We start from the raw sequence: 57,151 nt of genomic DNA on the forward strand, positions 1-57,151 counted from the left end.
AGGTGCGCCATGCCTCCAAGGCATATTTGTGCTGGGGCAGGCCTTCCCTGCAGTCACGTTTTCATGACTCACTGCAGAAGCTCTGTAACTGGGGGGAAAAAAACTGATTATTCTGTCTTTTTTTGTTTACATGTATTGTTTAAAATCATTTTAAAAATTCTTCTTCAAAAGTATTATCTGTTCAACAAACGAGTTGTACTTTAGAGCTCTGCCTGGTCAGTGTCGCCATCACACACTTTGCAGGCCCAAGCTTTGTTCTTGCTCATCAAGAGGCTTGGGATTAGATGTGCCAGGGTCTACACCTCTGGCAGACACTCGCCAAAAATGTATCTGTCAGAACATTCACCACTGCAATGATGCTGTGCCACTCGAAGTTCTGTTTTGCTGTTGTGATTCAACAACTATGACCCCCACATAAAACGTTACTCCCTGTTTTGTACTTTTATTTTTGCCCATTGAAGTCCATCCTTCTCCCCTTCCTCAGCCTGGTCCCTCCCTCAGATTGTTTCATAATTCCTATTTTTGAAAAACCATTTAAACAGCAAGTATAGTATAATATATATATATATATATATATATATATATATATATATATATATATATATATATATATATATATATATATAATAGCTTTACAGTATACTGTAGGGGTAAAACTGCAGCTGAAGCTGGGTGGGAGTGTGGATAACAATTGGAAAATGTCCATATTCTGGGGGCAATAGCTCATCATATAGAAATGTGAACTAGTTCACATTTCTATATGATGAGCTATTGCCCCCAGAATACTAGTTCACATTTCTATATGATGAGCTATTGCCCCAGAATACTAGTTCACATTTCTATATGATGAGCTATTGCCCCAGAATACTAGTTCACATGATCTATTGCCAAAGACCAGACTTAGTCTTTTTTGGAACTGTAAACTGTCTTCGTCTTCGTCTTCCTCCGCTTATCCGGGTCCGGGTCGCGGGGGCAGCATCCCAATTAGGGAGCTCCAGGCCGTCCTCTCCCCGGCCTTGTCCACCAGCTCCTCCGGCAGGACCCCAAGGCGTTCCCGGACCAGATTGGAGATGTAACCTCTCCAACGTGTCCTGGGTCGACCCAGGACACGACTATAGGGGAACTGTAAACTGGGTTCAGCAAATTGAATTAACATGAACTATGAGCTGAAATAGTTAATTTTAGTTAATAGTTAGTTTTAACAACTGAACTTTGAACCTGTTCATAATTAAAACTAACTTTTCCAATACTGGATTGGAGGGTTTGACTATTTCTACAGGTGCCGCCGTGTCAGCAGGCCTTCAGTGATAACCGTTCAGTACGCAAACTTTTATAAATGAGGCCCCCTATTTAAAGCAGCACCTGAAGATATCTGAACACACCTGAGAAAGGCTCTAATGAGAAGATGAGCAGCCGATCGGGTTTGAAAACAGAATTGTATCACGCTGCAGAAACCGGAAGTACCATAGAAATGGAGGGGGAAGATCTTCTTCTTTTTTTTTCTTTATCAAATGTTGGGTAGAACACGTTCAGTACTCAGACGAACAGTTTAGTTCAAAATGTTTCGGAACCTGACCTGAACGGCAGGCTCCCTGGTGCAATCAGAGTTGAGAGTGACAGGTGACCTCACCTGAGCAGAGTGAAACCTCCTACTTCCTATCGCATGCAAGAGGAGGCGGATAAAAACCGGAGCATCACCTGTTCCTCCTCAGTCCGCCGTGTTCCTCCTGTTCTACTTTGTTCTAGAGCGTAGTCCACATACTTGTACGGTTTAGTCAGTCGACGGCTGCCTTTCCGACTCACCCCTTCTCAGGTCCGGTTCAGCTCGGAGCTCCAGGAGCAGCCGCCGCGTGTCCGCTGTGAGGGCAGCGTGCGGGACGCTGGTGTCGGTGTTGAACGACTCGTGGTAGGACAGAGATGCCGGTTCGGATCCCAGACGACTCGGACTTTTTGTCTTTCAAGGATCAGTGTCTGAGTTTGGAGGGATGGACAAGCCGCTACAACAAAAGCGGAGTGACTGTTTGGTGTCGAGAGGAGGACGCTAACACAGTCCAGAAACTCAAGGTGAGAGCCGCTCTCCTGTAGCTCACCTGACAGGTTTTCACAGTACAGGCTTCTTTGGCAAGTGGAATATTCCTCAGCGAAGTTTAGTAAAACTTAAGAATGGTTTAAGAATTGTTCAGATGGAGACATAAGAGACCAGATCAATATCCCTGTCAAAAGACTTAAAGCTCCAAAACATCCATACAGTTTCAGATATCAGTGCAGGCGTTACTGCAGACAGTTGTTCCTTTAAACAGCTGTTCCTTCAGACAGCTGTTCTCCCTAACAGCTGTTCCTTCAGACAGCTGTTCTCCCTAACAGCTGTTCCTTCAGACAGCTGTTCTCCCTAACAGCTGTTCCTTCAGACAGCTGTTCGTTCAGACAGCTGTCCTATCAGGTGTTCCTTCTAACAGGTGTTCCTTCAGACCAGACCGTTGATAACGTCCTGAAGCATTGCGTTAGTCTCAGTCATGCTTTTTTACAAGCAGTTTAAATAAATACAATATGGTCGGCGTCAGCCTGATGTTTGCAGCCGCAAACGAAACGTTGCAGGTAAACAAACCTTTTGTGTGTTTTAAAAAGAACTGAAAGATGGAATTTGAAACTCAACACAACAAGAACACACCAAATATGTTAAATTCAGTTATTAAAGAAATTTATCTGAGGATTTGTTGTATATTAGTTCTCTATTGTAATAAAAGAACACTAAAAACGACCCCAAATAAGCTTTAAGGTGCATATGACTATTTCTCATTATGGGTTAAGGCCTTTCTAAAAAAAAAAAATAAATAAATAAAAAAAAAAGACAGGCTAAAAGCCCTGTTCCACTTTCTACAAACCAGTTTTGAAATCAAAATGTCAAACGTGGCTGAAAAGTAACAATTTGTTTATTTGCCGTGGTGGCTTTCTTAAATTTGAGGGGGGAAAACATGTAGTTTTGTCTTAGTACTCCATCAGCTACTATCACACCAGTAAATCAAAATGATTTTTAGCCCAACCAGCTAAGTGCATTTGTGATCGGGCTGCAAACAAACAAATAAATAAAAAATTATATATTTAAGAATGGCATTAAGAAATGTACCACATTTGAATTAGCAGTTCAAAAAATGTCAAAGTAACTTGCAATAGGCTTATAATTGGCTAATAACATCAGAGCACGGTAACACATCATTGTTCCTCTTGTAATGTTCCTCTTGTCAGGTGACAGAACAGTTTTTGTATCATTAAAAAAAAGCTATTTAGTCTATTTTAATTGCATTATTCTGTATTTTGTATTTTTACAAAATGAGTCCACAAATTGAAATGCACACACTTCAATGTTTGGTTTTACCTTGATGATGTTTCATATTTAGTTCTCTTCTCAGGTTTTTGTAACCTTAGCCTTCTGAGAACCATATGAATATTATCAGACAGTATTTTTTACTGGCTCTTTGCATGAATAATGCAGTCCTAAATTCTATTTAGGAATTTAGTTTCTGAAATTAGGCATTTCATAAATGTCCCATTTGTGATATCACAAATGGAGAAATTTGCAAAGAACCACTTCTCACCTGTTGAAGATGGAGGAGCGGTGGCTCTACTCAGAGCCCATCTTGTGACGTCACGCTTACAATGTGAACATTAAAACCCCTGTAAAGCTAGTCCACATCAAGACAATTTGTTGCTTTTTATTGCTTTTATTTTGTTGATTACATCATAAAATGGTAATGGCTTCCTGTGCGGTTGCTGCAAGAACAGATGAGGGTGTAAACCTTGTCTTTGGATGGAGGCAGAAGATGGGATGGATAGCAGCTACCAATCAAATGCAGTGAACACTTCTTTCATGTTCATAATTTTCACGAGACTGTGATGAAGCTAAAATGACAAATGTGATGGTTTATTATTTCTTTAGTAATGAAGATCTTATAGGGAGCCTAACGCCGGGGACACACCGGCCGCCGAAGCGCCGCGAAAAGGGGACCGCCTTCATTCGGCGCCCTTGTTATCCTATTCTATAGACCACATGGGCCGCCGAAGCGCCGCGCGCCGTGCAGTAATCATTTCGACGTCTGCTCTATTCGCGAGCCGTGGGTGAACCGCGTCAATTCTGGCAGGAAGTCAAACCTAGACATAAGAGGCAGGCCGGTAAATTTAACAAAATAAAGCATTTCAAAATACAATTCTGCGATAGTCAAATGTGTTTGTAAACAGACACTGCATAAAAGCCACACACGTGTGTGTGTGTGTGTGTGTGTGTGTGTGTGTGTGTGTGTGTGTGTGTGTGTGTGTGTGTGTGTGTGTGTGTGTGTGTGTGTGTGTGTGTGTGTGTGTGTGTGTGTGTGTGTGTGTGTGTGTGTGTGTGTGTGTGTGTGTGTGTGTGTGTGTGTGTGTGTGTGTGTGTGTGACCACGTGAAGGGGATGTGGTTTGGGTGTCTTTCAACCGGAGCAAACAGGATGGAGAGGCAGAAAGTCGTAGGCCAGCTATTAACAACTGGTTCACACCATAGTTTCACACACACACACGTACAAACACACACACGGCAAGGGGGAGGGTGGTGTAGAGGAAAAGAGCAGAGAAAAGATGGAGAGGAAATGGAGGACACCAAGTGGTTAAAAGAAAAACTACGAGGCACGCCTCGAGCGGAGAAACAAGCGTCTGGTCTGAACTGAGGAGCAGCGGGCGAATTTCGTGAGCGCTTCACCTCCCGGAGCTTTGCGGCGCTTCGGAGGCCGGTGTGTCCCCGGCGTAAGTCTCCTCCCTTTCTGGTCGGCTCATGGGTCCCTGAAACATCGACAAAAAGTATGCAAGTCAACGGGGCTAAAAGTGCGATTTTCTAATGCGCTTTGCCGTTGACCCTGGATCACATTTATGTTGTACTGCAATTAAAATGAAAACTAATGATGGGTATTTTGACCACGCCAGTCACGTACTTTGAGATTCATCAGCTTGTAAAAGTTCGTACTGAGCATGACTACAAACCAGACATCGGCACGTCGCATATATGACATCACCACATAATCTCCTCTCCCCTAGCTTAGCTGCTACTTACCACATGGCCAGATTTATGGTGGTTCTTTCACTTTGAAGGAAGGATTTAAAGTTCGCTGAACTTGCAGCCATTTTCCCTTTGTTTTTCTCCGTGTCTGGTTCGATGACGTCACTTTTGTGAAGCGCATTTGTAATCCTGGACTTATTTTCACACAATCTAAAATAAGGTTACCCCCGTTCGAAAATAAGCATTCATCTTTAAAATTCATGGGCATCATGTGTGAAATCCACGGCACATAACGAGTGGAATTAGAAAATAGCGTTTTTAGCCTCATTGACTTGCATACATTTTTTCGTTCTTCTGGGGACCCATCGTCCGGAAGTAGATGGGTGTGACTTAGGCCCCCTATCGAGGAAAGTGCTACTGTCCATTGTAGTGAATTGCTAGACATTAATAATATTGATCCAATGTAGAAGGACGTGTGTGAAAAATGTTATTTATTTAGCATGATGAGATTTTTCATTATCTTGACCAGCTGTGAGAGCAGAAACTTGTCTCTGTAACCCAGCCAGCAACTGATAACAGGTGGGGATCTGCACTTTTAATTCAACGCGAGTGTAAATTATAATGGTTTAAAATGAGGGTGAGAAATCTGGCAATGTCAAAAATGAGATGAAATTGGTGAACACAGCAGCAGGGAGGAGGTATGAGTTGGTTTCTAAGCTAGCTAACTAACTTTTGTAAATACTGCACTCTATGAGCCCCACCTAGGTCTGCCACTTGTAGAGCGCCAGTGGCTCAGGGGTTAGGAGTTTGCCCTGTAATTGGTGGGTTGCGATTTAAAACCTAGGGTTTGTCCGTTCTGGTCATTATCTTTGGGCAAGATGCGTCCCCTTCCTTGTCTGCTGGTAGTGGTCAGATAGACTTTTGTTTGGGCATACGGATGTCTGTGACTCAAATCTCCTCCACTAAGGGTGATGGAAGAATAAGTTATGAAGAAAGCATTTAGTAGAGTAGAATGTACCTCCATAAATGAGTGGAGGCACTGTATGGCTCCAATCATATCTTCTGGTCTGGGCCCTGATCATGATTTTGGTCTTGGTCCTAACCATGGTTCTAACCCCGGGTTTGTTTGCGGTTGGATTTTGTAGAAGCGGAACTGCGGATCTGCTTCTTGTTTTTAACTCAAACATGAAACCTTTGTCTCCAAAGAAACATGATCAGTGTCCTCAGGGACAAAAGAACACACCCAACCTGCCACGCACCTGTTAGTGCTCCCAAAGCACAGTGGTTAATGTAGGCGGAGAAACTAATGAAGGAACAAAATGGTTTAGTGTAAATTAGGACATTTGTAGCAGACTCTGCTCGAGTTTCGACTGACAGGAATTAAAGGTGTAACTGCAGCTCAGCTGGTTGGAATCCACTGATGAAACATGCTGCAGAGCAAACATTTCCTGGGCTTCATCCCAGGGAGGAACACCGCTCCTAATGTCAATATTTAATGTCACCCGGAACCAGAGGGTGGACTGCAGTGCATGCTGGGAACATACAGGAGGAATTTGGTCTGTTTTTTTTTTGTTTTGTTTTGCTCCACCCATTACTCCAGCTGGAGTTCTAAACCACAGCTGGACCACCTGTGACTGGGTTTGACAGAAATGGAACACGAACATGTGACAAGGTTTGCATGTTCGGAGTCAGCTGAGTAGTTTGTGTGAAGGCATCACAGCAAGCTGACATCATGGAAGCCTGTTGGCTCTCTGGTAACTGAGTTTGAAAGACAAGACAGTCTAGGAAACACGGCTGCTCCTTTAGACTGAACAACACTGAAGATCCTGCAAGCGTTGACCCTATTCCATCTGGACTAAGTCCAGGAAGAGCCTGCAGCTAGCCAAAGGTCACTAGAAAACAGCTGACATGCTGTCAGACAGACAGATATGCAGAAACTTGTAGAATTTCAGTAAATAAACACAAACAAAACCTTTGGACGACAAGTAAAGGGTTCTTTTATTTTATGTAAAGACTAAAGTAATGGACTGAATCCTTATGTTGGCCACTTAAAACTTTCTCACTTGGAACAGAAACAAGTTTTCACCAAAATTCTTCCTCAGCTGAAATGTTTCAAATGTCTCAAACTCTTGTCTTTGAAAACTTTGAAAACGTTTTATTTGTTGTTCCTAAACAAAAGGAACACGAATCTCTGATTGCTTTACTGATACAGACTCCTGACAATGCTGGAGTTTTGTTCTGCGCTTAAACTTTGCGGTTTCAGATTTTTGGGTTGGCCGACCCAGGTAACAGGCATGGGGGACTGCAGTGGCAAAGATGACTCAGAAACCACCATGTTTCCATACTTCCTGGTTTTAGTGAACTCAGTGAGATTTTACGTTTTGTACCAAATTCTGTTTTGTTTAATTACATAATTCCTTGCATGTTTTCTGCATCACAAAAATCACTGAGCCCCATTTATCATCTTGGAACAAAAAGAAAGAAGCCAGTCACAAAATGCAGATGTCTCAATGCTGGAAAGAGCCATGTAGGATGTGTGGTGTCTGAAACCTATATTTGAGTACTCCGTGAACCAAAGAATACATAAATAGAATGTTTAAGTACTAAATCCTTTTGACAGATATAGAGTTTAAGGTACTATTTCCTTCATTTTGTTTGCAGGGGAATGAGGCCAAACACGTTTTTTGCATTACATGAATAGACTGGCATCTCTGAAGGACTTGGAAAAAACAGGAAATTCCTCCTCACTCAGTCTTGCTACAGAAACATCTTTAGTTCAGGACTTTTACCTGTAACCAAGTCTCTCTGGACAGCTTTGTGCAGGGATGAAATGGCTGAGTGATAGACTTTATGAATGATTAACAAGCAGCAGAGTTGTGCTGATTGAGTTACACGGAGCGTTTTCCAGTGCAGACTCTCACAATATCTGATGACACAGCTGCTCAGCCGAGCTTGATGCTCCTGGAAGATTACAGCAGTGGAAAAAATGACGTCCTACAGTAAGCAGTCATCTCACGTGGCATCCCCAAACTTGCCACCAGAAAGCGTTAAAATTTTGTCAGGTGAATTTTAATTTTTAGTTTTGTCTAGGTTCAACTAGACCAGTGGTTCCCAAACTTATTTAGCCGCGCACCCCCTTCTATGTCCTGACCATGTCAACGCACCCCCCAGCCCCCACATCAGGGCATGGCTATATATATATATATGTTTAACCCTATTTTAAACAGACAGGGTTAAAAAAATATGATCAACCTTTTTCCCCATCACTTTCATTTTTTAAATAGTAATTAATAAACATTCAATACCATTACAATTTCCTTTGATTTAATTTTAAATAAATATTGAGAGTGCCCAGGTAGCACATAAACAATGCAATTTAACGTTTTTTTAAAAGTGGGAATGTTTAACCTGTGCGGCCAGAGCGCTCTCCTTCCTTCTGCTCTGCATAAACCTGAACTGGTCACCTACTTGTGCGTAATCAAATGTCTATAGGGGAAAGATGGAAACGATATAGCCATGAGGTTCACTTTTGCGTCAGACCGACTTATTGCTGTTTTATGGTGTGGCTGAATCTGCGATCCGCTGCCACGCGGACTGGAATAACAAATGCTGCAGTAACATGCTGTAAGGTTCAGAGTCACTGGCTGGAGCAGACCCGACTTTAATACGTCATCCCAAAATAGAAGCTAATATCTTAATTTGACCTTCAATGAAAAATGTTATGAAACCTCAGAAGCTTTTATCACGGAGGAGACAGCGCTCATTTCTGCCTTCAGTCTGACGGCGCGCCGGAGTTTGCGCAGCGTGCGCTTATTGTGTGTGTGTGTGTGTGTGTGTGTGTGTGTGTGTGTGTGTGTGTGTGTGTGTGTGTGTGTGTGTGTGTGTGTGTGTGTGTGTGTGTGTGTGTGTTTTCCACTTCAAACACTGGTCTAATCAACCAGACCAGTGTGTCCAGTAACATATTAATGTTACAATTAAACAGTTTCACTTCATGTAGGCTAGGAACATTTCACCTGCCGTGGCCCGACCGCTTCTGCTCCATAAACTTTGTGCGTGATCAAATGTCTCTACAGGTGCTTTCTGAGCTGAAGAGGCTGTTCTGCCTCAGACTGGATGCGTCATGCGTCTCCATATTAGAGACAGGAACAAGCGCTATTCAGCCAAAGTTTCATAATCAGCGAACATTTTTCCAAGTGACACATCCCTCAGAGAGACCGGGTTTCCAGACCGTTTCAGTGGGAGGAAATCTTAATGCATGCGCCGTGGTTCTGCGCTGCGCTCCTCTCTAGATCTTCAGCTCACTGTCCACCGTGTGCGCTCCGATCCACGTTGAGCACAGTGTCCAGTATAAAGCTCTGATTTTCTGATGGGAATCATTTCTTGATTGATTTAGTTACCTCCGCGATGTGCGTAACGATTAAAATGTCAGTTCATCTGTGTGTGTATCAGTGTGCGTCGGGGTAATTCTTTCAAAACAACCAACATCCTTGAGTGTATCCGTCAAAATAAACAGTCAAATGTAAATATCTGTAACCTGCCATTTAAATGTTTTACCTTCTTGTGAAGATTGTTGCAAAGAGAAACAATTAAACTTGATTAACCCCAGAGCCACGCGCACTGCGCTGTACTTCCTGACTGTAAATGAGGGGGAAACGATTTAATCGGATCCTTTTCTTTTCAACATGGTTTAATGTAAAGTTTAATTCAGTACAAACTTTAGTTACACCAATCTAACGAGACAAGAGCCTGGATTTGTATTTCTGAACAGTTTAACGGAGACATGCATGACGCGTCTAAAATTCGCACCTGCTCCGCTATTATGGAAATTAAACTAACAAGATGAATAACATCAAATAATTTTAGGCACAGACAACATCCCCCACACTTTTGAAATTCTTGCAATGCGCCTGGTGCTAATATAATAATAAAATAATGCTAAAATGCTCAGATGGGAATCATTTCTTGATTTATTTTGTTACATCCACAATGTTCTGTGTGTGAGGTTTACAATGTCAGAACACCTGCATGAGACAGGTGTTAATTACAATCTGCCAGAATGACTCGCCACCTTCAGATTCCTCCAACACCGTTAAAAATGATCAAATACGGAACATATCGGCGTGTACAGGCCAGAGTGCTGAAGCTCAGCGCACTGTTATTATGAAGCTAGGGCACATGCGGAGGACACACACACACACGTGCGCGCGCAAAATATACTTGCTTTCAATTACATTTATTGTGCCCACTTACTTTTTCTTAGGCCCACCCACAAATGAGTTTCTTGCTACGCTAATGGTGACATATGACAGACTTCTCTGAGCTCCGCAGCCATTACACTTTTCACCTCGTGCACCCCCAGGGGTGCGCGCACCACACTTTGGGAATCCCTGAACTAGACAAACTGAGAGTAGTTCCTTCATGTTTGTGACTCAGTTCCAGAGTTTTTATTTATTTTTTTGCTCCACAGTCCATCCATCCTTTTTCGTCTGCGTATTTGGGGTTGGGTCACGGGTCAGTAGCCTAAGCCTAAGCAGAGAAGCCCAGACTTCCCTCTCCCCAGCCACTTGGGCCAGCTCCTCCGGGGGGAAATCTCAAGGCATTCCCTGGCCTACCAAGAAACATAGTCCCTCTAGCATTTCCTGGGTCTTCCTTTAGGTTTCCTCCCAGTTGGACGTGCCTGGAAAACCTCACCAGGACCAGGAGGCATCCTAACCAGATGAGTGAGCCATCTCAACTGTCTCCTCTCAGTGTGGAAGAGTAGCGGTTCTACTCCGAGGTCATTCTTTTGGTCACTACCCAAAGCTTGTGACCATTGGTGAGGGTTGGAACATGGATCAAATGGTAAATTGAGACCTTCACCTTCTGGCTCAGCTCTCTTCACCATGACAGACCGATAAAATGCCCGCATCACTGCAGACACAGCACTAATCTGTCTGTCGATCTCATACTCCATCTTTCTTTCACTCGTGAACATAGACAAGGCCCTGAGATACTTGAACTCCTCCACTTGGGGTAGGACCTCATCCCTGACCTGGAGAAGGCATTCTACCCTTTTCTGACTCAAGACCAAGGTCTTGGATTTATAGAAGCCGATTCTCATCCCAGCTGCTTTATTACTTGGGCAAAAGCTGGAGATCACGTTCTGATGAAGTCCACACGACCACATCATCTGCAAAAAGCACAGACCTGAACCTCAGGCCACCAAAACAAATTCCGTCAACACCTTGGCCAAGTCTAGAAATCCTGTCCTTAAAAGTTTTGAACAGAATTGGTGATAAAGGGCAGTCTCAGCGGAGTCCAACTCTCACCGGGAATGAGCCTGACTTACTGCCGGCAATGCGGACCAAACTCTGAAACTGGTCTTACAGGGACCTGACAGCCCGTATCAAAGGGTCTGCTACCCCATACTCCCGGAGTACCCCCCTCAGGGCCCCCGGAGGTATGCAGTCGAACGCCTTTTCCAGATCCACAAAACACATGTAGATTGATTAAGCGAACTTCCACACACCCTCCAGGACCCTCCTAAGGGTATAGAGCTGGTCCAGTGTACCACAGCCAGGACGATAACCACAATGAATCCGAGGTTCAACTATCTGACAGACCCTCCTCTCCAGAACCCCTGAATAGACTTTACCATGGAGGCTCAGGTGTGTGATCCCCTTGTAGTTGGAACACACCCTGTGGTCCCTGCCCCTGTTGTCCATGTGATACTGCAGAGCTGTATCAGCCAAACCAGCCCTACGACATTTAGAGCCTTAAGGAACTCTGAGCAGATCTCATCTACCCCTGCCACCAAAGAGCTTTTTGACCACTGAACTCCACAGATTGGAGAGCCCAACCCAAAGTCCCCAGACTCCGCTTCCTTACTGGAAGATGTGCTGGTGGGTATTGAGGAGATCTTCGAAGTACTCCACCCACCGATCCACAACGTCGCAAGTCCAGGTCAGCAGCACCATCCCTACTATAAACAGTGTTGTTAGTGCACTGCTTTCCCCTCCTGCGCGGAATCTCCTCTAAGCCGCATGGAAGTCTTGCTCCATGGTCTCACTGAATTTCTCCCACTGCTTGGCAGTTTTTAGCTTTCTGGGTTTATTCATAACTTTTAAATCCCAGCAGTTCAGTGCCTTTAAAAATCTGGAAAAACCTCATGAACAACAGGCCAAAACTTCCAGAATCTACCCAGAACCTCCGCCCAGTCACTGTCCTCTCTGCCGTGAAGACCGGTTCATGACGCAAACAAAACCACAAGCATTGTAGAGGCAACTGACTGACAGCTCTATCAGTTGACAGGGCGGGCTGACATCACAGACAACAAGTCCATCATCTAAATATTTCTCAACAAGAACAGAATCAGACTTTAAACCAAACACGTAAAACAACTAAGACAATTATTTGAACTAGGGTTGTCACGGTAACCGGTGCAGCGGTAAACCCCGGTAAAAAAGTTGACAATAACCGTCTTGTTATATTATCTCGGTGGATCATCGTGTTATGTTGTTGTTTACAACTAGGGCTGTAGCGAAGCCTCGACGAAGTCGACGGCTCGATTCTAAAAATTTGTCGACGTCAGATCCGGAAGTCGACGCACCGCGCCCACTTGTTGCATCCCCAGGAGTTTGTAAATAGAGGAAGAATCTGCCTGTTTTTCCTCTAGTTCGCCCTCTTCTCCGCCTTCACTAACATCTCCGCCAAATACCGAAGACCCGGAACAACGTCCGTCCACTACTATATTATTTTCCTGTTTTGTCCCTTCGTCTCCCGGCAACGGACAACAACTTCCGGGGTCAGATGCGCTGCTTCGTGTCTATCGCAGATGTAGAAAATCACCGGGAGCGCTTCTCCCTTCATTAAGGAGCTTCTTTCAGACATGAGGAGAGCTGTTTTGGTGGTAGCAGTCTCTCCTCCGTGCTGGTCTGTTTGCTGCTGGGTGTTTTTGGTTTATTTAAACTTGGTAACTTGAACTTAACCTTGGTAAAGCTACTGTTAGCATCTTCGCTAACAGCTTCTTGCGTTGGGATAAGCTGTTACGTTTTGGTTTAGAGTTCATCTTTTTTGTGGTGTAGATCTCCCTTTTATTACATTTAGAGTGTTGTGGGTTTTCGGTTTAGTGTAAAATATCACCTGAGTTTGGTTTAACCCGTAAGACCACTCGCCTCACGCACATAAGTGACCAAAACAAAGCAGCATGGAGACACTCCATCTTCTACCACCTCTCAGGCAGCAGCCTGCACTCCCAAGTTCTACACGTCACCAGAACATAACCAACCGCAACACAATAAACGCAGTGTTATACAAAATGGAAGGCCTGTAGTGTTTATTCTCTTACAGTAAGAATTTATCAATTTTTTTGAGGAATTTATTTGAGATTTTCTGGTTTTTGTTAATTGTGCAATAGAAAAATAATCATTAGATTAATTTTCTAAATAGTCATTAGAATAGTCGACTATTCGATAAAATAATCGTCAGAATAATCGTTTTAAAAATAATCGTTTACCCCCAGCCCTATTTACAACCAAAACTTTCTTGAAGCTAAAGCTGAAATAATGGCCAAAGGAGGAGACAGCAGCGCGCAGGACATTTATTATCCCTCAAAGAAGACAAAGTGGGAAGTACGGGCATTTTTTGGATATCTGAAGAATGCCGAGGGACAGTTGATAGAAGACGGCTATCCTGTTTGCAGCACGTGCAGAAAAAGTGACTTTGAAAGGCAGCAACGCTTCAAATCTCATGACCCATCTGCGTGACCATCACCCACAACTCTACAGTCAACGCAAGGCAAGCTAACGTTAGCGTTTTAGCTAAAATGCGTGATCCGAGGATTTGGGTTGAGGGAGAATGCAACGAGTTGCTATATAAAGCAGCCGCAGCGCCGCTACCTGCATATAAACCGTGTCGCGGACACCCCCATGTTGAAATGACGCTATGCATTACGGGGCTCCCAGGGGCAGATAAGAGTTGGTCTCTCTCCGAGAATAATTATGAATTTAACAATGATTACTGCCTGATGACATTTTCCCACATCTGCAAAGCTCACTGGAAGGACACAAACCGAGGACAATGTTTTCCTGATGTAGGGTTTATTACTCAAGTAAGGGTAAAAAAAAAGTATCTGATTAGAAGACTACTTGAGCACTGAGTATCATCTGATCTAATATTTTTAAAATGATGACATCAAACAGACAAAAAATAAGACGTTATGGGGAAATATTGGTATTTTAAAGACTAAAGGGGAAAAATGTAAACGAATAACATCATTACACAATAACACATTTTAGGCTAAATTTAGACACAAACTAGGACAATATTTTCCTGATATACAGGGTTTATGTAGTTGTCTGAAAATGTAACGCGTTTAAAAAAAACGCGATAAACCGAAAACCGTGATAATTTTGGTCACAATAACCGTGAGGTTAAATTTTCACACCGTGATAACCCTAATTTGAACATTCCGTCTGTTTCACTAGCTATTCCGGCTCTTGCTTCACTTCCTGTTTAACTGCTCCATGCCATGAATTTGCAATATTTGCACATACAGTGGTATGTGCAGAAGGGGGAGGGACAGTCAGATGGCTGTTTGGTGGATGGTTTATAATTCGATCAGTAACAGTGGAACATTCACAATGATTGGATTAGTTTTTTCAAGGATTGCAAATTTCTGGAGTGATTAGAATAATTTTTTTTAACAAAACCATTTAATTTGAGTGCAATCGGTATGTGATGAACATTTTATGCAATACACTGCTTCAGAAAAAAAACATCTCATACCCCACCTTCAAGATGCTGTTTGTTCTTTCTTTGATTTAAATGTAACCACAGGCTTGTCCCAGTTGAAGCTAATCACAGTAAAATGTAATACACATTTTCTGATGTGTTACATAAAAGCCTGTAACAACAGTCCACAACAGATTTCACATAATTATCAATGCCTTCTTTACACTAAATTGTTTAATTATGCAAGTGTTTCTGTGTAGTCTGCGTCATTCCTTTCCTCTTGGGCATTAGACTAGCTAAGATGAGCTGTTTTCATGGCACATCACATTTTGGGTTAAGCCTTCTTTTATTCTTGACTGTATGCATAGCAGCAGGTCTAAACGCATCTTTGTAAGTTCACTTTTCTTTCCTGTTAACTTGGAAAAGTGGGGTCTGTCCTTACACACCTGTTGTAACACCTGTTGTGAATAACTGATTCTTTCAGTAGATCAGTATCAACTTCTTGCCATTAAAATTTTTTCTGCAGCTTTTATCAGCTCTTCCAATCGTATGGGATGCATAAGGTGCCAATATTTCATGTTTGATAGAACTCTTACTGTAAAAATCTTCTTGCATGAACTCTGCAAGTATCTAATCTGATGCAGTTTAACTTCCCCATAAAGGGATGAATCTGCAATAAACATTTCAGTAACTATGACTGTCTCACTGGCTTTCAGAAATAAAACAAATTTTACACCTTAGTAGTCATCAGTAAATGTCAGTGGTGTACTTTAACTCCGCTATTCTTAACCACGGCTCACTTTTGGGCTGCCAGTGCCGACCAGAGGTCTGCAAAAGTAATCAATTACGACCAGAGAAATTATCAGGTGCACACAACTGGTGCACATGCACACCAAAAATAATGCGTAGCAGGCTGTATTTTTTCTATTAAATTTTATTTTGAAACAAATGTTTTTTTAACATTTATTTTACCAGCAGATAATTTTATTCAACCAAATTTTGTCACTACAAATTTTTATTTTTCATGAGTGCTTCTGGTTTTGCTGTAGTAAAATCAAAATGAGTTATTTTGATTTTTTAATAAGCCTGACTTGATCCTTGTTATAGTTTGATCGGTTCCATGAATTGTTTGCCAGTTTGGAATGTTGTTGTGTGCTGTAGTGATGTGTCGGTCGCGAACGAACCGGCTCTAAGAGCCAGCTCTTTGAAGTGAACAACGGGAGCCGGCTCGTCATTGGGAGCCGTCCCCTCCCCTCCCCCCCTCCCCTCTTGCTTTGGTGAAAGCTACAGGCGATTGGTCAACATGTGTAACTGCGTGTCCAGACTGTCCAAACACAGAGCAGTAGGAACGGGGAAGAGGAAGGATCAGACTCAGACACACAGCAGAGTACATGTGGGTAGAGGGAGACGAGAGGGAATGAGGAGGAGGAAAAAGGAGAGCGAGAGAGGAGAGTGCGACGAAGACGGTGAGGAAATGAGCGCCAGCAGTCGGAAAGTGGAGATTTCTTATAGTGTTCAGTTATTAAATCCATAGAAATGATAAATGTTTGATATATTGCATTTTTTTATATTAGTAAATTATTATACATATAGTTTTGCATTATTTTGGTGATAAATGTACTCTACGCAACAGAAAATCTGAGGAGCCACTTGGGAGCCGAAAGAGCCGGCTCTTTTTGGTGAGCTGAGCCAAAAGAACCGGCTCTCTCAAAAGAGCCGGAATTCCCATCACTAGTGTGCTGGTTTACGAACACGTCATTATTTGATGTCCTTGTGATTATCTCATGATTGAATGATTGATTTATAAGTGTTTTTCTTGTTAAATCTTAAGAAGACTGGATTTAGAAATTAAATATCAATTTATCCAAAGGTAAGCAAATAATTAAACCATTCAAACTGTTACTGTGGAACCTGTTCCCGAGGCACTTTGCACTGCAGATGTTGGGCTACAAGATCAAAAAAGTAACAAACCGTTTTTGCTAATGACTTAACAGAGCCAGCCAGATTAGGTTGTAAATACTTCATATATGGTTTTTATTCTTGCATCAGACTTTTCACTAAGAGCAGGTTCCACATCTGTTGACCTTGAAATTTGTTTTGAATTCTAGTTTTGTGGCATCTTCAAAATTGTATGAACAAGTATTTCCAGCCATGCTTGGATATAACTCATTATGCACTGTGAGGAATGGTATTGCCTATCAACAATGTAAGTAATAACCTTTACAGTAAACCTAGAACTGTTCTTATAGATGAACTGATTTTGTCCTTGTTGGAAATTGATTAGGGTGAAGTTGTTCATCACCCATGACATTCCGACTGCGTCTCTGTTTCCAGCAACACATCTCCACATCACCTTTTCTAAATGTGACACATCTACCTTTTAGCCCATAACATCTAACCCCACTGCTTAGCAAGCACAGGCTCTGGTACAGAGAGTTACAACACGGCAGTTCCAACAAGTGAGACAACTTCGTCTCCAATGGATTCTGCATGAGGAACCACACTAGGTTCATCTATAGTAACCAGAGCTATAACTGCTAATTGAGGTGCTAGAAATGGTTCCAGTTGCATTTAGAACAAAACTAGAACAGTGTCTCTGGGATAATTTTTAGTGATATGATTTTTAAAAAGCTTACACCTAGCTATTACAGGTCTCTTTGCTCTGAGTCACTTGAGTGTTTTTAAAAGAAACTCAGTCTCTCTCCGTCATTCCAAGCCAATCCACCTCTTTCTTAGTCCTGATGTCATTTCAAATGATCCCAGTGATTTTCCAAATTAGAGGTACTCTTAATCGTTGAGGTTGTCCAAGTCACGTGAAGTTGCCCAAAGTCACTTAAAGGTTCTCAAAGTTTTACCTCAGTTGCATTCTATTAGACTATTTCCAAATTGCTGAATTGAATAATCTCATGAAGTTGCTCCAAATGTCTCCAGATCATTTGAAAATGCACAATTCCTTGTTCAGTGTCTCTGGGGTGTTTAATTAGCTCTAACTCTCTATGACCTGCTTCAAATTCTTTTGAGGCTTACCAAGTAACCACAAGTCTTTTCAAATCACTGATTTCTTTACCAAAGCATTTGTTTTGTGTCTCAGTGTGAGAATTATATGTCTACGCACAGCCTCATCAGAAATTCCTATAACACTGTGCCAGCTGGAATTGGCTGGGATAAAGTCTGTCAGTGTTGTGCAGGACCAGACTCATCCAGTCTATGGAGCCAGCACTGCACTGACAAAAACATTGAAAGCAAACACAAATCCCTGAGTTTGTCTTTACACTTGCACAGTGTCTGAGAAAACTATTCACATTAGTCTTTTCCCAAACCGGAGAGAGAGAGAGCTTCTGACAGTGAGCAATTATACTCTATACTACATTTTTGCTCTAGTAGCTATTTTCCCCTGGTAACAATACTGTCGCAAGCACAAGTAGTTTTGTTTTATTATAAGCTAATCTTTTTTCAAATTAGTTTTGTTGACAACCAAGCAATACTCCAAATCTCTAAGATACCAAGAGGAGATGTATGCATTTATGACATTATTGTAGCACAAATTTAGTGTTTTATTTCCTTTGGGACAATTTTCATACCGTTGACGTTGGAAGCTTTAAGAGTAGAGGCATGGTGAGAATCTCTAAATATTGTCACAAATGTTGCATTTGTATCTTAGCAACAACTGAGCTAATGACATGATACATGGTCCGTTTTCACAAGATGCACATTTGTGGACTCACTTCAATGTGAAAGGTCATCACCGTTGGACCTAGGACTATTCCGATCCTAAGAATGCTTTCATACAAGTATGCTCCAAGTTTTTTCTGCCCATTATATCGAGGATGTATTTGGTCCTTTGCATCCTTCTGTGGACTTGGTTGAAGGTATCCCTCAATGCATTGCAAACCATTATGCTTTGAATGACTGAGGAGAACGCTCATCATAACTGTTGTTTTATATGGAAAAATACCAAAAAAGGAGTATGCTGGTGAACGCTATGTCATCCAGGTCATGGTAATCCAAAAGGGTTCAAATTAAGGCTACTAGACTTTAGTTTCTTGAAGACGTTTCACTTCTCATCCGAGGAGCTTTGTCAAGAATTGACTCCTTTTAAATAAAGCAGTATACAATTGTCTGTTATTAGAAATAATTGTATGTAATCTGTAAAATTTTCTGTGTACTTGTTTTTTTCTTCAGATTTCAAGATTTCTCAAAATTCTAATTAGCCACCCCACTGTCAAAATAAAAGCTGCATTGCCTTAAAGTTGCTTTCTGGAGTTTTCCCCTTTCAGAAATGATGTATGATTTTTCAGAAATCTGTAAAAGGGATTATCTTGTCATGTACTTTGATAAAATGTAAGCAATGTCTTTTTTTATTTAATTATTTTTTATTAATTTTTTGCTAAACACGCCCCCTGCCCCACAGTGCTCCGTGCAATAGGAAACTGAGCGCCGACCTGAACTAACCAATAGCGTTAAACTACTGCTTAGATGCTTCAAATTTAAGGAATACCTTGGCTGATGCAGAGTTGATGAGATTTTCATGGACAAGAAAGTCTCTAAAATATAAATATGAGAATGCATGACATGAGAAAAATACTTGCAAAACAACGTGTTTTAGCTCTGTTTGTCGGCTACAGAAGCACATTTATAAACAGAAACGTGAAGTTGCGATCTTAAAGACCAAGTCACCCCCAATCAACTTTTTTTTCTGATAAACTTTATAAATGCATGTCTAATCGTGCTGCAGACACGTGTAGTCAATAGTTTCGCACTTAAGTGCATTTTAGATGAAAGTTTTTATTTTTTGCCTAAAACTGTCAGTGTTGTACTGTTGTCAGGTAAAAAACTCTGCACTGCCTTTGAATTTAAATCTGTGATCGCTATTGGCTAAGAGGTACCCTAGAACGTTAGCTGGTACCATATGATGTCACAATGTCGGTGTGTGTGTGTGTGTATTTGTTAGTGGCTCCCCCCTCTCGTTCTGCTCGGTAACAGCATTTGTTGCATTTTTCAAACAGGAAGTGGGAGTGGAGTAATACTCTGGTAGGGGGTGACTTGCTCCTTCAACAAACAGAGCAAAAGTTTTTTGTGTGATATGCTTGTCAGCCACTAGATGGTGCCATCAGATAAGAGAAATACTCCGGAAAGAAGCTTTAAATAGCTCAGTTTTGATGAAAATTAAACTTTTTTCCTCATCTAACAGTGGGAAATGTTGGTATTTTATCCACTTTGATCAAACAGGGGCCAAATATTGTTCAAACATTATGTATTAATTGTTATTTTGTTATTTAAGGGACAAATAAACTTTGTTTTTATGTCAAGCCATTTTTGTAAACTCTTGCAACAAGCAGAACTTGTTCCATATGATCCTAACCGAGCACTTGGCTCTCAGACTGCAGGTTTACTGGTGGTTCTCAGAATATCTAAAAATAGGATGAGAGTCAGCTCTTTTAGCTATCAGCCTCCTCTCTTGTGGAACTAGCTCCCAGCTTTAGTCCGTGAGGCAGACACCTTGTCTACTTTTAAGACTAGGCTTAAAACGTTTTTATTTGATAGGGCCTATGGTTAAAATCTGATGTTAGCCCAGATCTGGACAAGTGGGGGAGTAGAGGGAGGTGGAGAATACAGTCTGTAAAGACAGCTCTCCCTTGCCCTGCCTCCTACATGCCTCCATCTAAAAGGCTAGGTTATCCAGAGTTATCTCTGTAGTTATGCTGCTATAGGCTTAGACTGCTGGAGGACATACTGACCACTTTCCACACTCTACTACTTTCTTCTACAATCTGCTCTTTAACTGTATTATTTCCTGCTATTTCAGCTGTTAAAGGGACTTTACGGAGTTTTGAATTTTTATGCTTGCGATTGCCCCCTCAGGCCAAAACCGTAACGGCAGCTTCAATAGTAGGCTCGTGCACGAGGCACGTGGTACGTGCTAGGGGTTGTATGAACTAGTCGACTAGTCGACTTCACTGCTCTGTAGTGACTTTTTATGCCTTTCAGTGACTAGTCGCTGTCACATGATAATGAGCGACAAGATGCAGTCCTCAGAAAAGACGGCAGGTGACGAGCCCCTGTGCATTGGGAGACAACGCGCTGTGCCAGAGTGTCGGTACTGACGCCCACCGTAAAACGGACATTTAACCAAATTGTGACGTTTACCCTCTTGCAATTTAACCTTCCCCTCACCCCCATCCTAATCTTAACCAGCGTGCACATGCAAAGCTCTGATCGTTGACGCGCTACAGACATCTGCGTCCTGAGCACGGCCACAGTAACATCAAATTAGTTGTCGCCACCTCAAAAACAAATTTAACATGCGATCGTTCATGTCGGCTCATTTCCATTGATGTTTTCAGTCTTTTATTTGTGCCTGATGCGTTTCGCTGCTGTGGAGTGGGGCGCATCACCTGTTTTGTCCTCCAATAACTTCACCTCACTGATGCGGTCGGCGAGCAGCGCGCACTCCGCTGTTTTTGCGGTCGGTAGATCAATTAGAACTGCAGTTCAAAGGTAACTCATAAGGTGAAAATATATGAACCCAGGCAGCAGTTTTCTTTAGGATTGAGAGGAGATGCAGGAAGATAATAAACAGAGACAGGACAGAAAAATAGTCAAATAAAAACAAGCTAGTTTTTTTACCTGGTGGTTGCAACAAACAGACACCACTGAAGGTAATCAGAAGTGAGGAACCAAAAATGAAATAATTATTTTAATGTTTAGAGCAGCAGGAACTCTTGAGAGGGGGGCCCGGAGGACAGAGGAAAGGAGAACGCGCAGCTAATTAATTAAATAATTTGGTTCTGTACCTTTCTCTTCAGCACAGCTGACAAAGGTTTATGATGGGTCAGTCTTCCTGCATGCTCAGATCATGCCCTTCCCTTGCTTGAAAAATTGTTCCAAAATGAAAGTTGAACCCACATCTTTTTTTATCTGTGAATTAAATGCCGTTTGGCGAGTCTCAAATAAAAATTTGGGCATCTTACTGTAAAAAAATATACCAGAACTATGTTCACATCCAGAATCAAACCCGGTGCTCTTGCATGAGAGTCTGATGTCTTACTCAGTGAGCTAAAGCACCAGTGATGTCCTTTGTAACTGTAATATTTATATCCTTGATGACAGCTGAAACAACGTTCAAAGAACGGTTTGGAGCGAAAATGGCTATTTTGTTGCCAATTTGCTGGAAATATCTAGAAGAAAGTAGTTAAGCGTCCTCAGAAATGTAGCTAGGTTCGTCACTAGGCGTTAGGAACAGCGACAAAGTTGCTGAGTTGGCACTACCTCACTCTCTGCTGCTAAAGCTACTGATAGCAAATGCTACGGGCTATGCCTGAGCGTGAAGGAGCATGAAGCAGCCTGCTCGACCCAAGTAGCTCTCTTTTTCTGTGATTTAACAGAAAAACAGGCAATCACAGTAAAAATGCCAGGGCTCATTCTACAGGACGAGGGCATTGCAGGAGAATGTATGAAGAAGAAATTTATTATTTCTGTACATGTTTTGGCTGTCAAACTTCCATAATGCCACTTTAAGTTTATTTTTTTCTCTTGTGTTTTTCTCCCCATAAAAAGCTACAATGATTTTCTGCTGAACTGTGGTGCCCTCGTGGAGGGGGCCATTGGCTTGAACACTGTTGCTAACCACTTAAACATTCTCCCTCTCCTGATAATAACATTTTACTTTCTTTGTCATTGAATGTTCTACTACTATTTTACCCATTTAATTATAGATTCACTAGGATAAATACAATAATGTTTATCTCTTGCTAAATAGAATATTTACTAAGCAATCACAATGTAACCATAGAAACACTACTTAGTATTAGGGGTTGTAGGAACTAGTCGACCTCCCTGCTCTGTAGTGACTTTTTATGCTTGTCATCGACTAGTCGCTGTCACGTGATAAAGACCGGCAAGATGCAGTCCTCAGAAAAGACAGCAGGTGACGAGCTCCTGCGCGTCGGGAGGCGACGCGCTGCGCCACTGACACCTGCCGTAAAACGGACATTTGACCAAATTGTGACCTTTACCCTATTACAATTCAACCTTCCCCTCACCCCCATCCTAACCTTAACCAGCTTGCGCATGCAAAGCTCTGATTGTTGACGTGCTCCAGACATCTGCGTCCTGAGCACGGCCACAGTAACGTTATCAAATTAGGTGTCGCCACCTCATAAACAAATTTAACACACGATCGTTCATGTCGGCTCACTTCCTTTTATGTTTTCTGTCTTTTATTTGTGCCTGATGCGTTTCGCTGCTGTGGAGCGGGGCGCATCACCTTGTCCTCCGGTGACGCACCTTACCGGTGCGGCTGGCACGCACCCCGCAGTTTTTGAGGTCGGTATATCTTTTAGAGCTGCAGTTCAAAAGTAACTCATAAGGTGAATAAATATGAAGCCATGTCGCAGTTTTCTTTAGGATTGAGATGAGATGCAGGAAGATAATAAACAGAGACAGGACAGAAAAATAGTCAAATAAAAACAAGTTAGTTTTTGTACCTGGTGGTTGCAACAAATGGACACCATTGAAGGTAATCAGAAGTGGGGAACAGAAAATGAAATAATTATTTTAATGTTTAGAGCAGCAGGAACTCTGAGAGGCTGCAGGCGCGCCAGTAAGTTTGCGGCCGCTGCGCAGGAGGAGGGGGGGAGAGGGCTGAAGCAGAAACTACCATTGTTTAAAAAAAATGTGTTTAACTTTGAAAATGTGGGCGCAATTTTAATTGTCAAAAAAAAATAACTTCACTTAACCAACCGACCCTGGTGTCCTTGTCAAGAACATACTTTTCAATTACAAAAGAACTTACAGCAGTAGCTCAGGAGGTAGTTGCGGTTTGTCCAGTAATCAGAAGGTTGCAGGTTCGATTGCTGCTCCCACCAGAGAATTCTGCTGTTGTGTTCTCATGCAAGACACCTAACCCACCTTGCCCGCTGGTGGTGGTCAGAGGGACCGTTGGCGCCAGTGTTCAGAAGGCCTCGCCTCCGTCAGTGCACCCCAGGGCAGCTGTGGCTACATTGTAGCTCATCCCCGTGTGTGTGTGTGCGTGTGTGTGTGTGTGTGACTGATTGTATTGTGAAGTGCCTTGGGAGGTTGTAGAACCCTAGGAAGGCACTATACAAATACAGGCCATTTACCATTCTCAGTCATCAAACCCTCGTCGGGACTCTTCCTTGAATCTGACTTCACGGATAAGTTTGGAGCTGGGTTTGTTAACTTCATGGGGATGTTGTTTGTATTGGTTTTCTGTCAGACACAGGATGATTAAGGTCATCTGTGTTGCCTGAAGCTTTACCTGAAACTCCAGAACACCTAATGAGAGCTGATCTCTGTCACCAATGTACCTCTGAGCAAGACTGTGATCAGATGTCTCCTCAGATTATAAACGAGAAGAATTCAGAACCTAATCCTTCACTTTCCTTAAGAGTGAATCCAACATGACGAGTTGGAAGTTTACTACAATGATCCCCACCTGCAGTTACGTCTTCATGTAAAACCCCTATTTACATTCCAGCAGAGCACGAGGAGAGGTTGTGTTTGACTTGGTTTTAATTGTATTTTGCTGTCTGACTGAAACATATAGCACTTAGATCTTTTTCAGATTTTTTATTGTGTTAGATGTCCTCATTGTTAGGTACAGCAATTGTGAGTGTGAGTAGAAGGTTGCAGGGGGCAGTTATTTCCATATTCGTCCATTTGACGTTTCATTGCAATATGCTCTGCAGTGTATTGAAAGGTGTGGAAAATAAGAGCTTTATTCAATCAATAAAAGTTGAAAACATGGGACTTAAACCCCGCTCAGAGTACAAGAACTGAATTCTTCAGGCTTCAGGGGTACTGAAATGTTTCCTTCCGTGTTTGTGTTTCAGATGAGAATCGTGTGCAAAGATGTGACTGCTGAGATGTTGTATGATGTCCTCCATGACACCAGTTATCGTAAGAAGTGGGACGCCAACATGATTGAAACGTATGACATCGCCAGGCTGACGGTCAACGCTGACGTGGGATATTACTCTTGTCAGTTACATCACCTCTCACAGCTCTTTACTGGGAATGTAAAATACTGTTAGTCAGATAGACTTTCCTGGAAACACAGCTATAATAATAATAATAGTAATAATTATAATAGATTTTTTTTTCATTTATGTTTTGTGCTTTTCGAAGCAGCCAAGGACACCTTACAGCAGTATGCATGGGTCAAACATACCAAAGTAAATGTGGAATATGGAACATTGTAGCCCTCCCACTGTCCTAATGGGTGTGACCCCACGAGGAAAGTTGACCATTGAGCAGGATTGATGGTTTATCCCTTGGGTCCATGTGGCAGGGGTGAGGAGTGAGCACCACCTCACCCCTGCCACGTGGACCTCAAGGGATAAACCATCAATCCTGCTCAATGGTCAACTTTCCTCATGGGGTCACCCATAAAGACAGTGGGAGGGTTAATAAAAAGCTATGGTTAAAAAAATAATACCTCCACGGGTGTTTAGAGGTGTGCATAATTACTGTACAATTTTCCTTTAAAAGCTATATTTAAAGAAAAGAATAATCAAGTTTTGATTTTGTCTGACATGACACTGGGCTTATGATCACATCTACCAGCCACTAGAGGGCACTGTTGCGCTAAAAAGTCCGCTCGGCGAGGCTGGGACTGTGAAAAATGGCAGACTTAACAAGGTTATTCTGGGCCCAGATAAAGTACTAACAGTAACTACGGTTGTAAAAGAAACTTATTTGGAGAAATTATTCCTTACCCTGTACGATGTGTCACTGGACATGGTGCTGGCTGGTCACTTAACATGTCACAAGTGAACCAACACCCGGACGTGTCATTTGGAATCGTAGGACGACCAAGGAAGGTTGCGGCTGTCTTGCCTCTGATTGGCTGAAATGGCTCTTCTACGATTGGCTATTTCATGTAAGAGGAAACTTTAGGTTACTATCGTAACCCCGGTTCTCTGAGTAACATGAGTGAGATGTCTCACTATGGGATACGCCCCTCCGCGGATTCCTCAGAAGCACTTATCTCAATACGCCAATCCTGATTGGCCAGTGACCGTGACGTACGCGTCCCCCTGCTACTATAAGTAGCAAGCGTCCCAACGTACGCACTATTCAAGATAAACACCTCTTCTCGCTTCGCCCAGCAAGAAGGGTTGTCTGGTGAGACATCTCACTCATGTTACTCAGAGAACCGGGGTTACGATAGTAACCTAAAGTTCTCTTTCTTAACATTCGTTTCGATGTCTCACTATGGGATATGGAGACTCCCGTATTGCCAGACAGCTTATCCAGCGATCACCAACCTACAGGGATACATCTTGGCCCGCCAAAGACCCCACACTCAGAATCGTGTGAGTCATTGCAGGGACCAAAACATCAAGCTTATAGAAGCGTGCAAATGCAAATGAAGCCCAACTTGCTGCAGCACAAATCTCCTGGATTGACAGCCCCCGAAAAAGGGCCCAAGAAGCAGACAGGCCCCTAGTAGAATGGGCCCTGAGCCCAACAGGTGCCTGAATGTCCTGACAGGAGTAAGCCATAGAAATAGCCTCCACAATCCAGTGGGAAAGCCGCTGCTTTGTGACAGGTTTCCCCTTACGAGGCCCACCCCATGACACAAAAAGCTGGTCCCCCCTGCGAAGGTTCTCCGTCCGATTCACATACTCCTTGAGCGCGCGAATCGGACACAGCTTGTGCCACCGCTCTTCCTCAGGAGAGGAGAAGGGTGGCGGGTAGAAAGCTGTGAGGATAATAGGAGAAAAGGAGCCCACCACCTTAGGCACAAAGGCAGGGTTGGGCTTCAAGGACACCTTCATGTCACCTGGTGCAAACTGGGTGCAGGATGGGTGCACAGAGAGAGCCTGTAAGTCACTAACTCGCTTTGCAGATACCAAAGCCAGGAGTAGCACCACCTTAAGAGACAGGATCTGAAGGTCCAGGCCGTCCATAGGTTCAAATGGAGGCCCGGAGAGGGCCGACAGCACCAAGGACAGATCCCATGAGGGCACCAGGGGTCGGGACACAGGGAGAAGCCTGCGCGCGCCCCACATGAAGCTACACACCAGGGGGTGTTGACCTGCCAATTTCCTCCCAAAACCCAAGTGTCGGGCGGAAATGGCTGCTAGGTACACTTTAATGGTGGAGAAAGCCTTCTTCCCATCCAACAAGTCTTGCAGGAAAGACAGAATGACGTTCACCGGGCATTGGAAGGGTGAGACCTCCCTGCCCTGACACCAGGCTTCAAACACCCTCCATTTACAGTCATATAGGGACCTAGTGGAGGGGGCCCTAGCATTCTGAATGGTTCGAATGACTGCCTGGGGCAGCTCTGCTGACACTAGCCCACACCCCTCAGGGGCCAGGCCCACAGGGCCAGCCGTTCTGGATGAGGGTGGAAGATCGAGCCTCCCGCTTGGGACACCAGGTCCCTGCGAAGCGGCAGTTTCCAAGGTTGGCCCTCCAGGAGCTGGAAAATGTCCGCCACCCAATGCATGGCTGGCCAGTATGGGGCCACCAGAATGAGAGTGTGGCACTGGGTTCGTACCCTCAGCAAGGTGGGTGGTATCAGGGCCACTGGGGGAAAAGCGTAAAGCAGTCCCCGTGGCCAGTCGTGCGCCAGCGCGTCCACGCCGAGTGGAGCGTCTCGGTCGCGCAGGGAGAAGAACAGAGGACACTGAGCATTCTCCTTGGAGGCAAAAAGATCCACTACGGCTGTGCCGAACCGGATCCAAATCTGTTCCAACACTGCTGGATGCAGGCTCCAATCCCCGTACAGGGGTGTCCCTCTGGACAACAGATCCGCCCCCCGATTCAGAACACCCGGGACATGGGTGGCTCTGATTGAGAGGAGATGCCTGCTGCACCATAGGATCAGTCTGCGTGCCAGCGTGTGTAACCGCACGGAGCGCAGCCCCCCCTGGCGGTTTATATAAGCCACAGTCGTGGTGTTGTCTGTTCTCACTAGGACATGATGGCCGGAGAGAAAAGGCAGGAAGCGCTTCAGGGCCAGAAAGACCGCGAGGAGTTCCAGATAATTTATGTGTGTCCCCCAGAGCTCTCTGCTCCACACACCCCTGACAGAGCGACCCTCCAGGAGCCCCCCCCCAACCTGACAGGCTCGCATCTGTCGTGACCACTTTCCTCACGAGAACCAACCCCAAAGGCACCCCCTGTGCCAAGAGGGAGGGGTGACGCCAACAGCGGAGCACCGCGACGCACGCTGCAGAGACCGTCACCCTGCGCGCTCTGTGGCGCACTGGAGAGAGACCCAGAGAAGCCACCCAGCGTTGAAAATCTCTCATGTGTAGACGGCCGAGTGGTACCACTGAAATAGCCGACGCCATGAGACCCAAAAGCCTGAGGCATAACGCAAACCGCACCGAACTGTGTAGGCGGAAGCGCGCCAGGCAGAGCGAGAGCGCGTTCACGCGCGGTGTCGAGAGACGGGCCGTGAACGCCCCTGAGTCCAGATTCAGACCTAGAAAGGTTATTTTCTGGGAGGGGAGTAAAGCGCTTTTCTGCCAGTTTATCCTGAAACCCAGACCACACAAGTGATGGATCACAACCAGCGTGTTTGACGCTGCCTCCTCTCTGGACCGTGCCAGCAGGAGCCAGTCGTCTAAATACGTGGCCAGCCGAATGCCCCTCCCTCTCAGAGGGGCGATCGCTGCCTCCGTACACCTGACAAACACCCTCGGGCTCAGCGAGAGGCCGAATGGGAGCACGGTGTATTCATAACACACTCCCTGAAAGGCAAACCTAAGAAATTTCCTGTGTGGAGGGTACACGGGAATATAAAAGTATGCGTCCCTCAGGTCGATTGAGGTGAACCAGTCGTTCTGGTGAATCAGACGCAAAAGGGATGAGAGCGTGAGCATTTTGAATCTGTACTTTCTGAGGCATCGGTTCAGGGCCCTCAGATCCAGGATCGGGCGAATCCCGGTCCCTCCCCGTTTCGGGACCAGGAAGTACCTGGAGTAGAAACCGCTCTGAGACCGATCGGGAGGCACAATGCATATCGCTCCCTTCTCCAGCAGGGAGGAGATTTCTCCCTGAAGGATGTGAGCTGACGTCCCCTGGGCGTGGGAGAACACTACGCCGGAGAATCGAGGAGGAACTGAGGCGAATTGGAGCCTGTAACCTCTCGAAATAGTTCTCAGCACCCAACGTGAAGCAGAAACCGCTGTCCATTCCTCCATGTGAGTGGAGAGCGGTGACACAGCCGTGACACACGGAGCACCAGCTCCCTCCAGAGGTTGTGGGGCAGCGGTGCTCGTGGCAACCACTGCGCATGCGCGGGGGCTTTGTGCTTTGACGGCCCAGGCGTGCAGGGACGACGTTTGGCTGGCGGGTAAGTCTGCCAGGGGCCGCCCCCGCCTGGTTCCGCTCATGGGTAACATTTTTATTGATTTTTGCTGCACCCTTGACATTTCGTCTGGATGCGTCAGCGAACGTTTTAATGCTCCTTGAGCGTGACATGTTTGTGAAAAACAATGTGAGTGCTTGTGACGTGTGTTTTGAGCCGGCACAGCCGGCTGCACGTCCTGGCCCCACCCTGGACCGCTCGGGGACTCTGCCGGAGGGGTTCCGTGAGGGGGGGGAGAAGGCACCGTGGCAACATCGAACAGGAGGAGCTGGCGAACGGGGAACTGCCAGCTGCAGCGTCCGGAGGGAAAGAACTCCGTCAGGCTGCCCTCTTCTTCTTCCTCACCTGCTGACCGCTGGGTCGGGTGGGTTGTCCCGACGGCGGAGCGGCTTGGTTGCCGGATCTCTGAGGCCAAACTGGTCGAGGCGCTGAGCCCGAAGGAGCTGGTTGGACAGCTTGAGGCTTTGGGCGCTTTGGGATCCGGAACTGAGGCTGGGCTCGGGCAGCTGCCTGAGGCAGGTTCAGCCGAGCCGGCAGCGCCGGTGAGGGTTTACGGGGAAGGCAGAGATGAAGGGCCTCATCCTCTTTCTTTTTGGCCTCACACCGTTGCTGCATTGATACCAGGGCAGAGCCAAAAATGCCTTCAGGCACGATTGGCATGTCCAAAATGTCCTCCTTCTCTCTATCAGAGAGGTTGGAGAGGTTCAGCCATCGTGCACGTTATTGAAGCACCATCATGCCCAAAGCTTTTCCCGTGGCCTGGACCGCGCAGCGCTGCACACGCAGGCAGATGTCGGTCAGTACGGTGATTTCCTCCCACACCTCCGGGTCCGGCTTCGTATTCATGTCCTCACAGAGCTCGGCTTGGTACGCCGAGAGCATGGAGGAGACATTCAAAGCTCGGACCGAGATGGCGGCAGCCTTGTACGCCCTCTCGTTCAGCGCCGACTGGAAGCGGTCCGCCTTCGCGGGGAGAGCGGGAGGCCTGGAGGAAGTTGCCGAGAGCCGTGGGTGCAGGTGGGCTGCAACCAGCGGTTCCATCGGCGGCATGCGAAGCATGCCAGCCTTCTCCATCCCCTCGAAATCCAGCGAGGAGGCTCCTTGGACAGGAGACCTGGAGCTGAAAGGGTGTTTGTCCCAGGAGGACCTCACTTCTTGGAGAAGCTCCGGGAAGGCGGGAAGGAGGGGCTTTGCCGCTCTTGTGGCCTGAGGCAGCTTCTTTCCCTCGTAGCGGGACCTGACAGCCTCAGTGACCATGGTGGGCCAAGGGATGTTGAGCCTGGTCACAGCGCGTCGGCAGACTGACTGCATGTCCAGGTGGGCGGCCGGAGAAGCCGCTCCATCCCTGGGAGAGGACGGAAAGCTAGGCATGGAGGCCTGAGCGATGGGGAGAAAAACGTCGTCATCCTCGTCCTCCTCTGAAATGAGGAGTTCCGAGGTGCCCCCGTCGTCTCCGTAGTCCAACTCCAACACGTCCTCGACAGGGTGGCTCGGACCGGCCGGTTCGAGCTGTGAGCCCCAGCTGAGTTCGGCACACGGTTCCGGCTCCGGGAGGACATGTTCGCTGGCGTCCCCAGGCGGTGGCCCAGGGGCCGGCAGGCAAGGGTCCTTCCCCGACAGGCTAGCTTGGCGCGCTAGCCGCCGGCGAAGGCTCTTCAGGGTGAAGCAAGCGCAGCTCTCACATGACCCGGGGACTTCCAATGCCAGCTGGGCGTGTTCCAGCCCGAGGCAGCTCGAGCAGACCTTGTGCGGGTCTGTGCTTGAGATTTTGTTCCCACAGGTACAGAGGCGAGCTCCTGCGCCGTCGACTCCTCTGGTGGGAGGAGCGGCTTCCATGTAGGCTAACTGGTGTGTTAGCAGAGAACGAACAGATGCACTGGAGTGTGAAGCTGCTCGTTATGCCCCGAGCCTATGGTGAAGGCCAGGACAGAAGGACAGTAAGTTAACGTTCGGCGACGGAGAGAATATTAGAAGGCTCCGTCTGTGAACAGTTGAGCTAACTTACCTCAGAGATAAGCGACCACCGAAGCGAGAAGAGGTGATTGAATAGTGCGTACGTTGGGACGCTTGCTACTTATAGTAGCAGGGGGACGCGTACGTCACGGTCACTGGCCAATCAGGATTGGCGTATTGAGATAAGTACTTCTGAGGAATCCGCGGAGGGGCGTATCCCATAGTGAGACATCGAAACGAATGTTAAGAAAGAGAACTGCTGTGTTCCCTCGCTCCAGGGATTTTATGTTTACAGCCAGATCTTGATGAGTTTTTTTAAGCAAATGTGAACTCACTGGTATATTAACCATTCTGTCCTCTTTTGCAACAAACCGGTTTAAGTTTTTAAATTTTTTTTATAACAGACCCCCCCCCAAATAACATCAGTTGTGAGCTTGTAATAAATCTTGTTGCATTTTATCCCACTGTTAGACTGACTTTATATTTGTTGGCTCTATTGGGGTTACCTTATTATTTAATGATTAGGAAGAAGAAGAAGAAAATATCATTTCTATAGCGCCTCTCAAGATAAAAATCACGAGACGCTTCTCAAAAACAAAAAAAAAGTAAAAATATAAAAAAGCATTTAGAAAAGGCTCTTATGTCTGCACTATAATAGGTTAAGGCTGCTTGAGCACATTTCTCAGCATCTGATTAAATGTGTAGCAAAATTTAATTCAAAGTTGATTAAAATTTAGACCTATTTTTCACCAGTTTACATTATTCTAGAAGAGAAACAGACCAGCTGCTGGGCAAAATAGGTCAGTTTTATTATATTTCATACCCAGATAAGGCACACATGTATATCCTATTTACTCTGCTGCAGTGGCGGGCGGTGCATTCCACCCCTGCGCCTTCAGTGATTTCCTATTCAATCCAATCTAAATTAACACACCTTAAAATACCATCAATATGACATCACAGCTGGAGAAACCTCTCTCTTTCACTCTCTCTCTCTCCCACACACACACGCACACTGGGACGTAATTTTGGGGGGGGACGGGTGAGACATGTCCCCCCCACTTTTTCAAAAGGCAGTTTTGGTCCCCTGCACTTTTTTCCGTCCAAAAACAATATTACGCTCCATTAAATGGATTTGGTTGAGCACTAGGACCGAAACGGAAACCGGTTTCCTATTAGACCCGCCCAAAAGCTAATCTATTGGCTCTGCTGATACTTGCTAACGTATTATTGGCTGTTGCTGCTGTCACTCCAAATTGTAAACAGTCAGAACGTGCTCACGTTGTTTTGCTAGTTTGGAGCCGCTAGGGAACACCGGTACTGAGTCACATCGTCAACTAGACGCTGTGTAATATCAGAGCTCAGCTCAGCTTCCATTACATAACATTTGAATAAGTGTTCATTTGTGAGTCTTTGGTAGTTAGGCACAGCCAGGAGGCAGCATGTCAAGAAAACGAAAAGTGGATATAAGAGACTTCTTTCAAAGTCAAAACGTAAGTTGGAACATGTGACACCCCTGCATTAAGCTCACTCACCTCCTCCTTCACACACATACTCAAAACTAACTTTTACAAACTCATCTCCTCCACATAACTGACTCCTCAGACACAATTTATTCGTATTATTATAATTATTTTTTTATTATTACTATTATCATCATAATTATTATTACTAGTAGTAGTAGTAGTAGAAGTGTAACTTCAAAACTTTTATCATTTAACTTTATTGTAAACTTATCTATTGCAATGTATATGTTCACATTAAAAAGCTCTGAAAAATGAACAGTATCATCATCATCAACAGATTTTTTTAAGCTTAATGTCAAAGATGTACACTTTTCATTAGATTTATCTTATTTTTTCCATTTATTTTTTGTGTGTTGAAATGCAACAACTGTTTAAACACTTTTAAGGGAAAAAAACATATTTAATATGTTTTTATACACTCAAATGTTAGGGTGATGATCATGTGTAAAACATTAGTTCAGCATGTCCTCTAACACAGCAAATGAACAAACGGCCAGATCTCAGGAGGAACCGTTTATGTATAAATAATTTTTATACTTTTGACTAGGCCTGGGAAAGTAACAAATTTTGCTGGACGATATTTTGTCCAACAAATTGTTGATGATAAACGATATCAATCATTGTCAACATTATCTAGACCAAAATAACCACTAATATAATGTTAATATATCATAATAATGCAAGTACACCCTTTAAAATGCAACAAATAAACCTTCATTTAACATTGAAATGTCCAGAACCAGAACTTCTAAATGAATAAAAATAACAAACAAAAATTAAATAAAAAAGGAATCTCACTCCCTGTTAGAAAATGTTGCACCAAAAACAATAAAAAAAAGACCCAAAACAATAAATACAATGGCCTATCCATTGTCAACAGCCAAAACTGCACTTCAATAATGATAATAGATAAAAATAATAATAGAGTTGTACATTTTTTAACTTTGATATATATATATATATATATATATATATATATATATATATATATATATATATATATATGAGGATGGAAAAATTATTGAGATGGGCACGTGACGTGTCAAGGGGTCTTTACATAACACCCCCCACCCAAAATCCGCACAAGCCTGCTGTGTCCCCCCCACTTCTGAAATCAAAATTTCGTCCCTGCACGCACACACACCAGTGCTGGTCAAGACATGTAATTTCCGGAGCCTTTGAAATCAAACTCGCATTCCCAATTGAGGGTAGGAAGCTAAGACCACAGATACTGTCAAATCTCAAAAATGAAAGACAGGTTTAAGAGATGAGACAATAAAATAAATAAGTAAAGCAAACACATTTGCATTTGTTTAGGAGAAAATGGCACCGCGAAACAATGTGGGCGCAGCTGCGCACACCACGTTGTACACAATATTAATTGCATAAACAGAATAATTTCATTTAGCCATTTTATTTCGTTACCATTTCTTGATTATTAACGAAATAAAATGACAAAACATAAAAAAATACTAATAAAATGTTTCTACTCACCAACATAAATGTCCAGCATGGATCTCCTCCTCTCCTGCTCATTTGAAAATAAAATCCATCCTTCTTTCTCTCCTCAGGAAAACCTCAATGGCTCTGTCATACAGTTTATCTGTGCGCTTCAGGTCCATGAGTAGAGCCTTTTCTATGGACATGGAGGCTAATGCTGAAAGTCGTGTCTGTCCGGTCGTGTTTCTGGCGTACGTTTTTACGCGCTTTAATGCTGAGAATGAGCGCTCAACAGAGGCAGTGGACACCGGGATAGTCACAGCCAAACAGGCCAGTGCGTAAAGTTGTCCCATACTCTCACTCAGGTTTTTGCTGAGAAGAAAATCGTGTAGATCAGCGGGACTTTTTCCTTCAAAATCAGCCATAGCATACATTACAGTCAGTTCTGTTTTAAGTCGGGGAAGATCAAACAGTGGTCCGTGGCTCTGTGTTAAGCTGGAGAAGGCTGCTGTCGGGAATTTTTTTCTGTATGTCTGAAAGTGCTGGGGGTCAAGAAGGGAGAGAAACATCAACATTTCATGGTCCTGAAATCGATTCCTTGTCTGGGAAAGAATGTTGTCCAGAATGCTGTTGTGGAGTTTTTGGTAATGTGCACGGAGATCACCTTGCGCCGTGCGTTGGCCTCTGCGCACACTTGGACCACCGGAGGCGCGCATTGCTTCTTCATATATCTCACTGAAATTGCCCCTCTCTTGCTCAACTTTGTCACAAAACTCGTTCAGCCTGGCCATGCAGAATTGCACATCCAATGATTTGGTCTGCAGTATTCCAAAAAGCACATCAGCATACTCAAAAAGCCCATTGAATGTGTTGAGCAAAAAACAAAACTCAAAATCGTCCAGCCGTGCGTTAAATCCATCTGCAGAAAGCACGGTGTCCTCATCATACTCGTCGTGATGGTCCAATATGTGACCAAACAACTCCTTTAGAGCAACTCGATTCTCAAAGACTGCATTCACCAGTCTTGATGAATATTGCCACCGTGTTGGCGCAACACGAGGAAGACGCCGTTTGCACACATCATCCAGCAACTGTGTGCGCTTCGGGGATCTGGAGAAAAACGCAGCGAGGCCATTCAGATTGGCAAAAAAGACCTTGCACTCTTTAAGCTTTGAGGCCCCTTGAGTCAGCACTAAATTAAGACGATGTGCATAACAGTGAATGAATAAGGTCATAGGTGCCTTTTCCTTAACTTTAGCCTGCACCCCGTTTAGTCCAGATGCCATCACCGCTGCACCATCGTAACACTGTGCAACAACTTTGTCCAAACAGCATTCATATTCCTCAAGAATACGGAAAATAAGCGCGGCAAGGTCATCAGCTCTCCTGCCACTAGTTACATCCACAAATTTGACAAAACGATCCTTGACACCTGTGGCTGTCACATAGCGCAGGACGAGTGCCAGTGCCACGTTACCCACGTCTGTGGTTTCATCAACCATGACGGCGACAAAAGGGGCTCTTCTGATCTCTATTTTGATCTCACCTCCCATCACTTCTGCAATAGCATAAATGAGGTCATTTTGTATTCTGCCTGATGTCCCAGTAAAGACCCTGGTGGTCAGGTGGTAATGCAAGTCGGCGTCATGTTCAGCAAGAAAAGATATGCTCCGCATAATTCCCTCTATTTAATGACTGGGGGTTTTCATCATGTCCCCTAAATGAAAGTTCTTGTTTACCCAAAAATATGACACAATCCATCAGCCTTTTCAATATCTCCCTATTTTTCTTCACCTTTTCGTTGTGGAGCTCCGTGTCCTTGCGCGCCTGTTCACTGAGCTGCAGATCCACTCGGGTGTCCCCAAAGGTTTTTAAAAGCACCGTAGCTTGTAAGTGGCCAGCCGTGCTTTGGTGTCTCTTTGCTGCCTTGGTGAAACAACTTAAATTGGCAAATCCAGTAAAACTCCAAATACCAAATCGATCTGATGCGAGCAACAGGCATTCCCAGCAGAATAACCTGCAGCGGTTCTCTGAAGCTGTTAGCCATGGGTACCGTTCATAGTTGCTTGCCTGAAAATGACGAACAAATCCTTTCCCCTGCTGGGACAAGCCAGCTAGCATTGGAGTCGGACGACCTGTTCTCACAAGATCCATTTTTTCTTGAAAGGTCCGTCTTGAAAATGGTGTGGCAAGTAAATCTGCCACCAAGTCCGTCCCTTCTCCTCTTTCAGCCATCATTTGTACAAAAATACACCGATAGCTGCCTATCTCCGTGTTTAGTTTTGATATTTTGCTTCATGCCGCTAGAAAAGTTCAAACTACTGCTTATCCAATCACAGGATGCGTTCATGTCAACTTTTGCGTGAGGCCAGCTAGCTGGCCCGGGCCAAGCTGACTCGTGAGCTGATTGGCTATCGCAACTGGCTCGTCTCTGTTCACTTACAGCGGACAGCGGGCTTCTCGATTGAGTCTGAAGGCCTAGAGCAGACCTGCCTGAAAACACAAGCTAGCTTAAATCTGATTGGATAACACCCAACCTTGGTATTTAAACACTAGAAGCAGCGCAACCAAGTGGGTATAATGGGATAAAAAGAAAATTGACCAGTGAACATATTTTTATTGAAAAAAATATTTACCAAAGGAAAAAAAATACATTTACGTTTTTGAGTAAGTTTAGGCCAGCAGAGAAGGCTTTGCTGGCCCTGACTGCCCACCACTGCTCTGCTGTAATAAGATAACCTCAGCGCTTGAGAGCCAAGTGATGTCAACGGTATGATAAATGCAACAATATTTATCATAAGGTTTACATTTGATCTTCTTTAAATAAATAAAACACAAAAAACATTTTGCAAACAGTACAGAAAGGATAGAAGGACCGTAGACGTATAGGGAGCCTAAGTCACTTCCGGACCATTGGTTCCCGGATGAACGAAAAAATGAATGCAAGTCAATGGGGCTAAAAATGCTATTTTCTAATTCCGCTTGTTTTGTGCCATGGATTTCACATATGATGTCCGTGAATTTTAAAGCCGCATTTTGATACTAAGAACGCACTTATTTTTGAACGGAGGCAACGATATTTGAGGTTTTTTGTGAAAATAAGTTCAGGACTACAAATGTGCTTCACGGAAGTGATGCCATCAAACCAGAAAACTGAGGGAAAAGGGCTGTAAGTTCAGCAAACTTCCCACAGGAGGAAAGAACCACCATAAATCTGGTCATTTGGTAAGTAGTAGCTACTTTGTGGAGAAGAGATTATGTGGTGACGTCACATACGCGACTTGTCGATTTCTAGTTCGTAGTCGTGCTAGTTACAAACTTTTACAAGCTAATAAATCTCTAAGTACGTGACTGGCGAGGTCGAAACACCCATCAATAGTTTTCATTTAAATTGCAGTACAACATATGATCCAGGGCGTAAGGCAAAGCGGATTAGAAAATGGTGTTTCTAGCCCTGTTGACTTGCATTCATTTTTTCGTTCTTCTGGGTACCCATGATGCAGAAGTGATTTAGGCTCCCTATATGTGAGGAGGACAGGCTGCACTTAAGAGAGGGAAGATGGTTTGCCTGTAAATGAAATAGCCAATCGTAGTAGAGCCCTTCTAGCCAATCAGAGGCGAGAAAGGCAGGATCTTCCTTGGACATCCTACAGTTTCAAATAACACCACCCGGAAGGCCGGAAACTGTTTTCTGTTACCACCTCTACCACCTGTAAACACTAGATGTTGCTAGAGTGTCCGTGTTCCATATTCAAACTTTAACAGCCTTCATTGGTGACCGATACTTTTAACCTTGTTTTTAACCTGTTCAATAAAACATTTAACACTTAATATTTCTAGACACTTTATTTCTAGAAAATAAACAAGTTACAATACCATATTGTTATGGTCAGATGTTGTATCATAAAGTAGCATAAATGGGCAAAAAAAATCTTGCGTCACATGTAGCAAAATCAGGTATCCACCTTAACACTAAGCACTTCTTCTCCTCTTCTCTCTCATACTTCCCTTATCCTATCCTGCCCCCTAGTGGTAGACACTACACATACCATACCTACCTTGTATTTATTTATATATATGTATTCAATGGCGGAGAACTACGAGTTTTACTCATCGCTATTCATGGTAAGCTCATCTGCAGCTAATGCAGGCAATGACATTTGAAGGAAATTTTCAATTTCAGCATCCAGGACTCCGTAAACAATCCTATTTGGAAAAAGAACTAGTATAATATGCTTCTCAGTAAATAAGACCTTTAACATTATGTTTATCTATTTGGCAGGTGCTCTTATCCAAATCCACACCAAGGACTTTGTGTGTGAATTGTTTGTGTTGTGTTACCATATATGTAACATTGTCATACTGTTGTGTTTGTTTACTTTAAAGGGAAGTGTCCCAGTCCTTTGAAGAACAGGGACTTTGTGACGATGAGGTCTTGGCTCCCACTTGGTAACGACTACATGATCATCAACTACTCTGTCAAACACCCGGTCAGTTTCCAGCAGTTCTTGAGTCTTGTCAGATTCTGTAAATGAGATGTTTTAATGGTTTATGATAAACAATAATAATCAATTTTATGTAGTGATTTTCAAGGCACCCAACGAGCTTGCCATTGACACACTCATACATTCACACACTGCTGGTGATGGTAAATTACGATGTAGCCACAGTTGCTCTGGGGCGGTCTGACAGAAGCAAGGCTGATATGTTGTGCCATCGACGCCACTCATCACCACCAGCATAAGCAACTCAGATGAAGTGTCTTGCCCAAGGGCACAACAACAGAAGTCCCTGGAGGGAGCTGGGATCAATTAAGCATCCCTTCATCTCACCTTTGATTTCACTGTTCTTTCATTGATAAAAGTTTTGAAAAGAAGCTGAAAGTGAAGAACAAGCATCAGCTAACATGACTTGACTCAATAGCACATCCTGTTTATGTATCTCCATAGCAACACCCTCCAAAGAAGGACTATGTCAGAGCTGTGTCTCTCTTGACGGGTTACCTGATCCAATCCAGTGGTGCTACAAGCTCCACCCTTTACTACCTGACGCAGGTGGACCCCAGAGGTGAATTAGACACCCAGGACACACACACACACACACTCAAACACACATCTGGAACTAAAACATAAAATAGCCCTGTAATCCTAAGAGTAAAAATGATAATGGGACTTCTCTGGGCCATCTTTCTGGAAGATGTTTCAACTCTCATCCAAATGTTTTTTTCAGTTCTGACCAAGGGGTCAGGAGTAAGGATGTCTCGATCAGGTTTTTTTTGGCCCTCAAGTCAGTCATTTGATTTTGAGAATCTGCCGATACCGAGTCCCGATCAGATACTTTCGATACACAAAATAAATAAAGAAAGAAAGAAAGAAAGAAAGAAAAGGAAGAAACAATTCCAGAATGTTCCATATTTTTTATTTTATTACCTTTTTATTTTAATTTTTAACAAATCACTTCTGTGAGGTAGCTTGAACAGTCAAGTAATAAATAACATCAATTATTCAATTCAATTCAATTCAATTGAAAATTGAATTGTATCAACTATATAAATACTACATGCTGATAAAATATTGCTTTATACAGGTACAAACATGTAGTGGGATCAATCTACCTACATTTGATTTTTTAAAGAACTTTGTTTTGTTTTCTTGGTTTTTATTTTCCCATCTTCCTGTCCTGTCTGTCTCTGATCTTCCTGCATCTCCCAGTCCTCCAGGAAAAACTCCTGCCTGCTTCCTTCTTTTTCACCTCACAAGTAACTTTTTAACTAGCAGATCAAATTGATCTATTGACTGCAAAAAAAGCGGAGTGTACGCTGCGCCAGTGACGAGCACTGCAGCGCGAGCGCGTCCACAAGTCATGCTCAAATATAGACAGAACTTACCAGAGAGAAAATGAACGGACACGAATGACCGTGTGTTAATTATACATTTTTTGGTGACACCACATAGAAACTTAGAAAATGTTACTGTGGCCATGTGCAGAACGCAGCTGGAGTTCATGAATAATCAGCCGTCTGCCTGCCGCTCTCTGCATCTCTGCTCAAAAGAATCCCCGCTACGCTGAGTCCATATAAATAATATAATATAGGTAGAAACTGGATCTTTTTTGTGCTCCTTCTGGGTGTGTAAGCTAAGGGCATCAGCGGAGCCTGACAACCTTTAAGGAGAACCAAGTTGCTCTCCTGTAATTTGAACCCAGTATTTGAGTCCGGATCGGGGCTTGGATCGGGAAGTAAAGCCCAAGTCCCGAATAGAGTCTGAAACCACGTGATCGGGGCCGATTTCTGAGCATGTGATCAGATTGGGACATCCCTAGTCAGGAGTCCTATCCTTATAAGTCTATGAAGAACATCACACACTAATCAGTGCTGTTAAAGTCAGTTCTGCCTTGACAACCAGTCACCTTTGATTCAGGGAAGATTCGATCTATTCACATGTTTGCATCAATGAGAAGAATTCTTCAAGTGATAAAGACCCTAACAACTTATTTGACCAAATGACTTGATTTGTCCTACAGTGATGTAAACAGCCTGAAATCCCAACTCATGATCAGAACTGAGAAATATCTTCAAGCAGGGTGGGAACACCAGTTGTGTTTTTAGATATTTGTTACTTTTTAGGATGACCATCTCTTGGACCATCCTACACACTTGGAATATTTAGGACCAGGTGCTCTCATGATGCAACACATCATTTCTTTCTGAAAAACAGTTTTGTGAAAGAGATGATAAGGAGATGCTGATTCTGTCCCCCTCCTGTTTGTTGTTTTCTCTTGTCTTCTGGTGCCCTCTGCAGGCTCATTACCAAAGTGGGTTGTGAACAGAGTCTCCCAGTTTGTGGCTCCAAAGGTGAACATCTGATTGATTCCTCTGGCACATTCTATCTATGTTCCATGTCTCACAGTGTCTCTGGTCCTGTCTTCTCAGGCCATGAAGAAGATCTACAAGGCATCTCTGAAATACCCGGAGTGGAAACGGAAACACAATCCGACACTGAAGCCATGGATATTTCCGGAGCAGAACACATTGCCGACCATCAGCTTGTCAGAGCTGACACTGCAGCATGCGGAGTCTCTAGAGAAAATTGATGAGAGTTGTGTGAGTGAAGAAAAGACTGTCAACAGCGATGATGAGGAGATCTAAACGTCTTCAAAGTCTCAGCTAGAGCACCTTTGTCTCATTTTCTGTTTCTAATTTCTTTAATGAGACAAAGTGAAACTAAAAATGTACAACTGACGGCAGACACGTCATGCTCCTACAGTTTCTCACACGTTCAGGTTTTGAACTTCACATGTTCACCCAATTTGACTTTTCACCATCTGTCCAATGGCTGTCCAGGGAATGCCCACTGACTATTCACTGGACATCCAGTATCCACTAATAAGTATTCTAGAATCTTAAACAAGATCTTTCATTCTGATAAATCTATTAAATTGTAGAAACTCTCTGCGTCTGATATTTCTGGTAACTGATTAGTAAGTGTTGGGATTTTATGTTGGAGAATTTGATGAACTAGTTGAACTTTCTGTTGATGCAGAGCAGGTTTTGTCTTCTTGAACAGAAATTTTGTTAAAATTGTTAAACTGAACAAATCAATGTGTGTGATCAATAAAGCTTCCCTGAGACCCTTGCATTGTGTCCCTTTCCCTGTGTCTCTGAGACCCTGTGTCTGTGACTGTGTCCGAGTCCTCGAGTTAAAGGCTGTGTCAGCTTTATGGCGTCAGAATTCCGCCATATCTTGTGCACGCGTATTGTCCACATCATGCATGCGAACGGGATTCGCACGTGGAAGTTAGAACCTCCACGAGTGAAGATATACATGGCGAGGAGGTTATTTGAGAGGGAGCAAACTGTGTGAGCGCACAAGGATGTGAACAAGTAACAAACCTGCATGCGCGCGTTGGCCAACGAGCACACAGCATATGGAAAGCTAAAACCGCCGAAATACGCCACTTTCCCAACCCGTCTAGTTAAGAGATGACAAAAAAAAAACCCGTTTGATGTGTCAAGACGTCGTAAAATATGGCAAACTCTCCCAGAACGCCGTATTTGACGCCAGCCAGAGCCGTTCGTAACGGTCCCGTAGAAAACCCGTAAAAAACGCTGTTTTTTTCTGGACATTGAACGCCGTTTTTTTACGTCACCTGAATCCCAGACGCGTTCCCTGTGTGGGTGGCGTAAAAAACGGCGTTTGTACGGACATTGAACGCTGCTTTTTTCGCCGCTCTGTGACATAAAACGCCGCTTTTAACGCCACTTTGTGACAGTTTTCACACGTTTAAAATTCAACTTTACTCTCATTCATGCAGAGCCCTCCCCATGGGTTTCTCATCCACTTAATCCAGTGACCCAATGAAAGAAGAGGTTGAGGCAGCACTAATTCATCCCAGATTCGCCGGGCTGAGTCCAGCTGGAACATCAGTGCTCTTTCTGTCCAAAACTCCCTTCTTCTTAAGCTCATCCACTTTGAGTATTTACTATTGTTATTTATTTATTTATTTATTTATTTTTTTACTATTATACTTGTCTTACAGGAGCTTCTGAAAATGTTCTGTCTTGCTTCTCCATCATCACTCTCCAGATCCTCAGACCAGCCACTCCAGAACCTTCCCAGATCCAGGATCAGAGCACTTGAATTAAAGTTTGAAACATGTCTGCTTGTTGTTCTCCTATAGAAGCATTAAACTAGAATTTGCTACTGAGCTTTCTTGGCTAAAATATGCTCTTGAATGTTTTTATTTACATAAATATTTCAAGAAAAACGTTTTTCTTTGCTGCTTCACCAAGACATGACTCTGAAAATGTCCTCATGATCCTGAAACGTTGGTTAAAACAAATTACCTTCAACCTCTTATAAAACAAACGTGTCTGTTGATGATTATGCCCACTACAATACTGAAGCACCTGCTTACTTGCTACCGATTTGCTAACTTTCTGTAATATTTTGATATTTAAGTTGAAAACATGAACTGCTGTAACACAAATTTCAAATGTAGATGAGCACTTGTTTCTAATCAACTAATCATTATTTCTGTGACTAGTCAGCTTTTTTCTTTTCAGTAAACACATGGAAAAATTACAATTATCTTACTGAAAAAATGGTTTAACAGTGTTGCACATGTATAATAATCTGCACTGGTTTTGACAGTTACGGCATTCTTCAAACTATAATAATAAAATAAAGTGAAAAGTTATTTACAGTTGATTACTTCAAGTTTCTACTATTTACATTTTATGCATCGATACTGTAAATGGCTGTTTACTAAGGCATACAAAGTCAGTCTGGGATTAGGGTGACGTAAAAAACGGCGTTCAATGTCCTTCTACGGGACCGTTAAGAACGGCTCTGGCTGGCGTCAAATACGGCGTTCTGGGAGAGTTTTTGCCTTATTTCACGACGTCTTGACACATCAAACGGCGTTTTTTTCCCGCTATCTCTTAACTAGACGGGTTGGGAAAGTGGCGTATTAGTGGCGGTTATGGCTTGCCATACATGAGAGCAGCCCGACGCAGCTGCTCCATGTGCGCCTTCTTCCTGTCTGCTTCTGTCACATCGCCGTCTGAAGGGGACAAGAGTCAGGAGGGTTAAATGGTTGATGATCTCTGTCCTTATCCAATACAATAAATAAACATTACTGTAATGCACTGGAGTGATCTGTGGTGGTATATACTTCTTGCTACTTGGGTGGGCTGCTTTCATATCACTGGTTGATTTGTTTCCTGCTTCGTCTTCAGACTCTGATTCACCCAGCTAGATGAACATTTATCATTCAGTTTTTGCCTCATCACCACAAAATAATCCAAACAAGATAAATATGGCCGCAGTGCCTCATAAGGGGGAGCTTACTTTGTTGACGAGGTTCTCAGGATTTGGACGCAGCTGCAGCGGGTCATTTTCAGCTGAAAACCGTTAATCCTCAGTCACATCCATTCTAATCTGAGGTTTCAGGTAGAGGAAACGACTCAGGGTCTTACCTAAGCTACCAGTGACAGCTGTACGCAGCAGTTTGTCAATCTAGTACTTCAGTTTGTGATCCAAGGGTCGCATTTTCTCCAAAACCTTTAAGAGTACAGAGTTAAAGCCCTTGTTTTTGAACAGGTAAGCTGGAGTGGTTCCTCAGACGTACAAACTCACGGTTCTGATTGTGACCACCCGGCTCAAAGCATCGCTGTCTTTGATTTTGCCTCCCTGCATCTTGATGTACATCAGGTGAGTGAGGTCCTGAAGATAGAAGAGCAGCAGATGGTAGCGAAGATCCAAGAAGGACAAACCCCGCAGGGCGAGATGTTAGATGGGTCAAATGTACACAAAAACCTCCTTGCAGATTAAGATGGGCCTTTTCTTACCTTGGAGGTCTTAAACGCGCCATCTTTAACTTTGGTGAGCAGCTCACGGACTGGCTGGTGACTGAGACGACCTGAAATTAAACCCAGAATGGAGCAATCTGATTATAACTAATAAATAGTAAAACACCAAAAACAAACAATACTGTAGCCTTACTATATTATTCCTTATATTTACACTCCTGCTACTATTTTAAAACCCGTTATGACAATAGGTAAAACACGTGACTAATTAAGCTGTAATCACAAATATTAATGTGTCATGTGAAATCATAATATAAAGCTAGGCGTTGTTTTCGTACCTGCTCTGTGAGACTATTCAGCAACTCGACAGCTTTGGGCAAATCCCTCTGGATTAAATCCTGTAAATGTTTAATCACAAGTCAGAAAACGAGTCTTTATTCTTTAAACATTAGGAAGGAATAGCTAAAGGAAACGGCGCGTGACCGCAGATAGCTTAACAAATCTAGTTAAAAACAAATGATGCTAACTTTTACACAAAAAGTAAGGAGAGTTTCAATATAATCATTAATCATCAGGAATGTAAGAGAAAACAAGTCAAATTGAGTGTTAAAAGCGCTTCTTTTCTGAATAATTAGCCGGGATGATCTCAAATCCACAGATAATCTCTGGAGAGTGTTGAGTGTTGCCGAGCGACAGCCTCAAAACATCACTGCCCTAGAGGGATGCATGGAGGAATGGGCCGAAATACCTGCAAAAGTGTGTGTAAACCTTGTGAAGACTTACAGAAAACTTTTGACCTCTGTCATTGCCAGCAAAGGGTATATAAAAAAAATTTGACATGGAATTTCGTTATTGACCAAAAACTGATTTTCCACCATAATTTGCAATAAATAATTCAAAAATGAGATCATTTGATTTTCTGGATTTTTCTTCTGATTTAGTCTCATATGAGGTATACTTATGAAAATTACAAGCCTTTCATCTTTCTAAGTGGGAGAACTTCCACAATTGGAGGCTGACCAAATACCATTTTTTTAAACAAAATAATGTAAACTGTCCAACGTGGTCGTGTTTCTGGTATTAGATTTTATTAGCTTATTAAAACTTTCTTTACATGAACAGCAGCTCTGGAATGAAGGCAGTATTTTCCTGAAAGGACAATCTCTCTCTCTCTCTCTCTCTCTCTCTCTCTCTCTCTCTCTCTCTCTCTCTCTCTCTCTCTCTCTCTCTCTCTCTCTCTCTCTCTCTCTCTCTCTCTCTCTCTCTCTCTCTCTCTCTCTCTCTCTCTCTCTGTGTGTGTGTGTGTGTGTGTGAGTGAGTGAGAGAGAAACAGAGGAAGTGATGATGTGATAATCAGAGGGGTACCTGCCTGATAGCCTCCTGTCTTTCAGGGCGTTTCCACTCAAGACGGTCTAGAACTGAAGAGTTAAATCATGGTGAGTTTTTCCTCAACTTTATTAAATTTTAAAGAACAAAGTTAAGACTTTAGACACTAAATAAAAACAAATCAAGTATTTGTTTAAAGAAGGCAACAAGAAATGGATAAAAATTTATCTGAATGTTGAGAATAAACATGGAAAGTTAAATTATTTAATACATTAGAACATTTTACTCTCTTAATGTCCACTAGTTTCTGTCCATATTGGTGGCAGGAGGGTAAAGATGTAAATTTCCCCTTAAATTATATATTTGATGTTAACTTCAGATTATGCTTTAATCGAACAGCAACACTCAGGGTTAATCTGCTTTTCAAACATCATTAAACTATTTATTTGTGAATTTTCTTGAAATGACAGATTATCACTTGCAAGCTTGTGTTGACGAAAGGTTTTCTTTTCTGTACCTAACCAGGATTGTATCTGTCTGTAAAACGGAAGCTTTTAAACTATTGTTTCCTGCCTCAGTTAAAATAAAAAATACAGAAACATTTATTTTTGTGAGCTGTGGCAGATAAAATATGAACTCTTTGATGTCTAAACCAGGAACAAAAACATTCTCAGAATTTCTTGTGATTTTGGGACAATAAGGAATATGATTAAATATAAATGAATAATAATTATTTAGAGTAGTTCTTTTTGCACTTTTTACACAAACATCTTTTGATAATTGTTTTCTTATTAATATTAATAATAATAATAATAATAATAGTTACTTTATTGATGTTCAGCCAATCAACTACTTTGACGTCATCAGCTGTCGAAGGACCCCGAGCCAATCCTGTACCCGAGCAGATCCTGTACCAACACCGGCTGAGGCGTGAGAGGAACAACATCGCTGTGAGGAAGAGCTGGGACAAGGCCCGCAGGAGGATCCTGCTGACCCAGCAGAGGGCCCTGCAGCTGCAGGAGGAAAACCAGAAGCTGCAGATGAAGATAGGACAGCTCACCCAGGAGCTGGACACTCTGAAACACATCCTGTCCCAGCGGCACCTGCAGGGAGCCCAGGAGGGAGCAGGACAGGAGTCCAGGATCTGACAAACTCATTCATGTCCACGAGCAGACGTCAGGACTCAGACAATTCAATTGAAAAATAATGTATTAATTCCAGAGGGAAATTGATTAACACCTTCTCACTAACATCTGTGACTGAGGAAATGGAAACATCTGCTAGTAAAGAAGAGTTTTTGATATTTTGCAACGATTAAGACAAAAAGCAGAACCAGCGTTGTCTGAGCTACCACCGATCTCCACCACCACCTTGCTTTTTTCTTACATTTTAGCTAACGGTGGGTGTCTGCCATCCGTTTACAATGTGGCCATATTGTTGCTGTTTCAGTTTGTGCTCCTCAAAGCCTCAGTGATGAAGATGCGCATTTAAATAAAACCGTTTCCCCCAAACCAACACGCTCTGGAAACTAATAACAGGCATTTGTGGATCTCACCACCTGATGTGTCACCTTTTAGCAGCTACTGATAACTAGCTCAGCACTCACCCTGCTGAAAAACCAGTTCATGTTGTTTTAGATGCTGGTCCAGAATGAGAAGCTTGTCTAGCATGCATGTGCAGAATCCAATTAACAGCATCCCATGCTGGACTAGCATAGCAGCATCCAAAATGCAACACACGCTGGTTTCTTCAGCAGGGTAGCTCGCTTTAAAACGCTCACACATTTTCTCACGTTCTCTTTTTCTTCTACTTCTGTCTGAACACACAGCTTAGCTTCTCGAAGAGCCTTCTGTGGGTTTTATTTAATCACGTCACATGCTAACTGTTAGCTAAGTAGAGCGTGAGTGTGCAGCTCCAGCCCTGACTAATGAATGAATTCCTTGAGAACTAAACATTTGGGAACAAGCTGTGAGCATCATTATTTTTGTTATCAAGGCTTGAAGGCTTGTTTACAGAAGCTGAGAAAGGCCACATCAGTGTAACGTGAGGAAGTATGGGTTTTTCTGTGCCAAAGGTCGTATTTGCCCGGCTGGGTCAAAGCTGGGTCACCAGCAACATTCACCCACAGATTAAGACCTGAACCGACAGCGAGTCTGGAAGAAAGCCACAACATCTAAACACCTGCATCTCCAGAAGAAGGAATTCTCACACAATCTAGTCATAATAAAGAGTCTTAAACTTTCTCCATTATTAATGCTAAATAATCATTTTATCACTTTACTCATTATAAATGTATTTTAATCAAATGAATGATTATTATGCTTTGGGTAATCATAACGAACTATAATGAATCAATACTTAATTAAATAATGTTTTTGGGAGATGTTTAGCGATGACCTTCACACTCGATCACACAGGTCTGGATTCACAGTAACTCAAAACACATTTGCTCTGACACACAAGTTTGCTTTGGGAAGAGAAGTGGTTTTTGGTAAGTTAGTCAGTACGAGAGGAGAAAGAAAGGGAGAGGACGTGCAGAACAAACGCCAACGGGGAACGGAGCCCCGCCAGCTCCCCCCCCCCCACGTTATTTCTGTCAAGCCAGACAGAATAGCGTAATGCAACCAGCTAACGCAGACTCGTCCCAGAGTCTTTGATTTCTGAGTTAATTTAAACTTGAGAAAGCGCATCTGCCAAACGCTTCTTCAACGTGTACCGAGGTCAACTCTGGACTGGACCGTCAGCACACCTTCGTCTTCTCTTTCAGCCAAGGTGGCACCTGGAGAAACATCCTCCTTCGGTCCGGATCTAAAGAGGGTCCTGAGGTCGGTGAGACAGAACACGATAGATAGCGTTCTGATGCAGTTTTTCTAATAAGAACTAAGTTTAATTCAAACCATCATTTTTCACTCAGATTCACCTTTTCTCTCCCTGAAGCAATCTCATACACATACATGCACGCATTCATAATTCCATCATCCTCAAATCTAGCACATTCAACACAAGGTCTATTTGTGCAAGCTTAAAATATCAACTGTTAAAGATTGTTCAACAAGGTTGCCAATGTTGATTATTTTTCCTATGATTGACTTTTCAAATCGTTAGTTTAAATTGAAGAATTAAAACTCTTAAATTTCAAACTTGTCTTTTCATTGAACTGAAACACAGACACACGGATATGATCGTCAGTTTATCGATGAAAACAACCTTTGAGTCTTCTTATCTCTATAACATTTGGTTATTAATTTGTAAAAATTAATATTCCAGATTATTCTGTAGGATGGTTCCTCTTTCATAAAAGAGCCATAAACCATTACACTACATCAGCATTTCTGTTTTAAAGCAACACTTTCAAGATTACAGGTAGAATTTTCGGTTGTCTTTAGATAGCCAAGCTACGTTTTATTTTGTTGAGAAATCAAGCCTTGTTTGGTGGAGATAAGCTGATTATGTCGTGATACAAGCTGTTTCATCACCAGATTATATATAACCATCTTTAAGCCTCAATGTGACCATTTCTGCATCATTCAGTTCCCTGAATCTGGAGATCCACTCGCTTAATTTAAGCGCAAGTTTCTGTTTCTTTGCTGTCACAAGATGATTAAATTAAAATAAATTTGACCCATTTCAGCTTCCATACTCGTTCTAAAACTCGTCCCAATCTGTTCTGAACGGCCGTGCTTTGTAAAGGTGAGAAAGACGAGAAGGTTCTGTTCATTGAGAAGTAGCAGAAATCCTTTTGATTTGATTAGCTACAGAATCAGCTAGCTGACATCTTGTTGTCTTGGCCCGAGCTGTTGTTGCTCAACGCTTAAACAACAACCTCTGTGGTTTGTAGTGGAGGCAATAAAACCTGAGTGTTATTTAAATCCTTATCTGGGCTGCATTTTTAAATCAAATTAAAGGAGGGCTAGGATTGATAAATATTCTGTTGATGGATAAAGTATTAGAAATGAGGCCACAGGAAACACAAGACGGACACCCCAGAACCAATGAGTGTTCTGCAACAGACCCTTTTGCATCACCGCGCTCATCGATTCCCCCTCTGCATCCTTCATCAAGGTGCACGCCTGCCGCACCATTTCCCAGAAGCCCTCTAGCCACAGAAACGGACGTCATGCCATGGACCGTTGTGCACCAGCAGTTTCCCTTTGTGGGACAGGCAAGATTTCGACACGGCGGAGGATGGAGATGAGGAGCACAGAGATAATATCAGTGCTTGGGGCTGCCAGGGCCTTCCTGTGGCTGTGATGGTGATGAAGGGACACAGAGATAGGAGACACAGGGGAGGTGGGGCTTTTTAAAAATATTTAGTATACCGGGTAATCTAAAGTGAAAAGAATTGAAATCAGCATGAAATGACCTGATTATAAATATTTCTACCTCTAATAGGATGGAAACTACAGCCTTTCCAGTCTACAAACACATCCCTGTGAGCTTTTGGAGGAGAATGGAAGTGTAACACAGGCCCTTAAAGGTTACTTCTTGTGTGACCGTGTCTGTTGAAATGTCCCACAGCGTTGTGTGGGGCAATCTGCAGCCCTAGGACTGCAACAACTCCGCAGAGTGAAGAAAGCACATATTTCACCAAATCCCTACCAACAGCAGCAGACCATATGACCCCCACCACAACCCCACGGATGAAGCACCAGAGCTGCTTCTGCATTAAAGATGAGCTTTTTGCTGTTGTTATGATCTTTATTTACATGTTTTAGAATGAATTTGTTAATTGTTTGTGTCATTTAGATAAAAAATATCCAAATTAATCAATGAAAATTTTTTTTCTTTAGTGTTGAATTCGTTTTCAAGAAATTTTCATTTCAGTAGCGTTCTTTCCATCTGTTTTTATTACTCTAGAAACACACTTTAATCTTTCATGAGAAACTTCCTCTTATTGTAACACACACGATCATCTCTCAGGGGTAAAATCGATTTATCTAGTAAAAAAAAATGACCTAAAACCCAGGAAAATTTAAATAAAATGACTTTATATCATTTATGGTTTTAATAGAAATACAGTGTGAACGCTTACCCCGGGTTTCCACGGGAGCCGTCAGCAGCACGTTACTGCAGCAGCACGTCTTGCTCGCGTAAGCTGCTGCTTGGCCCTTCCCACGAGACGCGAAGCAGCAGGGGAGCAGCTGTCACCGACAGAGCACGAAGTCACACGAGTGACTTCGTCAGTAAACACAACAACAAGCAGGAGAAAATTACAACAAGGTTTGTGTTTTATGTTCTGTCCGTTTTATAATCGCCAATACGGACCTGAAAAACAAAGGAGACCGCTAGCTAGGTGATAACTTCTCACGGGGACGCACAGTTAGTAACCTGAAGGCAGGCAACCGGAAGGCAGTACGTTCTTTATTCTGAAAATCTCGGTAGATTCTCTCCATTTCCGCGTCCGATTTCCTGCCTTTCCTTCCCCAAAAATGTCGAACTTGACCCGTTTCAGAGGCGTCGCGCGTAGAAAATAGAACCGGCGCGTAAAGGCCGCGACATGCTGCTCCTGAGACGCGGCCGACTCACGCTGCTGACGGCTCCAGTGGAAAAGGTTCTGTTGACCACAGCGGTTCCTATCAGCAGCTATGACGTGCTGCTGCAGTAACGTGCTGCTGACGGCTCCCGTGGAAAGCCGGGGTTAGACGGTTTGAATATTCCCTGTCCAGTGCATGGTGCAGCACTCAGCAGCCGAACAAACGGTGTGGTGCCATCTGGTGTAGACTTACAGTAACTACCACTCCTCAGGTGGGGTCTCAGGTGTGGGGCGGAGCTTCAGCTGATTGATGTAACCGACGAAAAAATCTGGTATTAATCAGTTGCTGGCATAGCTCAGCTGCGAGAGCGGGTGACTCTCACTCTAGAGGATCCAGGTTTGAGTCTGGCCAAGTAACATAGAGTTGATGTCATATTATTCTTTCCTAATTCCTGTGATATTATTTTACAGTTGTGACCGTTCAACTGTCATTAAATGTCCGAATGTTTAATGGGCAGTGTTTTAAAAAGTGCACATAAGCTAGATGGTTTTAACCAGGTAAAAATAGACTTGTGGGTGTAGGTATGTTCAAGTTTAAAAAGTTCTTGCCTCATTAATGTATTGTTTATTTTTTTCAGCATTTAATTGACAAATTATCCTTTCAAATAATTAATTGATGAGTTACATAATTGTCCATTTAGAATTGTTGAATGGACTGAGTCAAGTTTGGTGCACTTTATATATTTCAAAACATGTTTTTTTTTATTATGCATATAAATAATTTTAATGTTAATTTATTGAAATATTTCTATTTTTTCATTACCTCACCCTTGTTTTGACAAAAACAAGACCTTGCTGGATAATATCACGGAGAAACTATTTGTTCACAGTACATGGCTCAGTGAGGATCTGTATACCAAAGGAGGAGATGCTCAGAAATCTGTCTGCAGATTGTTACAACCCAGACTGGAAGTGGTGGGCTGTAATAAGAAAGGAGACCAAACAGAGGAGTGGGGGTTCAACAACTGATTTATTTAACCAAAGTAAGGATTTACTAAAGCAGATCAGTGCAGTCAAGAATTACTGGTGTTTGGGTAGTCCTGAACGTGTTGTGATGCCCCCACCGTCTCATTTGGGTTTTCATTTGTGTTTAATTGTGTTTTTCTTCTGTTGTAGGCAGCTCGTTAAGCAGCCTTGGAGGCACCTGGGCTCAGGGTGTGGTGCTGCCTACAAAGCCTACTGTTTTTCTGCTTTCACTGGGTCTCTCCTGTGTGGTGGAGAGTCCTCACTGGCCATTTTCTGTTCACTAACTTGCTTTAGTAAATCCTTACTTTTGTTAAATAAATCAGTTGTTGAACCCCCACTCCTCTGTTTGGTCTCCTTTCTTATTACAGCCCACCAATTCCAGTCCGGGTTGTAACAATCTGCAGACAGATTTCTGAGTATCTCCTCCTTTACACAGATCGTCACTGAGCCATGTACTGTGAACAAATAGTTTCTCCATGATATTATCCAGCAAGGTTCCGTTTTTGTCAAAACAAGGGTGAGGTAATGAAAAAATAGAAATATTTCATTAAATTAACATTTAAATTATTTATATGCATCATAAAAAAAAACATGTTTTGAAATATATAAAGTGCACCAAACTTTACTCAGTCCATTCAACAATTCTAAATGGACAATTATGTAACTCATCAATTAATTATTTGAAAGGATAATTTGTCAATTAAATACTGAAAAAAATAATCAATACATTAATGAGGCAAGAACTTTCTCTCTCTCTCTCTCTCTCTCTCTCTCTCTCTCTCTCTCTCTCTCTCTCTCTCTCTCTCTCTCTCTCTCTCTCTCTCTCTCTCTGGAAGCCCCACTCTAAGGGAGTTTGCAGTGTATTAGTGAGTCATATATTGTACAACCACAGTCATAAAGTCTTCAATCAGTAGTTTTATTTCAGTATGTATTTTTCCAGTATAACAAAAAATGTAATTTTATATGGTTAAAACCATCTAGCTTATGTGCACTTTTTAAAACACTGCCCAGCAAACATTCGGACGTTTAATGACAGTTGAACGGTCACAACTGTGAAATACCTGAAATTAAGAAAAATTAACATGACATCTACTGCATTTTCCTTGCCCAGACTGGAACCTGGATCCTCTAGAGTGAGAGTCACCCGCTCTCGCAGCTGAGCTATGCCAGCAACTGCTGAATACCAGATTTTTTAATATAGATAGCTAGAGAGTAAAGTGCGGGGTAAACTAACCAATCAGAGGATAGGGAAGATCTGCCACAGGCCACGCCTCCAGAGTGCCAAAAGCCCTTACAGCCGAGCGAGCAGGAGTCAGAAACCGAGCGCGCACAGAGGCTGCCGAGCGCGCACAGAGGCTGCCGCGCGCGCACGTTTTCCTCTGCCGTGTGCTCGTTGACAACGCGCGCACGCAGGTTTGTCACTTGTGCACATCCTTGTGCGCTCACAGACACAGTTTGCTCCCTCTCAGTGCACAAATGACCTCTCGCCATGTATATTTCCGCTCGCGAGTCCCGTTCACACGCGCGCTGCCATGTATATTTGTGCTCGCGAGTCCCGTTCACACGCGCGCTGTGGACCCAATGCACGTGCACGGGTTGTGGCACGCTTTAAACGCCATAGACTTATTTTGGGTTAAACTCTGTAGTTAGTAATATTTTCAGCCCACTTGGCCTCATTTCAAAACAGAAACCGTAGAAGATTCACGGTGCACTTCCTGTAACTCCATGCTAGCATCTAGCATTCAGCACTAGCTAAAGCTAACGTTTTGATAAAAGCAGAAGTTCTTCTTGTTTTAAAACTTTAAACGTTTCTATAACCCAACGCACTTATAGCTGAATACTGCACAGATTTTTAGACATCAATATTATAAAACAAACAAAATCTTACAGATTTACGTGGGTCAGACTTCAACAAGCAGTCCGCAAACGTAACAAATTACACCACAAGAGGGCGCCTGAAAGCTATTCTGAAAAAATTAGAAAAAACTACACCGATGGAGGGGTGCCAAGATGGCTGAGTAAGTAGACGCTTACTGCCAAGCTCTGCAAATGTAACTCTACAATAAGGTAAAAACATCACGTCAAATCAAGAGTTTTTGAGCTGTTTTGTTTCTCAACCAAAAAAGAACAAGTTTTTGAGAAGTAAGCGGCAAAATGTCTAACCGGGATAACAAGAGACCGTCGAGCAGTTCCAGAACAAAACTAATACTAATGGCTGATGCTAATAAGGCAGATGATAACCAGGCGGCTGCGCTGGTGAATTCATTGGTTGACAACTGTCATAATTATGCGGCTGCCTCACTTCCTCTTCCAATAACGGACGAATTGATGGACGAGTTTCCACCTCTACCCATCACACCCAGCCAATCTCCAGCGCCAAAGAAAGCGATGCACTCCAAGGAAGGTAACGTGGATGTCGTTGAAGCATTGTCAAAAGTAATAAATAAAAGGATGGATGACCTTGCACTACAGATTGCTGGTATTAGAAAGACTGCTGACTTTGCATGTGAGGAAATACGAAATGTGAAAGGCAGAGTTGGCTCTTTGGAGCAGAAAATCGCTAAAGAGGAAGGTCGCGTGGATACCAACCAGCAGAGAATCACAGACCTGGAACGAAACTCCAGACGGCGGAACCTCAGGCTGTTTGGTGTTAAAGAAGCTGAGCGGGAAGATGTATGGAAGGGTGTTGTTGAGATCTGTCAGGCAGTGCTGCCTGAAAGTAAAAATTGTCTACGGGAAGCTATCGACACTGTGCACCGCGTCGGCCCTAAACGCCCAAACAGCACCAGGCCCAGAGCTATCATTATCCAGTTCGTCTCCGGCAGGATCAGAGATGATCTGTGGAAAGCCGCGAAGACAGCCCCATACCTGAAGGAGAACCGTGACCTGAAGTTTGCAGAGGACCTCTCAAAGGAAGATAGAGATCGTCGGAGCAAACTGTGGCCCATTATTGAGCAGGCTCGCAAGGAGAACAAAAAGGCCTACTACGTCGGATGTCGAGGTTTTGTGAATGGGACAGAAGTTTTTCCGTCCTCAGAATGAAAATGGAGAATAATGGATAAATAAGAAAGAAGGTTAAAACTGCCAGGAAGTACAACTGCTTATGTTTGCTGTTTATTTTTATGCATTTGATATTTTGGTTATTGAGAAGTTAATGTTATAACACTTTTACCAAAAAATTTTTTTATAAATGCAGTGCTCGGTCCCTTTTTGATACTTACTTTTCTATTAAACACTATCTATTAGTTCTATTCACATTTCTAATTGTTCAGTTTCTGTTTTCTATACTGTCATTTTCTATTGTTTCTCTTAATGCCAGGGGGTTAAAACAATCTTGTAAACGCAAAGCTCTATTTTTGTTTGCTAAAAAATGTCATAGTGATTTCAGTTTTTTCCAAGAAAGCCATTCTGTTTCCACTGACGTGAACTTCTGGAAATCCCAGTGGGGTAACGATATCTGGTATTCGCATGGCTCAGAGAGGTCAGCTGGGGTTACAACTCTCAAAGGTTCTTTCGGTGGTACTGTTCTACAATCAGACTGTGATTCCTTAGGTCATTATATTTGTTTGGTAGTCGAATACAATCACTACATTTTCATAATTGTTAATGTATATGGTTATAATATCAAGTCCAAAAATGATAAATTAATTGACTCATTAGATACGAGAATTACTTTTTGGCTTTCTAAATATCCTAGCTCACTTTTGTTAATAGGCGGAGATTTTAATGTATCGCTCAATGATACTATAGATAGATGGCCCCCAGCACAACGTTTTAAAAGTAACTTGAGGATGGAAGCATTTATGGATAAATTTAATGTAACTGATATTTGGAGAGAGAAATTTCCTGATGATATGTCATTTACATGGAGTAACCACTCTGGTTCAAGGAAATCATGTATTGATTTTTGGTTAATTTCTAAAAATCTGTCCAAAGATAGCATTACGGTCAATATCCTCACAACGCCACTCACTGACCATAGAGCAATATACATCAATTTACAAATTCTTCCTACTGAAAATATTAATAGATCTTCATATTGGAAGTTGAATAGTTCACTTTTGAACCATACATTTGTAAAAGCTGAAGTTACACGATTGTTAAAACACTTTTTCAACAAGGGTAATATTGAGAAGTCTTACAGTATAAACTGGGAAGTTTTTAAATTTGAAACGGGTAAATTTTTGAGACAGTATGGGGCAAAAATGGCTAAGGCAAGATCAGAAGAGGAAGACAAATTAATTGTTCAAATTTCATCAATATATCAACTGCCACCAGATGAAGTCTCAGAGGAGGATAAATTGCAACTTAGGACCCTTCATTCTAAACTTGACGAGCTTTATCGCCAGAAAGCTGAAGGTGCTTTTGTTCGTTCAAGAAAAAAATGGATAGAGGAAGGAGAACAGAACTCTGCTTATTTTTTCCGTTTAGAAAAATCTAGATCTAAATCCAATACCATCCATCAGTTGAACATTAATGGTACGATCACTAATGATGCCAAAACCCTCTCTCAATTTTGCTGTAAATTTTACTCAAAGTTGTATGAATCAAAATATAAGGCAAATGTTGCTACTCAGTTCGTCGACTCTGTAAATAATATAAGAGTAATTAAAACTGCAGATAGGCTTTATTGTGACAGTTCGTTCACTGAAAAAGAGATACTGGACTCCATTAATCTTCTTAAGAACAACAAGTCTCCAGGCACAGATGGCTTGGTAGCAGAATTTTATAAAATGTTCTCTTCCCAGTTAGCACCATTTCTGTTACAGGTTTATAACGAAAGCATTGAAAAGGGCACTCTTCCACCCACCCTCACACAAGGACTCATTACTCTAATTCCTAAACCTAAGAAGGACTTACTTTCCATAGATAATTGGAGGCCAGTAAGCCTCCTAAATAATGATTATAAAATTCTAGCTCTATTGCTGGCCAGGAGAATTAAAGATGTTTTGGATGATGTTATAGATGAGACACAATCGGGATTTATGACAAAAAGGCACATCTCCAATAATA

The 57,151-nt window shown here is 43.0% G+C and overlaps 2 protein-coding genes and 1 pseudogene across 3 annotated transcripts; 2 read left to right on the top strand and 1 right to left on the bottom strand.

Annotated features, from left to right (window-relative positions):
• Positions 1–1,473: 1,473 nt before the first annotated feature.
• On the top strand, positions 1,474–41,636 carry stard15 (StAR-related lipid transfer (START) domain containing 15). 2 transcript variants are annotated; one of them, XM_015952593.3, is made up of 6 exons: positions 1,474–2,064; positions 24,584–24,731; positions 38,388–38,491; positions 38,951–39,068; positions 40,802–40,854; positions 40,933–41,636. In XM_015952593.3, exons 1-6 carry the CDS (start codon positions 1,918–1,920, stop codon positions 41,146–41,148), a joined length of 786 nt encoding a protein of 261 aa, XP_015808079.1. In that variant the 5' UTR covers positions 1,474–1,917; the 3' UTR covers positions 41,149–41,636. The 2 variants fall into 2 exon arrangements, with proteins under 2 accessions (XP_015808079.1, XP_054595410.1); XM_054739435.2 differs by lacking the exon at positions 1,474–2,064 and adding an exon at positions 2,119–2,595.
• A 223-nt stretch (positions 41,637–41,859) lies between these two features.
• Positions 41,860–45,119, bottom strand: LOC139070674 (neuroguidin-like; annotated as a pseudogene).
• A 1,351-nt stretch (positions 45,120–46,470) lies between these two features.
• Positions 46,471–48,733, top strand: LOC139071737 (CCAAT/enhancer-binding protein epsilon-like). Its single transcript, XM_070554705.1, has one exon. The coding sequence runs from the start codon at positions 46,473–46,475 to the stop codon at positions 46,785–46,787; it is 315 nt and encodes a 104-aa protein (XP_070410806.1). The 5' UTR covers positions 46,471–46,472; the 3' UTR covers positions 46,788–48,733.
• The last annotated feature ends 8,418 nt before the right edge of the window (positions 48,734–57,151 follow it).

This window comes from Nothobranchius furzeri, chromosome 1, assembly GCF_043380555.1.
Source record: "Nothobranchius furzeri strain GRZ-AD chromosome 1, NfurGRZ-RIMD1, whole genome shotgun sequence".
Classification (NCBI taxonomy): Eukaryota; Metazoa; Chordata; class Actinopteri; order Cyprinodontiformes; family Nothobranchiidae; genus Nothobranchius; species Nothobranchius furzeri.

Coding starts and splice junctions, on each gene's coding strand:
- LOC139071737 (XM_070554705.1), top strand. CDS start 46,473: ATGTTCAGCCAATCAACTACTTTGACGTCATCAGCTGTCGAAGGACCC.
- stard15 (XM_015952593.3), top strand. CDS start 1,918: ATGCCGGTTCGGATCCCAGACGACTCGGACTTTTTGTCTTTCAAGGAT. Junction 39,069..40,801: donor GACGCAGGTGGACCCCAGAG/GTGAATTAGACA, acceptor TGCCCTCTGCAG/GCTCATTACCAAAGTGGGTT. Junction 40,855..40,932: donor CCCAGTTTGTGGCTCCAAAG/GTGAACATCTGA, acceptor CTGTCTTCTCAG/GCCATGAAGAAGATCTACAA.